Source organism: Lupinus angustifolius, chromosome LG15 (assembly GCF_001865875.1).
Source record: "Lupinus angustifolius cultivar Tanjil chromosome LG15, LupAngTanjil_v1.0, whole genome shotgun sequence".
In the NCBI taxonomy this organism is placed as follows: Eukaryota; Viridiplantae; Streptophyta; class Magnoliopsida; order Fabales; family Fabaceae; genus Lupinus; species Lupinus angustifolius.
In genome coordinates, this window is record NC_032023.1 from 12,489,106 (window position 1) to 12,561,194 (window position 72,089).

General features: G+C 33.2%; 4 protein-coding genes across 4 annotated transcripts; 3 read left to right on the top strand and 1 right to left on the bottom strand.

The window, feature by feature from the left end:
• Positions 9,425 to 11,745, bottom strand: LOC109327400 (UPF0235 protein C15orf40 homolog). The gene is made up of 3 exons (XM_019560532.1): positions 11,477 to 11,745; positions 11,310 to 11,398; positions 9,425 to 9,850 (listed from the first exon to the last, which is right to left on the bottom strand). Exons 1-3 carry the CDS (start codon positions 11,634 to 11,636, stop codon positions 9,722 to 9,724), a joined length of 378 nt encoding a protein of 125 aa, XP_019416077.1. The 5' UTR covers positions 11,637 to 11,745; the 3' UTR covers positions 9,425 to 9,721.
• Positions 23,325 to 28,009, top strand: LOC109328604. Its single transcript, XM_019562152.1, has 7 exons — positions 23,325 to 23,598; positions 23,689 to 24,300; positions 25,824 to 26,005; positions 26,230 to 26,468; positions 26,567 to 26,763; positions 27,248 to 27,373; positions 27,467 to 28,009. The coding sequence occupies exons 1-7, from the start codon at positions 23,437 to 23,439 to the stop codon at positions 27,563 to 27,565; spliced, it is 1,617 nt and encodes a 538-aa protein (XP_019417697.1). The 5' UTR covers positions 23,325 to 23,436; the 3' UTR covers positions 27,566 to 28,009.
• LOC109327893 (RING-H2 finger protein ATL78-like) lies at positions 32,771 to 33,610 on the top strand. Its single transcript, XM_019561063.1, has one exon. It carries the CDS (start codon positions 32,794 to 32,796, stop codon positions 33,466 to 33,468), a length of 675 nt encoding a protein of 224 aa, XP_019416608.1. The 5' UTR covers positions 32,771 to 32,793; the 3' UTR covers positions 33,469 to 33,610.
• LOC109328296 (photosystem I reaction center subunit N, chloroplastic-like) lies at positions 69,188 to 70,401 on the top strand. Its single transcript, XM_019561700.1, has 3 exons — positions 69,188 to 69,638; positions 69,997 to 70,122; positions 70,205 to 70,401. The coding sequence occupies exons 1-3, from the start codon at positions 69,342 to 69,344 to the stop codon at positions 70,292 to 70,294; spliced, it is 513 nt and encodes a 170-aa protein (XP_019417245.1). The 5' UTR covers positions 69,188 to 69,341; the 3' UTR covers positions 70,295 to 70,401.

Below are 72,089 nucleotides of genomic sequence, written 5' to 3' on the forward strand. Positions count from 1 at the left end.
CTTTCCGCAACTAACATTTACTTTGAGTCATTTACATTTTTGCAACTAACATTTACTTTCAGTCATTTACATTTTCGCAACTAATATTTATTTATTTCTTTATTGTTTATTCTTTATACCAACACTTTGAAAGAAGTGGTACGATTAAATTCCAACTTTATTGCTTTTTTTATTTGTTCTTTACCAACCTTCCATAAGGAAGTAGTTCGGTTAATAAAGGAAAATTAAAATAAATATCAATCATTATCACTTGTGTTAAATTGCTAAATTTCATACCATTATGTCGACGTTGGAATTTATTCCAACAAAGCCGAGATGGTATGAAATTGTTAATAATTCAATAAAGTGATGTTTTTTTTATTAAAGGAACATTCTTGAAACCATTATACCGGTGTTGCAATTTATTCCAACAAAGCCGAGATGGCGAGCAAAGAATCGACTTGTCAGTAAATATAATAATCAGAAACTTAATGCCTCAAAATAAAGCAAGCGAGAAAAACACTTTCAACAACAACAATGAAGTTTTTTTCACCTTGTTCCTACTACAAAAAAAAACTAATCATCCACAAAACAGATGTTGGTGGAGGCCAGATGCAAGATGTTATAAGTGTGGTCAGTTAGGGCACATGGAAAAGATATGCAAGTGTCAACAACAACAACAACAACAACAACAACAAGGAGAAGCTAAGGCTGCTGATGATCAACCAGAAGAAGAACAATTGTTCGCAATATCATGTTTTGACGCTAATAGTTCTACAAAAAATTGGTTCATTGATAGTGGTTGTACAAACCACATAACATGATCGAGAACTCTTTAGAGAGCTTGACATAACTACTATATCCTAAGTGAGAATTGGAAATGAGACATGCATTATAACAAAAGGCAAAGGAACTGTGACAATTGAAGGTTACACAGGTTTGAAATTAATTCATGATGTCTTATATATTCCTGAAATTAAGCAAAATTTGTTAAGTGCTCCTCAGTTGATGAAGAAAGACTATAAGGTTTTATTTGAAGACAAAAACTGCATGATTAAAGACTCAGAAAGCGGAGAAGTGTTCAAAGTTCAAATGAAAGGAAAAAGCTTTGTCTTATATTTGATAAAAAAAATAAGCAAATTGTAGTACACAAAGAACATACAAGTACAACGCTTTGGCAGAAAAGGTTAAGTGACTTTCAACATGATGTGCTAATTGTTGAAGGGAAAGAAAGAAAGAAAGAAATGATTTTTGAAAAGAAAGAAAGGTTTTAATCGATTAAGGCAATATGTAATCGATTATCGGGAAATAAGAGAAAATAGTTAGAACTGAATAATACTTCACGCACATTTTCATTTCAGACACAATGCCCTTTATAATAGAAATAGTAGTCAGTTTAGTCGATTATTTAAACTATTAATTGATTAACTAAACTAGCTACATGAATTACACTATTCTCAACACTCTTCCTTAATTTATACTAGCTAGATTAATGACTTCAATCTTGTGTCTGAGTTCTTCAAATCTTCCATTCTTCAATGGTTTGGTAAACACATATGCCAATTATTCTTCTGAATTGCAAAATTCCAACTTTATCTTCCCTTTGTATACTTGATCTCTAATGTAATGAAATCTAGTCTCTATATATTTGCTTCTTCCATGAGCCAGTGGATTCATTGCCAGGTTAATGGCAGATTTGTTGTCCATCGTCATATGCACTCCTTCTTCAGTTTTTAGTTTTAGTTCTTCCATCAAAGCATTTAACCACACAGCCTGACAAGCACTCATGCTAGCTGTAATATACTCTGCTTCACATGAGGATAAGGCAACTACATCCTACTTCTTGGAACACCAACTCATAGGAGCATTGCCTAAATGAAATAAGTAGCCAATTGTGCTCTTCCAATCTGATTTGTCACCACACCATATGCATCAGAGTAGCCAATCAACCTATTGTTGCTTTTGTCTGAACTTGCAGGATACAAAATCCCATCACCAATGGTTCCTTTTAAGTACCTCAACAATCTCTTCGCTACACCTAAGTGACTTTGTTTAGGAGACTCCATAAACCTGCTTACTAATCCAACTCCATATGTGATGTCATGCCTTGAGTTGCACACATACCTCAATGAGCCTATCATTTGCCTAAACAGTGTCTTATCCACTTCTTGGTCTATTTCTCTTTGGCATTGCACAGTTCCAACCTCAACAGGGATTGCTACTAGATTGCAGTTCATCATTTGAAACCTCTACAATACATCAGAAGTATACTTGCTTTGGTGAATGAAGATTCCTTGCTTAGTTCTTTTGAATTCTATGCATAGGAAATAAGACAATTCTCCTAGATTTGTCATCTCAAATTCAGCCTGCATCTCATGCTTGAATGCTTGGATATTCTTGATTTCTCCACCAGTAATAAGAAGATCATCAACATATAGGCATAGTATGAGAAGGTCTGTTATGTGCTTTCCCTTCACATACACACCATGCTAATTTGTGCACTTGGTGAATCCTAGTTGCGAGATGAATGCATCTATTCTCCTATTTCATGCTCTACGAGCTTACGTCAGCCCATAGAAAGCCTTATGCAATTTGTACATCATTTATTCTTTGCCTTTAGTTTCAAACCCTGGTGGTTGAGTCACAAACACCTCCTTATCAATAGGTCTATTAAGAAATGATGACTTCACATTCATTTGATGAATCTTCCAACCATTGTAGCTAGCTAGACTTATCACAAGTCTTATTGTCTCAACTCTAGCAACAGGTGCAAATACTTCTTCATAATCAAATCCATGCTTGTGTAAGAAGCGCTTTGCTACCAATTTGACTTTATGTTTGGACACCTCCTCATTTGGATTTAGCTTGGTCTTAAAAACTCATTTCACAACCATGGCCTTCTTCCCACTTGGTAGATTTGTTAAGGTCCATGATTTGTTTCTTTCAATGGGTCTCAACTCCTCTTCCATAGCTTCAATCCAGTGTGTTTGTCCAAGAGCATCCTCCAAGCATAATGGTTCCGTTTCTGCCAACAAAGCCATATGTACAAAATCACCTTTTGTTGTGATTGTGGAGTCTGAGAAAATCTCATAGTCTCTGAGTCTGGATGATGGTTGTCTCAACCTTTGAGATGTTACTGTGGTGTTTGAAGGTTGAGCCTCAATTAAGTCCTATTCACCAACTAAGACATTTTCACAAATGGCAACCATTCGCACTTCACTTTCACTAGGTTGTAGCCTAGTCTCATCAAGTTGTAGCCTTGTTTTAACACCAGGATTATTGTCTTCCTGGTTCCATCTCCAGCTTTGACCTTCATCAAACCTCAGATTTCTATAGATCATGAACTTTCGAGTTAGAGGGCCAAGAACTCTGTATGCACCAGTGGTGTGATAGCCCAAGAAAATTAGATTCTCACCCATATATCAAGTTTTCTCCTCCTTACCCCAGGTACATGGCCATAACAGATTGAACCAAATACCTTGAGATGGCTCACACTTGATTTAAGACCAGACCATGCTTCCTCATGTGTCTTGTTGCCCAATATTTTGGTTGGACTTCTATTTAGGATGTATCCTGATGTTGACAATGCCTCACCCCAAAACTTCTTTGACAAATTCTTTGTTTTCAACATACTTCTAGCCATGTTGAGTAGAGTCATGTTTTCCCTTTAAGTTGTGTCATTGTGTTGTGGTGTGTAAGGGGCTATTAACTCATGGTAAATTCCTTCTTTGCTACAAAACTCATCAAACTCAACAGTCATGTATTCACCTCCACCATCTGATCTGAGTTGCTTCAGTTTTAGTTCACTTTCTCTTTCAACTTGAGCTTTGAACTTTCTGAAATTCTCAAATACTTCACTCTTCCTTTTCAATAGATAGATCCATACCTTTCTTGTGTGATCATCTATGAAAATTAGGAAGTATATGTTCCCTCCAATTGAGTCTACTTCAAAAGGTTCACACACATCACTATATACAAACTCTAAAGGCTTATCTGTCTTTGAGGGAATGTTTGAAACAAATGGACATCTTGTTTGCTTGCTAACTAGGCATTCATCACACAATATCTCAGGTGACTTTATGTGTGGTAATCATGCCACCAGTTCATTCTTTCTTAACAATTCTAAACTTCTAAAGTTTAGACGTCCATACCTTTGGGGCCAAAGCCATGAGTCTTGATCTGCAGCAGCCTTGAGACATATTTACTCACCAACTGGAATCTGAATTTTGAAGGTTCTATATGATGAGAGTTGTGACTTCAATACTTTATCAAACACAATAAATTCACCATCTTGAATCACCATCCTCTATCCCTTCTCCAACAATTGGCCAAGACTTAGTAGGTTCTTCTTCATTCTAGGCACATATAGGACACTAGATATGTAGGACTTTCTGCCATCTAGTCTTTTAATCGTCACATTGTCAACCCTTCTACTGAGACTGAACTATTATCAGCAAACTTCACTTTTGCTCTTGGCTGATTCATCAAGTGTTGTAAACCAATCTCTTCTCCCTGTCATGTAGTTTGAACAACCTGTGTCTAGGTACCAGAAATTAGTGCAACCATCATTTTCCTGCTTATTCTTTGTAGTATCCATCAACAAACAATGATCTTCATCAACTTCTGTAGGATTTTCACCTTATGCCAATCTAGCTTCCTATTCTCTACCCTTTTTTCCATATGCTAATCTTGCACTCATATGAAAAGTGACCATAGTTCCAACAATTGTAGCACTGCACTTTCTTCTTATCTTGTTTCCTCCTGAATTCAAAGTTCTTGTATGAATTCTTGCTATGATCAGAACCAGTTGTATTCTTCATAGCATTGTTGTCATGATTTCTTGATGAATATCCTTGCTCATTGAATCTCCATCTATTCTTATGACCTTTCTCATTATTTCGCTTGTTCCATTGACTAGAGGATTTGAATCTTGCTTGGAGTGCCTGATCAATTTGTCTATTTAGATTCCTCTCTTTCAGCCTCAGCTTATGAGCTTCAAGATATCCTTGCAATCCCTCAATCTTGTATTCTTTAAGATTCTTGGATTCTTCTATTGCAACTACTATGTGATCAAATTTGAAAGTGAGTGTTCTAAGTACCTTCTCAACCACTGCTTCATACTTCACTGTCTCCTCACATGACCTAATATGATTTGGGAGTGATAGAATCTTGGCCATGTATTCAGAGACTGGATCATTTTCATCCATTTGGAGAAGTTCATACTGCTTGCACAAGGTCTACAATCTCACCTTCTTGATCTTTGCAGCTCCTTCATAACTCTTCTCTAAGTTATCTCAGGCTTGCTTTTATGTCTTTGTTCCACTTATCTTCTCAAAATTAGTTCCATCAACACACTGATGGATGAGGAACAATGCTTTGCAGTCTTTCTTCTTAGCTTCCTTATAGGTTGCTCTCTGGACATCAGTGGCACTTTCACCAATTTTTGGTAGCCATTTTGCACTACTTCATACACCTCCCGAAAACCAAATATGGCTTTCATTTGGTTCCTCCATCTGTCATAGTTCTTGCCATCAAGAACTGGCAGAATCATAGCAAAAACATTGCTATTTGTCATGCTGCAAAACAAAACTTCTCCTTATATTCCTTCTTACTTTTCTTGATCTTGGACCCACACATAATCCTCTTCACTTCAGCTTCACTTCCACAAGTCCCTTCTTTGATCTTGATTCACACATAATCCTTTTTTTGCTAAGCTCTTGATACCACTATTGAAAGGAAAGAAAGAAATGAATTTTGAAAAGAAAGAAAGGTTTTAATCGATTAAGGCAATAGGTAATCGATTATCAGGGAATGAGAGAAGATAGTTAGAACTGAATAATACTTCGCGCGCAATTTCATTTTAGACACAATGCCCTTTATAAAAAAAATTAACAATCAATTTAGTCGATTATTTAAAATATTAATCGATTAACCAAACTAGCTACATGAATTACACTATTCTCAACACTAATCATCAAGAACAAGTATAATTTTGTTAATGATTTGTCACAATTGGAAGAAAAAAAAGTCTCATACACGCACTGTCAGCTAATATAGGAAGCATACAAGGCTTATTTTCCCCAAAAAAGGACATGAAAGGCTACACAGAAGCTAGAACTGATACACACAAATATCAGAGAACCTATGAGTACACCATCAAATGTTGGAGGATATGAAGAAGCTGAAACTGACTAAAAATTGATAAATGCAATGAAGGAGAGCTCATGATGATTGAAAGAACGAGACGTGTGAGTTGGTAGATGTCTAAACACAAGAAGGGTATATGAGTCAAATGGACTTACATAACCAAGTTCAATCTTGACAATTATGAAAATAAGAAGTATATGGCAAAAACTTGAAGTTTACAGCTCCAGAGTCAAGAAGGAGTGTTGATTAATATGATATAGAATCTATTACATTTGTATTCATTAGGCAATAAATAGTCAATATGGTTGTTAGGAATATTTCACCTACTATGTTGGAGCACTTATGTGACTCATTATGTTATTAATGTAAGAATTTCTTTTTTCTATATCAGTTTTCTTTTTTCATGATGTATAAATTGTATCTAGTTGATGAATAAAATAAAGTCTTCTACATAACATATTTTTTCTTTGCACTTTTGCTTGCTCCATAACCAACAATTAGAATAAATATAAATCTATTTTATGCTAGTTATGATAAAGGACTCATCTTCACCATATTGTTTCTTGAGAAAAATGTGTATTTTACACTATCACTGCAATATTTACTAATTCATTTTCAATTAATATTGACTATTAAATAAAAGTAATTCAAATGAATGTTTGGATAATATCAGTGTTGTTAAAATCGTATCGATTATCAAACCGATCAAGGTACTAGTATAGTGGTATAGTGGTTCAACTGGTGGTTCATTAATTAAACCACATGTCGGTTAAATTAGACATACCTGCTTATATATATATAAACTTATAACAAAAAAAATTCAAATAGGTAGATACTCAAATTTATAACTCATATTCATAATCTACTCAAAATTCACATAAACAAACAATTTTAAGTCTTTAACAAATTCAAAATCTAAATTACAAAACATATATCAATCCAAAAGTATCACTTTACAACCACAAAATATAAATAAATACACAAGTTCACATATCGAGATTATATTTGCACCAAATCATATCTTTAGACAGTACTCCAAAATTACACAAATGTCACTGAGATTACACACGAATGTTAGGAACCAAAATGTGTAATCTAAGCCTTGGAAACATGTGTCTTGAAAAAGGGTTGAAAAGATGGGTCACCTTGTAATGAGTTTTTAAGTTTTTTGAAAAAAAAACAAATATGTGTATAAACCGGTCGGTTTAGTCAAATACCAGCCGGTTCACCGGTTTTGACCGGTTTTGATACTTGGTCGGTTCAACATATGTACTGTACCAGTTAGGGGTCCGGTTCGCCAGTTTTCCGATCGAACTGACCGGTACAGTTCAGTATTTACATCATTGGAAATATGTTGATTGTGTATAAATCTTCAACGTATAAAATTACACTCTTGTTTCTAACGAGGAAAACAGAGCCCATGAATTAGCACATACATCTACTAATCAAGCTAATGAAGCTATGAGGCAACTATCTTCAAAATAGTTCAACTTTATGCCAGAAATCTTTTTTATTTTTAATTTTGGTTGAAAGGTCACCTTTACTTTCACTTTTCATTTCCCAAATACAGATACACATAAAATAGTTCCTGATGTGAACCTTTTGAACCCTTTTTGTCCGAGTCCTAGTCATAGGGCCACTCATACCTTTAAGACCACTAAGATTAGGCTCTTTGAGGATCATATCAGTTCCTGTACAAAATTTTGAAGAAAGTAGAAAGTTTTATTATTATAGAGAGCTTTCCTATTTCAAAGTCAAATCTCTGTGCACCCAACTTATAAGAAGTAATCAAAGAATAATTCAGAGATGGGGCTGGAGGGTAGTAGTGTACTACTTTTCCAACTGTGCAATCTATTAAGGCAATCTGTAATTTACTGTGGTATTGAAATTTCTAAGGAATCTTTGAAATTTCAAGAAAAATAATTCCCTGATACTTTTTCTAATTTTCGTCCATCCTCCAATGAAATTTGTGTAAGGGCTAGCTTCATTAATTTTCTATACATTATACTTTTATGTAATACATCACTACTAATTTTTCATACTAGTGAAACTTACCTACATAAGTCAAACTTAACTATAAGAAATATCTTTATTTGTTACATGTCATTCGTCAAATCCTCTTACACTATAAAAAAGTGATGTCACAAAATAATACTTTATTTATTAATATGATTAGTTCACAAGTAACACAATTAGTTATTATATAGTAAGAAAATTTAGAGATTGATTTTGTAGGAATACATATACATATATATATATATATATACACACATATATATATATACATGTATATATATATATATATATATATCATGCTCTGAAAATTACATCATTGGACTGAAAAACTAAGTTGCAAAATCAAATGCCATAAAAGGACCTCCAGAACTTAATTGTTCACAACTCTTTTGAATTGCATTATAGATGCTCTAAGGAAATGTGGATTTAAGCTTAATTCGTCACTTGAGGAAAGCCAAATTGGAGCCATTGCTTAATTGGCAATTTGGTTGTCAGCTAAGCTTGGCTAAAGAATATTAAAGAAAGTTGATTTAGAACTTAGAATAGCTCAAACAAAGTGCAACAAATATATACAGAACATCCCATCATGGTCCTTCCCATGTGTTTAAATATGTTATATTTCTTTTGCCAATAAAGACCCATTTCATTTCACTGCCAGCGGGGGTGTTGATTCAAGAAGGAAACACCAACACAATCATTGATGGGAGCACATCTATCCCGAGAAGTGTGTCACTTCATATGTTATTCACTGCAATTAGTCAGAAAAACACTTAATTATTAAACTTTTAACTTAGATATTATTTTTCTGGGAGAACAAATGTGCTCCCATCAATAACCGAAAGCTCTCCACAGCCAGCAGGGGCCCTATCCAAGAAGGGCAATCCCAAGGTTTGGGTACAAGGATAGTTAACCAACCTGTCTACTACCCTGCTGCCAACAGCATGGGTGATACAAATATATATTCCAGCCTCTCCAGCTGATCATTGGCAGCGGCTAAGTTAACACAAGGTGTGTGATCAAGCAACCTTCATAATTGCAGCATAGAATTTTGTCTTTCCTTTCCTAGTAACTGACATTCTATCTTCTTAATGTAGTCTTTTTTTATTTATATTTCAAAACAAGTTTGAGTTGTTTTGAATCTACATGATGCTTGAAGTAAACCAATTTTTAAAAGCAGGTTTTACTTTGTGACACCAATTGATTTCTACAATGCTGGAATATAATCAACAGTGTGGGGTTGGCATCCTTAGCAGATAGTTGTCGGTGTAGCAAAATCAATCCATGATAAATACCAAACAACTACTATAATGTAGAAAAATCAAACAGTTGGATCAATTTCATCAAATATAACAAGCATCAATCTACATGAAATTGCCAAAGCCTACCCTGCAATACAAAGGAGAAAGCAAGTATAAAACAAATACCAGTTTTTAAACAATGTCGAGAGCATTGGTAGCCTTCTAAGAGGAAAACAGATAATCACATATTCTGGCTTCATTTATTGTGGCACATGTACTGTAAAGCAGCAAGCAACATGATTCCTCGTCAATGAAAACATGTTTTTTCATTTTTTATATCATTATTGCTTTGAGACTTTTTGCAATGTGTCAAAAACATATTGCTGTGTTACATCTTCCACAATGACTTTCTTATCTCTTGACTTAGAACCAGTACCTAAAGAGACTTGTCTTCGTTTTACACCTAAAACCTGTTTTTTATAATAAATAAAGAATTTTCATTAGAATAGTACACAAGATTAGAGGATAGGAAATACTCAGAGAACAAAAAGAGAGGGCAACGACTATGCTAGGAGGTAGACCAATGCAACAAAGCATGTCAATCCCTTGGCGAGTCTACCATAGAAACCCCACAAAAAACCATTAGCAGAGCACCAAAGGGATGCCAAAAAAGTTACCCTTTATCACCAGAAGAATGTGGTAAAAATTCTTTGCATGTTCACTGATCTTAAAGGTGAATGATGGTTACGTGAATGTGTTTATACAGTTGCAACTTGCAACAACCTGCTGCCAATTTTCTAACACGTAACTGACTTGCTAAGTGTCAGATTAACGAACTGTAACAAAGATAAAACTGAATTTCATAACTTGTACAATGTATATCATACTAAAAATCACAGGGTTTTCACCACCGCTGTGGGGGGGCAGCAAACAAAACGGAAAGAAAACTTTAATTAAGTGACCACATGAAACCGAAAGTCAAGGTATAAGTTCAACGACATGATGATATATGCTTCATATGTGTTCCAAAAATTCGGTGATCTACCTTGAGCAGCTATTCTACTCAAAGAGGAATCAACTTCTACTTGCCAAATACCAATTCAGTAAAAAAAATTACTCAAATTCAAGGCATTACAATTCTATCCTCCATCTCTCAAATCCAAAAACTCTAATGTTATCTGCCAGCCGTACTGGGGTGTTGGAGGGAAAGAGATGGAACTCTTGTGGCTTAGCAATACTGCATTTTCCTCTCAACGACAACAACAACCAAACTTTAATCCCACTAGGTAGGGTCGGCAATACCGCATTATCCTCTCTGATACATAAATCAATGACAGACCAATTCTAAATTGACAGTCTAACGGAGACAAAGGCAACTGGTTTTGAAATATTCTCCCTTCTTGTTGCACTAACAAGTAACAGTTCAGGAACAATTCAACAAAAGATACAGATGGAAGATGATTAAGGCCCAAGTATTTTATAAAGAAATAATTGGCAGCTATAAAATGCAATGGTTTCTTAAACCCAACATCACCTTAATTTCTTCTTCTATTCAGAGATGATATATAGAATTGTGCAACTCTTTTGAAAATGAAGAACATCTCTATAATTTTCTTAAACAACAAATTGACAGGACTCGTAAACCAGGTAGAAAAAAACCATAGATACATAATTCTCTCAGTTAACATACATATCGCATACTGAATTCAACGTACCACATATCCCATCTATCATAAAGAATTTCTCATGAAATTGATTAAAAAGCAATGAACAACTTATCCAAGTGAACCACATACCCGTACAACATACTATTAACAAACTTAAACAAATTTATAGCTCCAAATTATGTTCATTATTATTTTAAAAACGAGGGAGAATAATAAACAATGTCACTCCAAATTTTAAATTATTATTGGAAATAAAGTTTACCGAGCTAATATAATCAAGAAGAGCGGCATTTGCTTCTCCATCTCTGGCCGGTGCGTCTATTTGCACTCCAACCGCTTCATCGCTGATATCTAAAACCCTTTTCACTTATTAGAACCCATAAACAACGAAACCACCAAATCTAAGAAACGTGAGAAAGAAAGAAAGACCTGTTATGGAAGCGGATTTGGATCCTGGTTTGGCGTGGATGGTTACGGCGACGGAGGAAGGAGGCATGCACCGAATACACGATGGGAAATTATCAGGTTTCTCCGATGGAGTTGGTGTCTTAGCCTCAGCCTTCGATTTTCCCCTCTTCGCCGGTGGCATCTTTAACTTACAGGTAACTGATGCCGGAGAATTATCTCCGCCGATTCCAATGGTTTCTCCACCAGCGTGCTCGGAACGCTGTCTTTCTTCGATTTACATATATTGGCATTTTTTTAAAGATGTATATTGTCAACTAGGATTAATTTTATGTTTTCTCAATTTTAGTCTAAATTATTTTTTTCAAGTTAACTAATTTTTTTACTTCTAGTCCCTACGTATTTTTTTTACCAGAAATTGGTCCCTCGTATTTAAATTGTGATATTCTCTCTGATATATATTATTTTCTATTTAAATTTCTTAACATTATTAGTCTTAACTAGAGATGTCAAAACGGGTCGGCCCGTCAAAGCCCAAAAATTTATAAGGCTTGTGTATTAATTTAGACATTTTTATTGAATCTGAGTTTTTTAGCCCGACCGGACCAGACTATATGAAAATTGGATTCGGGCTGGATTTACCCGGGCGGGTTCGGGCTACCCGCTTTTCCTTATTTTTATCTTTTTTCGAACTTTTGGCTTTGTAATAAGTTTTAGGTGAAAATTATTTTACAATACAACTTATAATAAAAAATAGATAATAAATATTATGTTATGAATTTTGAATAAAAAATAGATTAATGTCTATAATATAAATATTTATAAATTACAATAATGTTATAAAGTTAAACATTATATTTTTTTTCCTATTTTGCATAATATCCATTTAAACCCAATATAAAAAATAATGTATAAAATCAAATTAGAAGACATTAAACCACATAGAATTCACTTTCCCTTTCTTAATTTGGTACCTAATTAGATTTAACTTCTACAACAAAAACATAACAAAAAATAACTTTTGCAACAAAACTAAAAGAAAACATAATTGTTTCTCATAGAGAACTTCACACAACCAAATTTAATATAAAATTCATTATAAAAGTGTTGATAAAGAACAAAGGATATTATTTTTGATAGTGTCTAAAATTTTATATATTAGAGTGAAGTCCAAATTATATTGTGTTATAGAGTGAGAGTCCAATAAAATGAGATATTTAACAAATGAGTTATGTTAAAAATTATATATCTGGACTTCATGTCTTAACTCAAAAACAAGACATTGGATCTATAAGTTTGATTATATTGGGCATAAGAAGCATGTTAAAAAATTATAATTAATATGAAATTATATATATATTAAATAGATTAAATAAGTTAAAATTTAAATATTTTTTAATATTATACGAACCAGCCCGCCACAACCCGTAACCCGCTTAGAGTGAGTTTGGGCTACAAATTGATATGCATAAATAGTATTTGAGCTTTTTAGCCAGACCGATTTAGCTTGAACCCGTCCGGGTAACTCGTTTTAACACCTCTAGTTTTAACGTTACTTTTTTTAAGTACCGTGAGGAAATTGTGGCATTTTTTCGAATATGTTAAGCTTGTCCAACAACCATGCGTGTGAATGGTAGCTTTAGTGGCTAGATCATTGTCACGTATTTCTGGTGAACGATAATTAGGACTCATGTATAGAATCTATTATCTTCTACTATTCTTTTTTATTTTATAGTAAATACACATTTTAGTCATTCATATTTTTCGACCTTGTTAGTTTAGTCTTTCAAAAAAGAGAAGAGACCTAAAATAGTTCTCACAAATTTTAAATGTGGGTCAAATTAGTTATTTTTAGCATGTTTTACAACACTTGGTCGAGACTAATTTGACCCATAAAAAGACTAATTTGACCTACATTTGAAATTTTGAGAGACCATTTTAAGTCTTTTCTTTTCTAAAAGACTAAACTATTAAGGTCGAAAAATGAGGGACTAAAATTGGTATTTACTCTTTATTTTATTAAGAATACAATTTCATCATATTAAAATTACAATAGGCTGGTGATTTTACAATATTAGACATCCTCAAATCTTGACACTTGCATTTTTAGGGGATAAAACTGTAATAGCAAAAAAATTAAACAAAAAATGAAAAAGTATTTCCTATCATTTAATTAATTAAAGAAAGATGTTCTCATTCATTATTACATAGAAGTATCATCATTTATGTACTGCATGGCGCATGATTGTCACTTGTTTTGCACTAAGTAAATTTAACTTTACAGAACACTCGTTGGTCTTCTTCCGTCCAACATACCTATTTCTTAACTCTTTCATTTCTTTCATTTAATCTTTCTTAACTCTTTTATTCCTTCTTTCTTAACTATACCTCTTTAATCTTCTTCCGTGTACATTTAAGGTAAAAATAATATTATTGATGCTTCATTTCTTCTTCTTCCCCTATACCTCAAATCCCTTACTTAATGTAGCAATATTTATTTGTATCAGTGTTGTCCAGAACATAATGTATCAATGTATCATGTTTGGCCATCTTTGGTCATGTTGGTCTTCTTTCTAAAAGTGACGTTTAGTAATGTTTTATTGACATTTTTGTCGTAAAGAAATAGTTGAAGGTCTCTACCGATCTTAAATTTCATGATTCACAACTTTTTTACCTCAAAAATCGGATCTTTATTCTACATTTCTTAGATTTTTGCTTAAAAATCTGACCTTTACCGTAGAAATGTTCTCGATCATATTTTTTATCGTTAAAAATTGAATCTTCTACTATCTTATTAAGAATACAACATGCTAGTGATTTTACCATATTAGACATCCTCAAATCTTGACACTTGCATTTTTGGGGGTAAAACGGTAATAGCAAACAAATTAAACAAAAAATAAAATAAGTATTTCCTATCATTTAATTAATTAAAGAAAGGAGTTCTCATTCATTATTATACAGCAGTGTCATCATTTGTGTACTACATAGTGCATGATTGTCACCTATTTTCCACTAAGTAAATTTAACTTTAAAGAAAACTTGTTGGTCTTCTTCCGTCCAACACACCTCTTTCTTAACTCTTTCATTTCTTTCATTTATTCTTTCTTAACTCTTTCATTTCTTCTTTCTTAACTTTCATTTATTCTTTCTTAACTATACTTCTTCAATCTTCTTCCATGTACAATTAAGGTTGTAATAATATTATTGTTGTTTCATTTCTTCTTTTTCCCCTGTACTTCTTAAATCCCTCACTTAATGCATCAATATTTATTTACATCGATGTCGTCAAAATATAATGTATCAATTATCATGCTTGGCCAAAAACCGGTCTTAAATTTCATGATTCACAACTTTTTTGCCTAAAAAAATTGGTTCTTTATTAAACATTTCTTAGTTTTTATGCTTAAAAATCCAATTTTTACCGCATAAATGTTCTCGATCATATTTTTATCATTAAAATTGGATCTTTATTCTACATTTCTTAGTTTTTTTGCTTAAAAATCTGATCATTACTATAGAAATGTTCTCAATCCTATTTTTGTCATTAAAAATCAGATTTTTATTCTACATTTCTTATTTTTTTTGCTTAAAATACGATCTTTACCGTAGAAATATTATTGATCCTATTTTTATCGTTAAAAATTGGATCTTTATTATATATTTCTTAGTTTTTTGCTTAAAAATCTGATCAATAAGGTAGTTTTTACTTTTCAAAAAATGGGATCTTTAATATCATAGTAGTTCTTCATTGACCACTTGCAAGATTTCTTGAAACATTTTGGTTAAAAATTATGCCTTACATACTTTTTGTGATTGTCGATCCATTTTTTCTGTCAAAGTTAAATCTTTAATATCATAGGAGATTATCCATATACACTTGAAAGAGTATGTGGTTTAATATTGTTTTTGCTTTTGTTTGTGGTTCTCTAATTGATAAACAGTCCATAAACACTTTCAACGTTTCTTGAAAGAGTACATGGTTTAATATTGTTTATTATATTCTTTTTGTGGTCTCTAATCGATTTTGGAACTTTTAAAAAATTGTATCTAATATTCCTTTTGCTACTCTTTGTTGTTTAATATTGCCTCTAAATATTTTTTACTTCAGAGTTGTCTTCTTGACAACAACCGTGGCAGTGAGTAATGATTGATGTCTTCCTATGATATTAATATATACACCTTTAAAGTTGTGGGTTATGAAATTTCCTTAGTTCATTTTATGGTTTTTGGAGTTGTGAATGTTGTTAAATTTTTATTACATGGTTTACTCTAAAATTAATTGAAGGACAACTATATGACCTTTTCTGATATTTCTTTATGCACATTTCTAATGAGTTACTTATTATTTAATAGTATCTGAAATTGTGTGTGATATTATAAAATATTATAAAATGCCTTACTAATGGTTTAGGACTGATCTTCGAGTTCACTACACTATTACTATCTTATAGCTTCGAAAATATTTGCGCATTTTAGTATTGTTAGTACCTTATATTTTTCAAGTGTATTTAGTTAATTTATGAAGTTGACTCTCTGCATGTCAATCATTGCTAGATGTTCATTATACTTATATTGTTTATTAAGTTTTGAACATTATAATTATAGTGGGAAATAATGTGATCAATTCAATTTAGTTATTTTTTTGGAAATAGTTCCTATTCATTAAAACCTTCTTCCTTTCGACTATGATTTTAACAACTACATTTATATTTAGCATTTTTCTTCACAATTCCATATCTATCTCTAATAAACTTTCTTAATTAGTGCTTTATTAGGCATTCTTTAATAGACTTTGTTAATATAGAATTCATTTAATTTAAATCTCACATTCTTATCATATTAACCTGTTTTGATGTCTTTTATGTGACTTTATCACGATTTTTTGAATTTATTATAATCATCATTCCATTTTCTGTATTTTTGGGGTACTTTTGCATATTAACCTTCTTTATTATAATTTATTCATGTGGCTACGAAATTGATCAATCAACATTTGTTTATTTGTGAAGTCTGTTTTATAGACTTTCTTAATTAGTGCTTCTGAAGTTGTAGAGGCTAATTAAGTCTTTTTTTAATATCTTCAATTAAGTAATTAAAATATTAAGGAAATTTTTAATAATTGTTTCTTTGTTTCAAAGTTAGCCCCACATACATGTGGATGTTCTCGGCTCGGACATGATTGACTCCGGTACAAGGATAATTGTGGGATACTAAAAAAACATTTTCGTCTTGCATATAGTTGAATCTCATGCTGAGAGTCATGTCTTCAATAACAATAATATCTACATAATATATGTGGTAGCCTACCTATTAGCTACCTCATCAAAAAATGACCTTAACATTTTTTATCTTACAACAACATTCGTTCTTTCATGAATTGGAAGTTATGTGTTCAATATGTTTTACTTAAATGTTTTTACTCTTTACTTATTAGATTCTGTTTTTGGTAACACCAGAGCTAATCACTAGTAGTCATTTCCATTTCTAGTTGCCATTGAGGCGGGTATCTGTGTAGGGTACTTTTGATGCTTTGAATAAATCAGTCTATTGTGTATAATTTCAGTTTGGACAATGATTTATTCTACTTTGTTTTTGTATAAACATTTTCAATTATTTCCAATAAAGAATTATTCCACAATATATTAAGTGGCTTTAGGTTATTATTAGGTAACAATCATTGTCTTTTCCGTAATTTAGGTTACTTAACGTGATGTTCCGAAAATGAGTTAAATATAAATGAAGAAGTTTTACATTAGAAAAAAAAAATTACCCATTTTTGGCCAATATTGTTGGAGAAACTTTTGGGGCGTTACAACATGATATCAGAGCGGTTCTTTCCTATTTGGCCTTGGGCATGGCCTCACATGCTTTCTTGTGTGACTTGATGTGCTTAGTGTTTGCTTGAATTTGCATCAGCTGAATCAACAACAACCCCAACCCAACCAAGGATCGGATTAGTATAGGGGCTTGGACGAATTCTGTCATCGTCAACCCCCAAAGTTTGAAGGAGGTTTTGCACCCAGATACTTCAAATGACTGGATCTAGGAGTTTGAAAGGATCTTTCGGGCACTTATGTGCATTGATGAGAAAAAGGTCACCTATGCGACCTATATGCTGACTAAGGAAGCTGAGAATTGGTGGAAATTTCCAGACGTCAGATGGAGCATGAACAACAAGTTGTCAACTGGACAACCTTCAAGGATAGATTTCTGCAGAAGTACTTTCCTACAGATATGAGGACCCAGAAAGAGATGGAGTTCATGCGTCTGCAGCAGGGAAACATGACAGTTGGGGAGTATGTTGCCAATTTTGAAGATTTGGCGAGGTATGCCTTACACTACAATCAAGTGGGGAACGAATGGTCCAAATGTGCCAAGTTTGAGGACAGCGTGAAGGTAACAAATGTGGCGCTAAAAAGTGTGGTACGACCTAGAAATTCCTATGGTCTCCAAAGGAATTTCGGGCAAGGACATGGAAGGGGAAAGCCCTTCAACCGCAACCAGAAACCCTATGCTTCGTCATTAGGGAATCAATAGAGAAATTTCAAGCCTTACAACAACATAGACTTCCGACAAGGGAACAACAGTAACAACAACTACAACAACAACAATAACGACAACAAAATGAGTTTACCGGTTGGGAAATCTAACAACAACACACCACCCTGGTGTTCGCAGTGCAAGGGAAAGCACTTCAGTGTCAATTGCGCCATATGTTATCATTAAAACCAGCACACATCAAGCCGATGTGCCCTAAACTGAAAAAGGAAGAAGTGAATATTGTTCAAGCGGCAAGGCCTAAGGCCAAAGGAAGGGTGTTCACCATGAGCGGAGCTGAGATTGAAGGAAATGAGGACCTCATACAAGGTACATGTCGTATTAATGAGACTTCCTTATTTGTGCTGTTTGATTCGGGTGTGACTCATTCGTTCATATCTAATGATGTTGTCAACTGATTAACATTACCTATAGTCTCCTTAACCTATGATCTAATTGTATCCGCACCCACTAATGAACCCGTCATAGTATCAACTATGTGCTCTGAATGTCCTATAACTTTGGATGAACGAATCTTTGCAGTAGCCCTGATATGTCTACCCTTATCTCAATTAGATATCATCTTAGGGATGGATTGGTTGTCTAACAACCATGTTCTTGTAAACTGCTTTAACAAAACAATAATCTTTAGTGATCCTAAGAACCTCATTGAATCCTCTTATGAAACCAAAAGCACTAGTGCCAACCAAATGAAGAAACTATTGAAGGATGGAGCTCAAGTATTTATGCTACTAGCGTCATTGGAGAAGAAAGATGGAGAAGAGATTCATAACCTACCCGTGGTTTGGGATTTCTCCGTAGTTTTTCCGGATGACATTCCTGATTCGACCCTAGTGCGAGAGATAGAGTTTGCTATCAATCCGGTTCCTAGAATTGGACCGATCTCTATAGCTCCCTACAGGATGACACCATTGGAGTTAATGGAGTTGAAGAAGCAATTGGAAGACTTGCTACAGAAACAGTTTTTCAGACCTAGTGTTTCACCATGGGATGCTCCGGTGCTATTTGTGAAGAAGAAGGATGGCATTATGCGGCTATGTACTGACTACCGACAGTTGAACAAAGTCACCATCAATAATAAGTATCCATTGCCAAGAATTAAAGACTTGATGGATCAACTGAGAGGAGCTACCATGTTTTCAAAGATCAATCTTCGGTTAGGATACCATCAAATACGCGTGAAGTCAGAGGATATTCCGAAGACTGCCTTTTGAACATGATATAGTCATTACGAATATCTCGTGATGCCATTTGGTGTAACACCGGAGCTAGTCACTAGTAGTCATTTTCATTTCTAGTTTCCCTTTAGGCGGGTATCTATGTAGGGTACTTTTGATGCTTTGAATAAATCAATCTATTTTATATAATTTCAGTTTGGACAATGATTTATTTCGCTTTATTTTTGTATAAACATTTTTAGTTATTTCCAATAAAGAATTATTCCACGATATATTAAGTGGCTTTAGGTTACCATTAGGTAATGATCGTTTTTTTTCCATAATTTAGGTTACTTAATGTGATGTCCCGATAATGAGTCAAATATAAATGAAGAAGTTTTACATTACAAAATTTTTTACCCATTTTTGGGCAATATTTTTAGAGAAATTTTCGGGGCATTACATTTTTTATCTAACAGCAATATTCTTTCTTACATGTATGTCTTAATGTTTTTATTCATGGTTGGTTAATGTTTCTATAAGTTAGTTTTGTTGTATTAACGTCAATATCACGCCCCTTCGATCTAATAAGGGATCTAAATGATTCAAAACACATGTGGAAGATCGCTCTTAGAATTCAACTTCCACCAAAACTTGGACATCTGGAAATGATATTGATGGACTATAAGGTACTATGTTATAAAAAAAAGTAGGTTAATTTTTTTAAATTACTAACCTCCATTTGTTTTAATTAATTTAGGGAGACAAGATCTAAGTCTATGTCAAAAAGGATGAGTTAAATCAATGGAGAGAACATTTGATTGAAAATAACACCTATGTCATACATAATTTTAATGTGTTCCACAATGATCTTCAATTTAAGGCTTGCAAGCATGCCTACATAATACAATTTACTGCTGGTACAACTCTAAGAGATAAAGAATTTCCCGATATTCCGCAATTTGAATTTGTTTTTAAAACGTTTGCTGAAATACTTGCTAACAACTTTCAAGTGATTTGTTAGTAGGTAATTTTTTATTTATAAATTTTTTTTTTCATATTCATATAATTTTTACTTTATTTCTATTATATTAACACTTTATTATGATTATTTTGTAGTTATTATTGGTGCTGTTGATAAAATGGTTTTCTCTTAGACACAAACTTCTTTAAAGAAAGTTATTTCACTCTCAGAAATTCTAGGTAATTGGAAGGATACTTTATTTGTTATTCTGAGTAATTAACTTATTTTATCTCACAACTTTTTCACTATAATTTGTAATCAGTGGTAATGCTATATCATGTACTCTATGGAAATCACATGTCATGAAGTCTTTTAATTGTTACAAGAACTTTACACTTGGTGAACCCATGATTGTTCTGCTGACACATGCCAAAGTGAATGAAGGACAAGGTATATTTTATCCTTCTACAATTACACTGTCCTGATTACTCAATTATGAGTTTGACTTGAAGTTGATTGTTTTGTAGGTATGTATCCACCCACTGTGAGCAACTCATGGTATGGATAAAAAAATATTGATTGATGATGAAATAACTGATTATCTGAAATACAAAGATATGTATAAACATTTAACATTTCATATAAATCTCACATTCTATTCATGTTAATCTGGTTTGATGTTTTCTCTATTAGTTTATAACATTTTTGTTTGTTTATTATATTCATCATTCTATTTTCATAATATATATTTCTTGTAGTTTTGCAACTTTCAGTCTGTCATGTGACTCATTGAGCCAAGGTAACAGTCAATTGTCACAATATTCTAATTTATCTGATGATGATCGATTACATTATTTTTCAAATATTTATTTCTAACTGTTACATTTTTTAAATAACAGATTCAATATCATCTCAATGTACAATAATTTTACGTCAACAATCAAATATATAAAAAGCAAGGTTTATGAGGTAATTTTTATTCACATTCTCCTGTTAACAAACATCGTGTTATTTGCAACTAAATTCAATCAAATTTTCATAACATTTTTCATTTTTTTAACATTACATGTGCAATACCATTTCATAGTCTCAAGTCTCAACATCTTTACATCAATGATGAATTATTACAAATCATGTTTTAGTAGTTAATCCTCAATAACATTATCATTAACAAGTTATGTTGCTACTCTTTAGTTAAATTTATGCAATACTTATTATCACCCGTGCAAATGCAAATATCTCCTACTAGTAGTTAGGATGGTATGGGATTGTTTTGACATGGTGTAATTAACTTGGGTTGGAACAAGGTATGGCCTTGCCTGTTGATAATTTGCCTTTGCTTTGCAATTCTGATTTGGTTGTATAGAACTATGGATTGAAGAGTAGTGTTTGATTTTACTAATATATATTATCATCTAAATATTTATATAGAATTAGTATATCATTTATCATTTATTTTTCTTAATTTTATTTAAGAGTTAATGATAATTAATAATAATGGTGATAACACAATGATAGTGTAAAAATTTGTTATATTATTGGTACATATCTTTTTTTATTACTGATGAATGTAAATGGACTTTTAGGCATAAAAAATGTTTCTCATATAAGGGTGAAAACATATCAGACCTCCTATCAGGGGCATATTATCTGACTTATATCAGATTAGGTCAGACCAGACTTTTTCCGTAAACAAGTCAGACTCAGGTTTTTTGAAAAGCCTATTTAGTTTAACAGGTCAGACTTTAAGTTATCCAAAAAATCTATTAAGCCTAAGATGTCAATCTATTTAGTTATATTATATAATATTTTGATATTATACAATTTTAATATAAGTAATATTATTATTATTATATATATATATATATATGTAATTTTAATATAAAAATATAACTTAATTGTTAGGGTTAAAAGAGTCTAATTAAAAGTAGGAATATTAGCCTATTTAAATGTAAATATAATGGCCTATTTTAATATTATATAGAATAACATGCCTTTAAACATGCTAACCGACTAGACCAGACTTTTAAATAGGTTAGACTTAGACTTTAATTTTTTTTAAACAGACTAACAGACTAAACCTAGAATCCTTCATATTATATAGGCTAAGTCTATTTAAGACAAATGTTTAACCTAACCTGGCTTGTTTTCACCATTATTCTCATATTATTATTTTATTTTATTAAACAATTAATTTTAAGATGTGATTAGAAAGTTAATATTGGGACTAAAATGTCAACTACTCTTAATTTTAAGATGTGATTAGAAAATTTTAAGCAAGGTCTCTGTTCAAGTCTTGTGGATGGAAAAAATATCCGCTGAGAGAGTTAGCCACACATACCTGTGGATGTTCCCGGCTCGGACATGATTGCCTTCAGTGCGAGGTACCTGTGGGAAACCAAAAAAATGAAAGTACAAACTTGAGATAATTTTTTTTCATAAAGTCACAATATAATAAATCGGAAATAATTAACTTATTAAAATAAAAGGTACTTTTACTTATTTTTAATATAATAAATCATACTCTTTTAATTATTTTTAATAATAAATAACACCTTTTTTATAAATTATTATCTGATGTTTTTGAAACCCAATAAATATTTATATATATGTCCCATTATAATCCTTTTCATTCATTTCATGTTTTTATTTATTTTTAATTTAATTTTCCAGCTAGATTATTTTAATAAAATTGTATCATTTTTCCACATTATTTTTTGGTATTATTAAGGGTATTATTTTCTCTTTTAATAAGAAACTAACTTTTTGTGGATGACTGCTCCTCCTAACCAATGTCGTTATGAATCAATTTTTTTTACATTTAATGTAAAGTATATATATATATATAACTTAAAGATTTAATATGTAAACATTGACTATAAGTTTTTTATTGTCAGTAAATCATCACCATCGGTTTGTTAATCATTATTGACTCTCAAATAAATAAAAATAATATAAATAAATAATGAATAATATATCAACAGTATAAAAAACTTTACATTATTAATGTGTAGATTTTAAACTCGTAACTTAAATATAAAAAAGACAGTGAAAACCGAGTAACCACAGCACCTTATACTGTTAAATTGTTAATATTGCCTTTTGATAGGTCGAAAGGCCAATAACTTATCATAGCCCTCCCTCTTCATCAAGATATTATTATAACAACTTCCATCAAACAACAACATAGATCTCCCGCCAGATGTCCACCCCACTTTAAAAACACCTTTCCAGAATTTTCCAGAATATCGTTGAGAATTTTCCAGAATATCGGAATAACTGGTTCTAATTTTTTCGACGCGATGGGAGCGGGATCGTCCACACCGGCGGAGCCGAATATTCCGGCGGAACAAGCGGATGCGGAATCCGTCGCAGCCTCAACCGGAGCTCTCCCTATGCTCAAGAAATCTTTCTCCAAACTCGCCAATCCCGAAACACAAGCCGTTCCCTTCGAGAATCTACAGGTACTAATCAAAAACCTCAATCTCTTCTTCTTTCTCAACTTACAAATCTGATAAGTCATTTTTTATTGCTTTGATATTTTTTTTGTTAAGCGCTTCTTCAGTTTCTCTCGCGAAGAAGGTCGAAGTTACGCATCAAACGTGCCGGATTTGTTTCCAGTGTTGTTGGATCACTTAGGTTCATCTATAGTTGATCAATTTTTCATAGTTGAGAAAGAAGGAATAGATTGGGTTCAATTTGTTAAAGGTTATAACAAAAGCTGTGCTAGGGTATCTGCGTCAATTTCTCTGAACACATTAATTAGATTATTCATTGCAATAACAAGAAAAACAAATTTGGCTCTGAATTTGGAGTTTGAATCTGAGGATGATGATAGTAAAATCAGTGGTTACCTTCGTCCCAATCATGTACTTCTGCTTCTTTATATATGTTGGGTTATGTCATGGGATTGTAGAAATTTGAAGGATTCTGAAGGGAAAAGAAATCTTAGTTTACCAGATTTGGATCATTTGGTATTATCGGCTGTTACATCATGTGCGAAAATTGAGGGTGGATTGGATGCTTGGGAGTGTGAAATCTCAAGCTTGGAAGTTCAACTTCCTGCAGGGAAGTTTGTGACTTGGGTTATGAGTATGGTGCCGTGCCTCCTGGACTGTTTACAACACTATTTTCATGCAAGACTGCAAATGGCACTAACTGCAGGGGTAATTTGTATATTTATATTGAATGCCAGCATCGCTTATCATGTTTTTACTTTATGTTTGTAACATGATAACATGATTAGTATCTTCCATCCTGCCTTGATTACAATTTTAGGATCTTCTGTAGACTGTAGTTACTGCTTGTTTTCTTTTGTTCCTCTTGTTTCACTAACTGTTTATGAAATGAGCTATTTTGAGTCATTGAGCAAAATCAAAGTTCCTTTCATAAAAAGTCAATAGAGGAGGAGTGACAATAGACATTCCACGAAATGTAATTTATGACAATGCTTGTGATGAATTGTTGTTGGTCCAGTTTTTTTTATGGTCTTTTTTGACATATACCCATTTCCTAAAAGGATAAGCTATTAGTTGAAGTCCCATAATTACTTTATTGTATTGTAACATTTTGCTTTTTTGCCATGCCACCATGGTGACATTATTGTGATATGTTACCAGTCTCAAACATGTTTTCAAACATACAAAGTTGCCCTGTAATCCATACAACAATAACCAAGCCTTAATTCCACTAGGTGAGATCGACTACATGAATCGAATCGATGTCATAATGCTATATCATAAGTCATATTCATGGACAAAAAGGTGGAGGTTGTGTTAGGTAGTCGACAACCAAAGTGAAACTTTGTCGAATTTTATGATATGGGTCAATGATGCCATGTAAGTCATGTTTGCCATTTTTATCATTTGAAATACCAAGTTGCATCATTTTATGAAATGTGAAGCTTGCATCATTTTATGAAATGTTGGTTGTCAAACAGCAGTCAAGAAATTGTTAGCTTTCTTCTTTAGTTAGTCAGCATAGCATACTAGAATTAGACTTGTCCAATGATCTTTGTGTTTTAACATCTTTTTGGATGCTAATAGCCTGGTTTGGCCTCTTCTAAGTTCCCTCGTCCATTGCTGCTAATGGAAAACGCAAACTTTTTTGAAGTCCTTTCAGGCTCAAACTTTATGCTTAATTGCTTATTATTATAAAAAAGAAATTCTTCAAATATTTGCTTTTATAGTAATCCTAATATTTTGCTTTGAGATAATTGAAAATGAGGACAAAATCACAGTCATTTTGCCTTCAGTTTTTTTTATAAAAGTTTAAAAACTTGCATGTGCCATGCCATCCTACAATTAAACAAATTAACTATTTTCTTTGGATTACAGTCTTCAGTATTCTTATGTTTCATTTGTCATTTGCGGAGAAAAAGAATTGTGTTTGTCAAGATATTGTGCTTGTGCATATTATTATTATTATTTTCTATATTCTTACCTCATTAGACATTCTAAGAGAACGTATTTGTTTAAGTTACAGAGAAAAAGGATTTGCTTTTAGACCCCTTTCCTCATTTAACATGCTCAGGTTTTGCAAATTAGCTGAGTTTGTAGTTGAATACAATATAACATTGTTAACTAAAACAACATTTTTGTTTTCACCATGAATTATTGTATGGGAGAAAGTATGTTGCATCTGGTTCTTAGTTGTTGTAAGATGGAATAATTTCTTGAATGAATGGCAGGATGAGTTGACCTCCTCTAGTTCCTCTGTTGGAGATATTTCATCAAAAGCTGCATCTGATTATATCTTATCCCACGGAAGGGCATGGTCAATTTCTATCACACAGAGAAGTACAGTAAATGAAGAGATTTACAGAGCTTTTATTAGCAGTGAAGGTGCAATTGCTGAAAGCCCCCTTTATCGGTTTGCATCTCTGGCCCTTAATCATTACTTCATCCTGTTATTTTGCTTTAATAGTCTTGCGAACTTGTTAATATATATTTTTTTCAAAAATTGGGGTGGAAATCTATTGGTCATCCATTGTGGTGTTTTTCCAATTCAGTCAGACTTTAAGTTGTTATGCCCTTTGCCCTGTAACATTTGTAAAAGGAAAGACCTATTGACATCAAATCTCTACTGTGTTATAGGTCATCCATTCATGGAAGAGGCATCAACAGATTTTGGTCTTGTGTTGAAGGCTACAAAGGTCCATTGCTAATTTTGGTCACTGCAAGTTCAGGAGATGCTCATGAGGGGAATTCCATCAATAAAAAATGGGTTCTAGGTGCCTTAACAGATCATGGTCTTGAAAATAAAGATATCTTCTATGGAAACTCTGGATGTTTATATTCCATAGGTCCACTTTTTCATGTATTCCCACCCACTGGTAAGTAGTAGAGGTGTCTGTGTTTATCTCTTTTTAGAGGGGAGAGGGACCAGTTATGTGTAAGCCCCGAAACCAATTATTCATGTTGTTATTTACAGGTAAGGAAAAGAACTTTGTTTATTGCCACTTGCATTCTGCTAGAGTATATGAGTCTCATCCAAAGCCAGCGGGAATTGCATTTGGAGGAACTCTGGGAAATGAGAGAATATTTATTGATGAAGATTTTGCGAAAGTGACTGTTCGCCATCATGCTAATGACAAAACTTACCAGAGTGGTTCCCTCTTTCCAGATCAGGTACAATTCTATTGCTGAAAATACTTACAGTATGAATATAGAACTCGTAACCATATGCTGATTAATGCGTGCATCAAAAGTTGTTGATTCTATGGAGTCATCACTTTGGGAAGGGCTTTAGCTAACCATTGGTCATGGCCAGAGGGATAGTCTCAGAGTTATGCTTGTAGGAATACTTAATCAAAATCCAAAAGAAGTTGCTGATTCTATATCATCTCTGATTGGAACCTTTTTTTGTGTGCTTATTATTATAAAAAGAGGATAACGATCTGGTGAACTCTTCCATGGCTGCGTGATTTCTCGTCATTATCGCATGATAATGTTTTTACTTTTTACTATTCAGTTGAGTTTAAGAACTTCATTGATATTGAGAGTATGAACACTGAAGACAGTATACTGGGATGTTTTAAAGTATTGGCCAATAATTAACTACACCCTTCATGACTCCATACTTATGAGCTGTTTGTCTTGTGATATGTTTCAGGGTTTCCTACCTACTGAAGCTCGGATTTCAGAAGTTGAAGTTTGGGGACTTGGTGGTAAATCAGCAAAGGAAGTGCAAAGCTCTTATAAAAAGAGAGAAGAACTTTTCACTGAGCAAAGACGAAAAGTATGTATCCCATCTGATTGAATTCACTGTTGCAGATATTAATTAAATTTTGATAAAGAACAGCTATAACATGGTCACCATACTATTTTGTAGGTTGACTTGAAGACATTTGCAAGTTGGGAGGATTCACCTGAGAAAATGATGATGGACATGATGTCTGATCCAAATGCTGTTCGAAGGGAAAACCGCTAAGTTTGACAGTTAACAGGCATAAGTGATGTTGTGATTGGTCATTGTTGTTCAGGTTTGTGATCATCATGTTGCTGTACAGAATATAGAAATTTTTATATGTAAATTAATAGTGTGTTTGTGACAAAAAAAATTCACGGTACAATTTGTATGTTCATACAAACAACGATGTATCCTTATCAAATATTTGAAAATTACCAGACAATGGTGTCCTTGTTTCTTTCGTTTTCTGCATTACAACTCACAAGAAAATGAAGAACATGGCAGCAGTTGATCAACCAGAAAACATGGGGGTAAGAAATGTTAAGACATGTGCGTAAAGCATAGTATACTATGGTTCTATATGGTGTGACTATCCACCATTGATATTCTATCAATTGTGCTGGTGTTGTTTCCTGTAACACTTTAAACAATGAGTTCATCTACACATGATATGATTGGCCTCTTGACGCTCTCTTGGCGCAACAACCTTTCATTTTACTCCTCAGCATGTTTTGCCCATAACATCATATGTAAAACTCAATTATTTTGTTCACCAATTTTAAATAAACAAAACTCAATGAGCATTATCTTTAGATGGTGTTTAGTACAAGGAATGTATGTCATTCTTGAAAGGAATGTATGTCATTCTTGAAATAACACTAGAATCTTAAAAAAGTGTCTGAAATGAGGATGTTGGATTTCTGTGATATTGTTTGCGAGATTCGACCTTCTGCCAGCTTCAGTTTTTCTGGTTTCTCACCTTTTTATATGAGATAGTTGGATATCTGTGATTTTCTGTATATGATTATTTAATTCTCCCAGCTTCATAGGAATAAGTTTTGCCCAAATATGATATTCCAAACAATCATATTTCCCATAATGTTCTAACAAATAATCCTTACACAACCAACACCTTATATATATATATATATGTGTGTGTGTGTCTATCATGTATTTTGTTATAATACGAAGGTAAGAATGGAAATTAAGCTTGGCGACAGCGTCATAGGCTATGCACATTATGAGCAACAAACACCACCTTTATTCATTTCTGGTTACAAGATGAACACGGAACCTGATCTAAAAATAAGTCAAATTATGCAGATTTGAAATTCCAAAAGTAAAATATAGCAGCTTTACATAAATATTAGCAGCCGATAAACAGAGCAAGTGTAAACATTAACTTGGTAGCAAGGCACGTTAATGTTGCTACTTTAGCATGAGACTGGATAGAAGAATAAAAAAAAGATCAACCACTGAACTATGCCAAGTAGTTTAATCATACCAATAGTGCAACACTGATAGATATCATTAACCAAGCTACTTGACCAGGTTGTAGAAATTGCAATTTTAAAAGGATGAATTCATTTCAATTGAAGCCAGCAGGGAAAGAAAATAAAGAGATTCAATCGGTAATCACAGATGAATTCAAGGGGGACCCCCTCCCACAAAATTGTACAATTTTCTATTAAATTCTTTCATTGTTGGATACATATTTCATCTAGGTTCACTCTTTCCAAATTTAATGAAAATGATTTACTCATCACTTTTCTATGGTTTACATCTCTTAATTTTTCTATCGAATTTCTCACTAAGACAATATTATTCGCAAAAAACATACATTAGCTTATCCGTCCAATTTTTTATCAATAATCGTACACACCTTATTTCTCATCTTGTCTTACCAGTGTACCACAACTTAAAATTGAAGTGTCTAATACTCTTGCATTCTTCCCAACTCACTTGGTTTCTTGTAGACACATAAAATTAATCTTCCTTTATGTCATTGTACTAACTATTTCCATTGGTTTTTCCCTTTAAGAATGGCTATATTTGATGTTCTGATTTGAATCCCATCCATGAATTAGCTTATTTACTCATACTCGTTCAGGCTAATACGGAAATCCTTATTTGTTTTTCACTATATCTAGGTTGTGTTGCAGTGATCCTTGCTCTTTTGAAATTGTACCTTAGTGATGCCTTGCTTCTGGGCAATGACCTAACATTAATATTATTACATCATTAATCTATATCATAGAGTTTCGACAAAATTTTATATTGATTGTCGACTGCCAATTAAGTATCTTTTTGCGAGTAAGAATTTGTAAGGGAACGAATGGAAGAATATAGTTCCAGAACTATAAAATACACTTATAATATGACTTTAAAACTTTCTATTTTTCATTATCCTTCAAAACTAAACTCGCAAACCAACAGAGATAAGGGATTGAGAGAGCGAAGGATTGGAACATGGAAGCAAAGGAGAAAGTCTTCAAACATATTTGAGTTTTCAATTCTTTTTTATAATATAATATAAATCATTCATATTTTATAATACAATCTAATATTTATGTAATATTATATTCATAGATGGTCACAGTATTATTCCCTCATCATTTGTATTATTTTTTATGAAAAATCAATATTAATTAAATATGAATATTAGATAATGCAATAATATTATATAAAATTCATACACTATTAGTTATATACTTTTTCCTTTTTATAATAACTGCATTTGTAAAAAATATTAATTATTATTTTACTTTTGTCCTAAATTAAATAAAAGAATTTAATATTTATATAGTATTAGTGTGAAAATGTTTATACTCTCAATTCATTATTCATGTTTAATACTTTCGCCATCAATGCAAAAAACTGTGACGATGCCCATAATATCTAGAGAAGTATAATTTGAATTGGATATAATCAATGAGAAAACAATTATGTATTAATAAGTTAAAAAATTTTAATTATTATAATATTGAAAAGAGCTTAAAGATGATATTATAAAACCAAGCTGCCACGAGGCACATCCTACTGCGTGTAAAGTGGAAGATAAAAAGGCCATTACCAAAGGTTCACCTGGTGGAGAATCCATATGCCTAGAGATTAATTCTATCCTCTACTCCAAATTCTAGTATAACATGGAAATTGCGGTAAGCATACTATTGTCTCTAAATAAAATGAAAAAAAAAACACGATTTAAATTGGAAATAGTGTAAGAGATAATAATTTATATATTGATAGTATATCATTTATTGAAATTAAATTAAATTAATATACATGAGTAATTGATGAACATATAAAAAATTAGTATTAATAGTAGATCGATATTATTATTTGCTCCTTATTGGATTGCCACGGCGACTATCTAGGCATGTGGATTTTGGAAAATAATATATATAGTACTAGTGTTGAATAAAAGTCTCGTATAATTATATAAAAATAGGTATAATTCCTTTTTGTAAGAACAAGGATCTTGTATCTAAAATCATTATATTCTCCTATCCTTAGTTAATAAACTTTCATTAAATTATATAAAAATATTATTTTAGAATTTTTATTTTTTAATAATGTGATACTTTTTCATTTGTTTGAAAAAGGAAATTAGGAGATTTGATATTTGTCCCTTTTGTAAATGGCTTTTCTATTGAGGTGGGGTCATTCATTCCACTTTATACGCCATAGCATGTGCCCTGTGGCAGCTTTAAAATATCTTCTAAAGTGTTTTTTATAATAAATATAAGAACAACTTTTTTATACTGATTATCAAATTTGTCATTTACTAGTTTGTTCATTTTATCTTTTCATTTAATTAATTAATAGTTATATTTTTTCAATAAATTAATAGGATATTTTGATAATAAAATCAAATAGTTTATATAAAACTTTGAAAATATTCATGAACAATATGTTGATCTAGTAGTGTAAAACTTCATTAGATCCTTATAATGACCAAAATGTTAATGGTTCAATTCTTGAAAACGACATTTGTAAGGATGAACAATTACATACCCAAAAGAAATTAATTCTTACCCAAAAGAATAAACAATTATTCTTGGCAACTTTAAAAATATCCTTTGAAAAGAAAGAATTAAACACTTAAAATGGAAAAATCTATGCATGACATTCTAATAATTTTTATCCTTTTATTATATCATTCGCGATTCATATTTTATTATCTGTAATTTCTAAATATATATAATAGAAATAAATGGTGAATGATATATTAATTATATATAAATCTTTATATTAAAATTAGATAAATATTATATATATTTTGGTTTAAATTACAGGTAAGACTAGTTGCATCCAGTTGCTTATAACTCGCCTTTGTATCTTCACAAATCAATTCGAGCTCGATATCATCAGGCAATAAATATTATATGTATCTAAAAATAATATCATGTTGTACATGTGTAGATATTTCATAGATATTATTTTTGACTTGTATTTTATAATAACTAAAGTTATGTCAACAAAACAACCATGACCGGCCAACACACTTTCTTATGTATGATGGTGGGAATTTAATAATTGGTGTGTACGTGTAAAACAATATATTTATCGTTAAGATTAATTTACAATAATTAGAAAATAACCCAGTCTAGAATATGAAATCCAATACTAAATACTGATTTTCACATGACTTCAATAAATTTTTAACAATTATTTTAAATTATTTCAGAATAAAATAATTTTAAAAAGAGTAAATTATATTGACATTTTCTGAGTTTTAGCAAAATTACATAAATCACTCCTCACTTTTTTACACATACATAAAATGTGATAAATGCAATTAAGTTAACCAAAACATGATATATTATGGAGACAAGTCCAAATAATATATGAATCAATATCTCTTTATTATTTTTGATTCGTTACGATAAAGTATAAGAGCAATTTAAACAATATCTCTTTAGATCTGTTGATGTATTTTGTAGTAAAAAAATAATGAAGATACATTGATTTGTATATTATTTGGAGTTGTCTCAACAATATATCATATTTTGTTTAACTTAATTACATTTATAAAAAAAAATTGTGTATAATATTACACTTATTTCTCATACAAGAGTACTGAGTATAACAAAAGTATAAAATTTAAAATTTTTATATATATAAAAAGTGAAGAATAATTTATATAATTTAACAAAACTCAGTTTCCAATATAATCTACTATTTAAAAACTAACACTTCTCCGTATTCTACTACACTAGTTCACAACTTCACATGTACCGAAGACATTATGAATTCCATTGTTTCATAGATATGACGGCACTACTCCTCAAGAATATTCTAATTACTAAGAAATAAGTCACTAAATTAATAATCATTTCGTACTCAAATCAGAACCAGACACCAAAATCCACCATGTGAACTTTCCCTATATAGTCCCATGAGATAAACACTCACAAGAACCTCTCTAAATAACAAATCAACATTCACTACCTCTAGCAAAAAATATGTATCCTTCTACTTCCTTTACTTCACACCCTCTTCTTGAAAACTTCAACTCAAGAAGGTTACTCCAAACCTCACTTAAACCACTCAACTCAGTTAACCCCCCAACTTCCACAAATATCCACAACTCAACAGAATCTAGTAACTTTGATGCAAATGTTGTTATGGTACTCTCAGTCTTATTATGTGCTCTAATTTGCTCACTTGGTTTAAACACAATCATAAGATGTGCATTAAAGTGTTCAAATTTAGTTGCCAATGACTTATCAACCACCAATACTTACACTCCAACTGTGGTAGCAAACACAGGAATAAAGAAGAAAGCACTCAAGACTTTCACTACAGTGACTTACTCAGCTGAGTTAAATCTTCCAAGTTTGGACTCAGAGTGTGTTATATGTCTTTCAGAGTTCATAAATGGTGATAAGGTGAGAATTTTGCCGAAGTGTAACCATGGTTTTCATGTTAGATGCATTGATAAATGGTTAAGTTCACATTCTTCTTGCCCTAAGTGTAGACAGTGTCTTATTGAGACTTGTGAAAAGATTATTGGGTGCACCACAAGGCAAGAAACCTCATCAATACAACAACCTATGTTGCTTGTGCCTGAAACGATTGTAACCATAGCGCCATTAGAGCCAGAAGGTTTGGTTCTTAACTATAGGGAAGTTAGTTAGTTTAGTACTATTTACTTCTTTGTCAATTGTATAATGATTAGAGAGCCACTTAATCAACCATAACCAATGCAGTGGTTGTTGGTGAATGTGTACAGTTTGAACCCCAGATGTGTAAAACTAGTTCAGATTGTAATTGCATTCATTTTTTCAGTAAGGAATTAATCATTTTTAAAATGTGTAGTCTCTCTCGACAAATATTGCTCTTAGGAATTAAATCATGAACCTTTTATCTTTTTTGGATTTATCGAAGCCCTTTCACGACAATGAAGATAATTAGGAACTTAGATTTTTTCTTCACTAAATTTAACTTGAATGACTCAACAAATCAAGCTAGATTGTAAAAGTTATTAAGTTAATTATTTAAGAACCTGAGCATGCAATTACTAACTATAACATGTCTTTAGTGGATATCAAGTAAGTCAATTGATGTTTTTTAATTTGTTTTTTTTGTCTCCCTCAAGGAGTCACCACAAATTTTTGATGGGATTAATCTCTCTTCTTAGACATGTGATATTAACATCTTATTTGGAACCAGATTTTTGTATTTTTTTATCTATAAAAATTAATTAGTATAATTTTTTATTGAGTGAGGATCCACTTACTCTAATAGTAAGTTTTTTGAACTTACTTCTCATCTTAGCCATCAGTTCTATGGATATCTAATGGGTTGGATCTACTCACTAATTCAAACTATTGTATTTCCCTATAATTGATGGCTATGATGAAAAATAAATTTAAATAAATTTAATTTTGGAGTAAGTGAATCCTTATCTTTTTTTAATATATTAATCAATATAAATATTGATTGTTTATAAATATATATGTCCATATAAGTTTTTCTCGCTACTGAGATTTGAATTCTCACACTAGAAATAAAATATTCTCACACTAAATTTGCTATATATTGAGACACACCTTTTACTTAAATGAAAGAATATGCTCTTACCAAGATATATGATGCTTTTTAATTTTCTAAGCCAGAGATTATCAAGGTGGGTTTTACTTTTTCTAACATAGTATCTTTTTCAAACACATAATAATAACCCTAAAATAATGGTTAACAAACTTAATCATGTATTAGTTGTATTGGATCTAGTTAGTTACCATGTGTTGCATTTTTTTTGACCAAAATTTTTAATGTCATTATTTTATTCAAGGTTAGAGTTCATATGGAACTGGTTGTGGACATGAAAAAATTAAAACACAGTTAGATTAATGAATTTGAGGACGAATAATTTATTGGAATCAAAGGTCATGCATGACCACAAAATTGTAGCAAAAAGAATTAAAAAAAATTATACCATGCAACACACACGCAATAAATTATATCACAAAAAATTATGGTTGGTAGTATTTGCATTCCTATTCAATGCCATATGAATAAAATCCTTCCTCTACTTTAAGAGTTTGTTTGAGATTTTGATTTTGAAGAGAAAAGAAGAGAAAAAAAAAGTTTATGATTCACCTCATAAGTATATTTTATGGCTCTTAAGCCTTTCTCTTCGTTTCGTTGTTCTTTAAAAACTAACTCTCAAATGGTCCTAAATTACTAGCTAGATACCAAGAGAAAAAAACAAAAAAAAATTGAAGTGGTGTGCTTTATCCAGTCAATAGAGCATATATATATCATGAATGGAAGCTGAGGCTGCAAACCACTAATCACTTTCAGATCATATAAGTGTACTAAAAGGGAAATGTTGTAACACAGTATCACCATGTTTTTCATTGCTAATACTGACTAACCGCTGAAATTTAATATGCTAAAGTTTAATCCATTAAATTATGCATAATTGGCACTGCTTAATTGCAGCATAATGTGATGACATGTGTGCTTGGGACACTGATAGATGAAGCTGAGCATTAACATATATTATGTTATTATAAAGCAAATTGTTTCAGACGGAAAGCAAACTAGAAAAGCTATATAGCAATATAATTAAATACATAATAGAAGGAGAGATGTCAAAAGCAAACACTAATTAAACTCGCCAATAATTTTGGCACGTGGTTGTTTTATGATAGGAAACAAAATGCTATTAACTAATAAGAAATTAAGCTAACAATAAGTTTAATAAGATGTTTCATGTTTGAAATTACGAGAACACAACTTTGTAGAGTTTTATTGTTTAAAATGGTTCTACCATATTAGAGGAAGGATTGCGTCTTTGGAGGATACAAGTTATCCATAAAAATAAAAACTTAACCAATACTTCGGATCAAATTTCCTGTTACATTGTCCCATGCTTTCAGCAATTGGGTTGTGGTTTAAATGATAACTTAGCTTAGCTAATAGGAGAGCGGGCAAAAAGTATATTTGAAGATTAATAACTTATTATAAATCACAAAAAAACATTGCACCTACAATTCTATAAGTCTACTAGTGTAAGATTCTACTATATCCACAAAAGATCAAAATCTCAAGAATTTGATTACTAATAGCAATACTTATTAAAAAGAACAATTACGCATGGTACGAGTAATACAAAAAAATATGAGTAGTTCTATATGAGTACTTCCCATAGTAATACAAAAAAGTGAAATATGAATCCTCATGGATTATCCTAGGTGGCACGGTGAAGTAATGTGACGGCAGCAACTAACTTATGGTTGGGCCTTTTTAGTTTTTATAACTTAACTAATGGATGTACAGTGAAACTAAAATAACTAAAAGTACAAATTACTTTCGCTTTTGCATATTTTTTTGTCACTTTTAGATGTGAAAATCATCATAACAACATAAAGCGAAGGTTAAATAATAATAATAATGATAATCATGTAGCATAGGTAGACATGTAAAGATTAAAGAGACAAGGCCTATGCTGTAGCCAAGACACGGTAGCAATAGATATGCGGTCTCAGCGAAGGACCAACTATGAATATTTGTTACAATCTAGGATTAATGCCGTAGCACGAAAAAAGGTATTGAAAAAGGGAATGAATGGGCAAAAGAACAATACATAATTGAACGTGAAAAGGCAAAAGGATGAGGATTCCTTTATAATTGATGCACTGAGATTCTCAACAATCGTTTACCCCATAGACTTCACATATTTATCTCTACAAGTTCTCTTAAATTAAACTTATACGTGTTAAATTTGGATTATCTAACTTTGCTTAGATTAAGGGAAGCAAAAATGTACATATGAACTAACCACTATTTGGTATACAGTAGTTTGAATCTAATTATTACTTGAGACAATAAAAATCTCACAAAAATAAATATAAATATGCACAAACGGTGTTAGATTCTTTATACTGTTATTACATTATTCATTATTTTTAATTATTATTGACTCTTAAATAAAATTAATATAAATGAATGAAAAGTTGTACAAAAATAATACATTAACTATATATAAATCTTTACATTATCAACGCATAAATATTACATTCTAAAAATGAACACTATAGGAAAATGCCGTCACCAACTAAATAACAAACTCATTGGTGAATACTTTCATCAATATTTTTTTTGGTGAATACTTTCATCAATTAAATAACAAACTAACTAATAATTTACTTATTGTTGTCTGCATAAATTCCTATACTTAATTAATCAAAATCCCTGCCGTCAAATTCTTGGAATTTTCTTGGCAGGAGAAGGCCGTTGAGATTATTTGGAATAGACAAATTAAAAAAAAAAACACTCACATGATTGTGTGATTTGTGTCCGTTCATCGATTGATAATCTTGTAGATTCCTTCCCCTTTAACGCATGTGACCTTTTTTACTCTCTTTTTTGGGTTATGACTTATTGTGAAAATTTCTCATTATTTGATCAAGGCATAATACCTTATTTATGATACATGAATATGTAACAAACTTATCTAAACAAACTAATTAATAAACTAATAAAACATTTGTGTTAAATGTGTAAAATATGTAAAATGTGATAGTTTTGTTCTTCAATAGCCCCCTTCAAGCTGGATGGTAAATAACAATGACCGCAGCTTGATAATTCAATTTGATATCGTGACAATGTAATGAATCGGAATCTCGATCCTAACGTGATTGGATTTTATCAATCACTTGATCTTGTTGTTGTTGATCTTGTTGTTGTTATTGATCTTGTTGTTGTTATTGATCTTGTTGATCTTGTTGTTGTTATTGATCTTGTTGTTGTTGTTGTTGTCGATCTTGTTGTTGATCTTGTTGTTATTGTTGTTGTTGTTGTTGTTGTTTGTTCTTGTTGTTTTTGAAGCATATGGTGATGTTTGCGCTTACGGTGACCAAGTTTCTCTATGTGGATCCTCTTGCGGTGAATGGCTTCGACATCATAGAAACCATCATCACCAGAATGATGTAAATATATCTTTGGAGGTGTAGAATTGTGATCTTCTTCTTCCTCTTCTTGTTTTGTTTACCATTCTCATGTAAGGTTCTTGATCATCACCCTTCAAGACTTGGAATCTCAATTTCCATGGAAACCACAAATTTTCCTTCATCTCAAGATCACATCTTATCATCATATAGTGGAAGAAATGTATATATTTGTAATTGGAACTCACAAGCAGTATTAGAAGATGTTCGGTATAGATAAAGAAGCCAAAACAACTTGATGGAAGAAAGATTGTTGGTGATTTGATTTGCCTTTGTACTCCAAACTCCAGCTTCTTCTTAGTTTGATGGTTGATGCATAATGATGGAAGAGAAAGACAATAATTTTTAGAAAATGCACAGCGGTGATCAAAGCCTTCAGGATGAAGACTCTGATACCATATTGCGAAAAAAATGCGGAAGCATAAAGTGAATATTGTGAAATTTTCTCATTATTTGATTAAGGCATAAGACCTTATTTATGGTACATGAATATGTAACAAACTTACCTAAACAAACTAATTAATAAACTAATAAAACATTTGTGTTAAACGTATAAAATATGTAAAATGTGATAGCTTTGTTCTTCAATATGACTTACATGTGGTGTGACGTATGGCCTCATGTCACCAAATTTGTAGATAAATGTCTCTACGTAGTTCAAATAGTCTTGATATCACAACTTAAAATAATTCTAAATGATATCACAACTTAAAATAATTTTAAATGATATGAAATAATATTTATTGAGTCTTTTGGATTTTATATTTAAAAGTTCTCTCTAATAGTTTCCAACAAACTAATAGTTAATTCATAAGTTTACCTTGAATATGAATGATTAGATGATTCTGCTTAGATTTAATTTAGAGACTTTGAGTGAGTGTAAAAAATATATACATATTTACTACATTTATTTTTCATTTGTATTATTTATATTTATATTTAAAAGTTAATGATAATTAAATATGAATAATGCAAAATATAGTTATAGTATTTTTTTTTACATTATCAGTATATACATCATTGTATCCTAAATCTACTTTGGTCATGATTCTGGATGATAATCGGGAGCACATATGTTGTCCTATAATCGGTGTTATTCTATGTGGCATAAGCTATGAATGAGCAGAAAAATTCTTAAAAATTAAATTTTAATATAATATATTTTTCTTAACCAATCACACGATCATGGTACATAAAATAATACTAAGTATGAGACAACAGATATACACTTATGATAATAATGGTAGAATTAGACAAAAAATGTGAATAACCTTTAGATGTTTTTACCTTCGGCCATGTGTATTCTTTCCACCAGACTTCATGGATTTAGGGGACGTATATTTTATGAAGAAGCTAGAAGAAGAAATGAAAATATTATTTATAAGAGAAAGAAAATATTATGAAACATATTTTTAAGAGTGGAAAAACTATAACTATAAGTGTAAGAATTTATACATGGACACTACATCATTCATTTGGATTACTTTCTCTGAAAAGTTAATGATCGATGATTAAATATCTATAGTAAATGATACAATGATAATATATAAAACTCATACACTATCAGTGCATATATCATTTTCTCTTTTTAAAGAAAATAGATGTGTAGAAGATACAACATATTGAAGATGTCTGAGTGTCTTTAATAGAATATATTTAACTTGATTTGAGTTTCATTAGACTCAAGACACTTCTTTGAGGGACTTACATTTTTTTAGTGAGTTTTTTCCCACGATATTTTTCTTGCTAGAAAAAAATAGGTATTTAATATTTGAATCAACCATTTTCTTGGTTGGTAGCGATGTTGTGACTTTAATCAGATATCTACCCAGTTTATCAGGGGTGGAACAGTTACCCCCAGACTAGCAGTAGGGCTGATAGATGGGTGTGTTGTTAGACTCAATATATTCATTGCGGGTGGGCTTGACCTGGATCTGTTGATTGGGGTCAACTTGTTGCTATAGGTCCGGGCGTGCAAGTAGCTTCGAGGCATATGGGTAGGTTATGATAATAATTTGCCTTTGACCGACATGTGGAGGGTCAGTAGCGATTCAGGTGGTGATCTTAGGTGTCCAACTGATGCATCGGTTCATTTCAGATTCCTTGTTTCGTTTCTTGAGCCACTGTTGGATCATATTCGAGTGGCTTTGAATGAACGAGATGAGTCTCCGGATTGGGCTTTAGGCTAGGCTCGGGTCCAGCCTACTTCCTATAAATAGGGGGCTGCTCCCTTCATTCTTCCTCACTTCACTTTCAGAATATTTTCCTTTTGCCGATCTTGCATCATTCTTGAATCTGGCCATCAACCTTTTCTTTCTTCCAGAATTTCCGACTTCAAATCGCTCGGTAATTTCTTTTCTCTCCATTTTACCTATATATAACTTTTTTCGGTCGTAGCAAAGTTTAGTGAGGAGTCTAGTCCTGATGAGGTGGAGATCCTGTCCGGACCTCTGCCTATTTTCAATAAACCTGCCCCTATCATCATCGACGAGCTTGTCTTGCCTCTGCCCCGGGTACTAGCCAATCTACATCGAGGCAAAAAAGACAACTCTCCCAATCGACCTTGTTACGTAACCTGAGGAGGAAAAAGGCCGAAGGTGATGCAGTTGCGATGGACCAGGCAGCTTTCTCCAAGAAGTGGCATCTGATCTTGGATATGTCTAGTTGGGATTCTAACGCTTCTTCTAGTGACATGTTAATCATGAGGCTAAACTTCGCCAGTCGTGTCGATCAATTCATCATTCTAGAGGGTATGGCGGGTCCAAACTCCCCCTACTGGTGGGTTGACTGGGAAGTCTTGGGCACACCTACTTTCTTCCCCCTAAATGTGCGCCATGCCATAGATGTGCTTACTCGCCTTACAAACGACATCATGTGGTACACCCAAAATGACTAGGAGCGAGTTTTCTAGAACATACTCATCGAGAATCATAACTTGGAGATTTTATATGTACGAGTATGTCTGCCAACGAATAGGAGTGACAATCCCCTTCAAATGATGGTATACCGAGGTGCTACAACATCTCTAGGTGGCCCCTTCTCAACTCCATCCCGACTCCTAGGGGTTTATCTAGGCTTTTAAGATATTATGTGACATTATGGAACGGCCCTTCACCATCCGGTTGTTTTTCTAGATGTTCTGGGTGGCTCAGAGCACAAACAAAGATGAGAATAAGGAAGGCCGTCGGTGGTGGATGTCTTTGCAGTCTCAGAACTGTCGTACCCTCTACTAGCCCTTCGAAGGGTCAGTAAAGAACTAGAAGACTGATATCTTCCGGGTAGAGGCCAGAAGATCATGCCATACCTGGGCGTATGGCCCTGATAATCTATATTGTTTCCTTTTTTCCTGATAATCAGAAGCACGCCGACTCCTTCAGCTTTTCCTACAAGCAGTTGTGTGCTCAAGAAAAAGGGTGGCGGATGAGATGATGTCCTGGATCGAGGTGGGGGTATTATTACATGTTATAAGCTCGTCTAAGGCGATCAAGCGTTCGAGGAGTCAGTCAGTAGGTATCCAACTATAAGTGTCTTTAAAATAACATTCTGATTATTACGTTATGTGTCTGATTTGTTTCTTCTTGTTTTTCTCAATAGTGGCTATGAGCAACCAAGTAGATCAGCGCATACTCTGAAACATGCTGCCTAGAAGAGGAAGAATGTTGAAGCCAACAGGAGGGCCATGCAGAGTTCTCCTGCTCGATCTGACGACCCATCTAGGGGGCTACTACTCCTTGGAGGGAAGACATGCATCTTGCCAACTCGGGGGAGACTCCCCTTTCTTGCCATGAGCCTATTGCTATCACTCCCTCTGGGTTGAGCCCTAGTCATTCTACCGACTTGACAGCTGAAGCAACTACCCCTGCTGAAGTTGTTAAAGTGGAGGTCGATCGACAAGAGAGGTCTGGGATGGATAAGGTTGTTGGAGGGGGCAAGAAAAAATCAACCCCCGCCCAGGCAAGGTACACCTACAACATCATACCCTTGGCTAAATTTCTGTGTAGGACCCGAGAGGCTGGGGTTTTGCGACTTTGGTGGCTAAGTATCTTGATGGTGAGGGAGTACTTGCCACTTGGGTTGGTGAGGAGGCTCTGGCAAACCTGTAGGAGCAACATTTAGGCGAGCTTCATGAGCTTAAGGAAAACACGCTAAAGCCATGACGAGTTTGGAGGGGCAGAATCTTGCTACGACCAAAGAGCTCTCCGCCATATCAGTCCAACTAAGGGATGCCCGGGAGGCTGCTTTGTCAGCCCTGAAGGATTTCGGCGTTGCCCAAAGGGAAATGACCTCCTTTACTAATTGCCTCAGAAGGGCTGAGGATGAGAAGCTTCAACTTGGCGACAAGTTGAAGTTATCGGAGAGTCGGGAGGAGTCAACCCAAGCTGAAGTTACCGATATGCAGAAGGAGTTGGGTGACTTGAAAGCAACCTATATGAAGTTGGAGGATGAAGTATGTAACGTCCCGAAAATCATTTCATAATTACTATATTTAATCTCTTGGAAAAATTGGTAAATTTTTTTTACGTTTGTGTAACATATAACTTACAAATCATTTTTTTTTCATTTTATCTATTCTCTTTCAGGACGTCACATTTTCAAACCTTTGTGGAAATAATTTCTTAATACTTAAAATGTAATTGAAAGAAACACAATTCTATTATGAATACTTCTCATCAATCAATTCTTGAATTTGTAATACGTACATCATCGTTTACAAAATACAAGACATAGTCTATTCTTCGCCCCTAACAAAGACTAAAAATACAAATAAAAATAAAATAATGTCGCGGGCGTTGGTATTACAAAAGTACCCTACACAGGTTCCATATTAAAAGAAAGAAAGGAGCTCCTAGACCGGTGGTGCACTAGAAACCTCACTCGGGTCTTCCTCGATCTCCGAGTCTGAAGATATCTCTATAACCTCCATCGAAGGGTCCAGGGTGTACCCCCTAGGCCCCGATGAAGTAGTCATGCTTGCTCCTTCTGTCCCTCTTTGAGTTGAGTGAGTAGATGGGAATCCTGGCTGGGGCCATGTCCTGACAACCTCCGATCTGCCTCGTACCTCAGTTGGTGCAGATAGATCGGTAAGTACAGACCTTTGCTCTGGTAGGGTGAACGATGCTTCCCGAACTGCGTAATGTGCCGGGAGATGCAACATAGAGCCATCACATACGAGATCCAGTTCCAGGTCAAATGGACCAGTGTAAGTGTATCTGTTTCTTTCAACGCTCCATGCCTCCTCCTGGGACATGGTAAAGTAGTAGCCCCTGATCGTCGCCGATCTGTCCATCTAAACATGGATGTATACGAGTACACCATAAAGAGAGAGAGGGAATGAAACATCTAATGAAAAACTTATCATTGACATCGTGGAATAACACATAATATCACACCAAGATAAAGAACAAGTACATATATATCATATGATCATACACACATGTATTAATGATGAATAAAGTATAAAACTTTTGATTTTAGATTCAATATCGATAAATACCATGTATGTATGCTATGCATATGACCACCATCCTTACACCATTATCCTTCCAATAACTATTTAGAAATAACCGAGAGTACAAGTTCCATAACAAGCCGATTTGATCGCACCAAAACTTATTCCTCGCAAGGATATATATATGATCGATATGTTCCAACGAAACTGTCCATTTCAGGATGGTATCATATCAAACACTTTTTGGGCATCCCTCTCATCGATCCTGATTGTAAAGAGGGATTTTCAGAGATCATCTAGTTTGTGTTGTGAGCACTGTCCGATCCAACAGAATACCTCATCCAGGAATACACGGGACTCATCTAACCTAGACTCCCTGAAGACGTTTCTGACGAATCACCGCCATCGCCGTCCCTCTCAACAACTCGGGGCTCGTTCGTCTCCCGTAAATTTCCTCTCCACTACTTTCATTATTCACAATGAATATGCACACTAACCGAAGTTAGCAAATTAAATCTTTTAATCCATCTTTTATAATAGTATGCCCATCCTAAGACATCTCCCATCAGGAATGCTTCTAGTGGGACCCGATCTTAACATTTAAACCACAAAGAATAAACCTCAGCACCACTACGAATCATCGCTAAATCACCCTAAACGACTCTTAAGCCAAGCCTCTTACAGTCAGACGATCTTGCTGCATGGACATATAATACTTCTGAGAACCACTATGAACCATCGTTGAATCACCCTGAAGCATATTCGCACACCACTATGTCACGATGTTTTCTCCCTCACCTGAGTGTGTCGTGCAGATTGTTTCCTCAATTCCAGGTGAGCTTAATTTGTTGGGTCTCTTCTTGAACTCTTCCTCATGCCAAAATCATAATAACACTAATTAGGTCACTTTGATAATTATTATTCTTACGAAATAATATTTTACGCGAAAATAAAACTTCCGATCTAAAATGAACTTAATCGTTTTCATCCATCCGATTCAAGGTTAGATATTTCTTGAATCATCATTTATCATTGAAAGTCTTACAACACAGCGACACTATCTAAAGTAAAATTTTAACAAAACTTATAACAGAATTTTGTCATAATATGTGGATATACATCAGGTTAGTTCCCAGGAAAGAGAGGTGGGTCGTAAAGACACACTTAAATACCAAGTCTTTCCTTAGACATAACTTTTCTAGACATGTATTCTCACTTCATTACATTTTTCCGGTAATGATAACTATTCATAAAACTTATCTTTTGCAAGTAAAATATTTTTATTAAGATTAACCTTTTTAAGGAAGATTATTACACTAGACTTACCATTTTAAAGTAAGCTAACTTAAACAAAATCAATATTTTTAAATCCAGACTTTTTAAGTCAACCTTACCACTTTAAAGTACGCTAACTTAATCAAGATCAACAATTTTAAATCATTTTTCTAAGACTTCATAACACTTTAGGTTTATAAAGTCAAGACTTTTTAGGTCAATCTCCTCCTTTAAAGTATGCTACTAAAGAAAACACAACTAATTTCATGATCATCTCAACACCTCCAAATTTTAGGATAACCTCAAGGGTTAATAGGTGTTGATTTCATAGTCATGAACTATAAATCACAAGTTAACACTTTTACTACTTTACTATCCAAAACTTCATAACACTTTAAGTTTATGAAGTCAAGACTTTAATAAATCATCTTTTATCCAAAATCATTACTTTAACTTGGAAATCAAAGAATAACATATGCTAAACAAACTTTTACACATAATACCTTTTAAAAATGAAATATTTTCAACAAAACTCAAACATTTTGAACTTTCAAGAATAGACATAAACTTTTCTTAAACACAATACCGGTTCCTTTGATGTTCAAATCATCACCTTTAAACACATTCAAATACTAACAATAATTTCCAATATTTCTAAAGCAAATAAACTCATCTAACCTTGTCCAAAGATATAGTTTTTCCATCTAAGAACAAGGAAGAAATTTTAAGTTTTACATAAGTCAAAAACTACACAAAGGTTCATATGATTTCATTATCATCCCCTTTAGTCATGACTTACAAAATATTTAAAGAAAAAAAACATAAAATCAACTCCAGGAATAAAATACTAAGAGATCATGATTTTCTCACGGTGTATGTAGATAAAAATGGAGAAGAGAAAAAGAGAAAGAATACCTTAACTTTCTTTAGGAGAATTAGTATAAAAATGAGAGGATGGGGGGAGGTATTTATAGGAGAGCCTCACCCTCTCTCAAATATGAAAATTTATGAGAGCCAATCTAGCTTTAGGCTAGCTTAGGTGATGTGTCTAATAGTGGTGGAGTGAGGGGATTTGGTGAGTGATTTAGGGGATCATGGAAGCTTTGACTTTGCTTGTTTGACAAGCCATTGACCCATGATGTGATTAATACTCCAACTTGATTGATGTGACATGATTTCGCAATTGATGTCGTGCCCGAGTATTATCGGGTAACTTCGTCCGGAAATATACGATCTACCGATTTAGGTTTTTTGCCTGAAATGTCGAAACTTGAATTTCAAGGTGAAAAATACCTAGAGATGAGTTACCGACAAAAATTGGTGTATGTTTCAACTAGAAATAATATTTCGAAGCGAACAGAGAAATCGGAATTCGGTTCTGAGTTATGGAACTAAAAAACTGGGCAAAAACTTGATAAAACTCAACCTAGGTTTAGCCTAAAACATTACTCATTAATTTCTATAAATAATTCATTAATAACTAATTACTTAATTAAACATGCTAGGAAAAACACGATGTTACAAAGTAGATATGGCGGCCAACACTGGATGGGAAAATGCTTTCGCCCAAGTCCGCTGAGTCCTCCCAAATTCTGATTGGTCATGGACGAGGATAGACACCTGGGTGACTGCTTAGGGCGAGCTAGTGGATGACAAAGATGGTGATTCGGTCACGCTTCCTATGTCTGCCAGGGGTGGCCGGGGTGCTTGAATATTTTTTTTGTTTTTGTTTTTTATTTTTGCATTTCTATCATGTATTGCTCTGATCCTGTAATATCCCTTTTGTAATAAAATGTCTGTTTTTTATTTGCTTGTCTTGTTGTTGGTATCCCTTTTTTATATCGTAAGTCTTCATTAACCGAAGGGAACAGAACATAATAACACAAACAGGTTGTCCTTCAAACAAAGTTGACCTAATAACGATTAAGTGGCTAACATATGAAATTCCACAAATGAGTCAGATAAAGGGACTGAATAATTCTTAAGTGATGATGGTTTGGATTTTCACAAATGAATCAGATAATCAAACTGAATAATTCTTAAGTGATGACTGTTCATATTTCCACAAATGAGTAAGGTAATCACACTGAATAATTCTTAAGTGACGATTGCCCGAATTGTTGTTAATGAATTTAGATAAATTGAAGTGGCAATTGCCAGACTATTTTTCAATAAGATGGATTAGATAAGTCGTAAATAACTAATACCTTGGTTATTGTACAAGATGTGAGATCAAGGTACAGATCGTCTTTACATTTAGACCGCCGTAAAAAGGGGCAGACCTACGCCTTTGAGGGGTGGATTATTGGAGACCAAGGGGACTTGGTCCTCGCATTGGTTTTATATTCAAGCCGTCATCAAAGTGGGACAGGCCCACGCCTTTGAGGGGTTATAGATTGGAGACCAATGAGACTTGGTCCTCATTTGAGTCTTATATTCATGCCACCATCAAAGGGGGACGAACCCACGCCTTTGAGGGGTGACTGCTTAGAGACCAAGGGGACTTGGTCCTCGCTTGGGTTTTGTATGTTGGCCGCCATAAAAGGGGGATGAACCCACGTCTTGAGGGGCTTGATTGATGGGGGACCAAGGAGACTTGGTCCACGCTTAGGTGTTATAAGACATTCATCATCACTCCAAGACCCGTCAAGAAACATTTGAATAATACCTTGTTAATATATTTGTTGTACTGAGTTACATGGGTAGTCTAGTCGCCAAAGGGACCGACATATATGATTTTAACACTATCTCTAAGCAAAAAACTACAGTAGGTTCATTGCGTTCAAGTGTGGGGGATCTCCCTTCCTGAGAAGTCTTCAAGATTGTAGGCCCCTTTACCGATTTTGTTCGTTACACGGTAAGGTCCTTCCCAGGTTAGTGCTAGCTTCCATTTGGCTAGACCAATATCTGCTCTTCGAAGGATCAGACTGCCAGTTTCAATATCTCTAGGGATTACATAAGCGTTTTATTTATTGGAGGTTCATCTTTTGACAGTAATTTCTCTGATTTGGACCCGATCCCCTTTTCCTTCTTTCTAGCCTAGATTGTACCTTAAGATATTTGAGTTGACGACATCATCAAACTGCAACATCCACCAAGTGGGCTCGACGATTTCTACCTGGATCATAGCCTCAGCCCCATAGGTAAGGTTGAATGGTGACTCCTCGGTGGTAGAGTGAGGAGTTGTACGATAGTTCCAAATAACGTGATGCAATTGTTCGGGCTAGACTCATTTTGCTTCCTCCAACCTCTTTTTTATTCCTCTTAAGACGACCTTATTAGCAGCCTATGTCTGCCTATTAATCTGAGGGTGCTCAACCAAAGTAAAATGTTGCTTGATGTGCAAATCTGACAACAACTCTTCGAACTTCCAATCGGAAAATTGTGTTATATCATCTGTGACAATAGCGGTCAGTACCCCGAACCGAGTAATAATATATCTCCAAGTAAACTTTAAGATATTGGGTGAAGTGATGGTGGATAAGGCTTCCGCTTCGATCAATTTAGTGAAATAGTCTACTACCAATATTAGGAACTTGAGTTGCCCAGGTGCCGATGGGAAAGGACATAGAATATCCATGCCCCATCTATAGAATGACCAGTGAGTCATGATAGTCATCAACTCTTCAGGTGAGGCAATATATGTCTCCTCAGTCCCTGTTCAGAGGATGCTTCTATAGAGTTTTTGGGGGAGAGCGTCTCTTAGAAGAACTGGGTCAACGTGATGGTGGCGATCATCCTTGTCAGGCTGCCCTGACAATAAAATATTGTAAATGATCGGCCTGAATTAAGTCTTCAACAGTGTCCTGCAGTTGGGTGTACTATCTATAATATGCCCAAAAATAGTGTGGAAGTCATAGTATTTAGATCAATCTTGGGTCCATAGCTTTCTCCCTGGGTTGGGCTTAGGGAGATGGACCAAATGAGTAGCCATGACTTCCTGTAGTAATCTGGAGCGACTAACAGTGAGGGGAGTGTAGGTGAAATATTTTGATTTTTTGGGTGGTCGGTGTGTGTCATTTGGGATTTTCATGAACTTTTGGCCATTTCTTTTGACATGAGGGAAGTTGGTATTCTTTATGGTTAGAAGATGGGCGGGTTGGCCAAGTTTCTTCCAGATTGATAAACTAATGAGCCTTCGACTGGAGGTCTTCCATGGCAAGGTCCAAATATTTGGCAAATTCTTGTCTGAAGAGGTCGTCTTGCAGCCCTGTAACCAATATGTGCACTGCCACCTCTAGACTTAAGGTGCAGACCTTCATGGCCTTCATGTTGAACTTGTCCAAGTACGCACGTAGAGGTTCGTGTTGTTTGTAACACCCCATCATGATAATAATAATAATAAATTGAATTATTATAGTTAGTGTGTATGATTTTGAGCTGGTATGAAATGCTTGTTATATGATTTTATTAATATGTCTAGTGTTAGTTAAATAAATTGTGTAATATTTTAAAATATATTTAGGATTTGAATGACATAATGATAACCAATTAAGAGAATAAAATAGATAGAGTTTTTATTTAATAGTAAAAAAGAGATTAGATTTTTATAAATATAAGAGTAAGGAGAGGAAACCAAAAAAAAAGAGAAAAGGAAACCCTTACAACCACAAGAGAAGGAAAAGAAGATAGAAAGGAAAGAGGGAAAATTTCACCATCAAACTAATAACAAGTAACACTAAACCTAACATAAGAAATTCTAATTCCATAAAATGTTGTCATGAATTCAAATATGCAATATTCACATATTTAATGTATAACCTTGTGGCGTTAATTATAATAGATTATATATTATGGTGATTTTTTTCACTCCATCACTTATATGTATCATAGACTGTATAACATTGGTTTTGAAATTGTCTGTGAGTTGGTTTTGGAATTATCTAGGAGATTGATTGTTCTACTTTCTACTTTGACAAAGTCCAAATTATTATATTAGTTTTAAATAAATATATATTCATTTGATGGGTTACATCATTCTTTTTAAAATGTCACTGTTGTGGGCTTGTAGCACCATATATATATATATGACTTGGCTATTTTTTTCTATATGCAATATGTAGTGGAGTGATTTATATTCCATTTTAATCACACATCACAATGCAAATCAACATGTTTATATATACTTTTATGAGTTGATGAGTACTATTAATCTGTATTATGCTGATTAATATATGTAAAGATGTACATTCCGTGTGTTAGAATTTTTGGGGTATACTTATGGTGTAATTATATTGAGAGACTTTATGACACAATTAAGATGTTGCTGGGAATTTGACCCAATTTCTATTGATTGTTAGAGAAATCTATTAACTAGTTATATTGATTGTTGAAGGGGTTTATTACCCACTTATGTTGATTGTCGAGATGATTTTATGATCTTTTGATTGGTTTGGGCATAGGAAAATGAATTCTCAATCGCATGAAGTCGAGCTTCCTTCTGGAAACAGGATAAGATATTCCTACGAACTTGGGACACCGACTAAGGGGAAGACACCTCTAACAGGCATGTTGTGTGCAAAATTTTAATCATGCAATGAGGATTCCAGACAATTGACGTTATATGCAAATTGATTGATTGACGTGTTATGATGTGTTTAAATTATATTTCTCTTATTTATATTCAAGTTATGAGTAGTGAACTAAATTCTAGAGTTAAGTGAGATTATTTCTATTTATCTTTTACAATCTTTATGGAGATTTTCCGTACTTAGTATGGCTAGCAATGTCATATTTCCTAAAGTTTCATCCTTATAGTGTTACTGAGATTTATCTCACTATGCTTGAGTTTTGACATTTTTAGGGTCTTCTAAGAAATGATTGAGTACCAGGTGGAATAACCGCAGTCAAGCAACCATTGTAGATGATAGCTTATTGTTATTTGCTATTTTTATTATCTTGTGATTTGTTAAGGATACATTTATGTATTTGAGGATATTTTAACACTTTATTCCTATCCTCTTTAGAAGAAGTCCAATTTATGATGTTGATTTAATTTAATGATACTTTATTTTATTTTTGTTGAGGTGTTATTCTTCTACATTAAGGAAAGTTTAATGCAATATGAATATTTTTAACGATATGTTCTGCTTGTATGTTATTATACAAATTAAGGTGTTACATTTTTTGTAAAAGAGCAGTTGGATTCAGCTCTGATAATAGTAATAGTCAATCACTTCTATACTGGACATTAGAAACTTGATAGAGTCTTTTTGTGTTCCCTTGTTTGTTCTTAGTCTTCCAAATATTCTATATACTTGGTATATTATGTTGAGAGTAGCTAACTCAATATTTTGTGCTTTGTATACAGAACTATGGCAGAACCAGAAAGTTCAAGGAGTGAGCATAATAATGAGTAGTCTAATGATGATCCTTTAATGATTACCTTCCAGCAAATAGCCAACCCATTAGCAGAGAAGGCAGCTGCTACCGCTGCTACTAATCAAATCCTCACACAACTCTAGAATAATGTGAATGGAGGAGTTAACCATCAAGGATATGCGAGTTTGGCTGAATTCAGGAAGCATGCTCCACCATCTTTCAAAGGGGAGTATGATTTGATGGCTGCTGAGGGATGGATTCAAGATGTAGAGAAGATCTACCAGGTGATGGGATGCAATGAGGTACAAAAGGTTGACTTTGTAGTGTTTATGCTTAAGGGGGAGGCAGAACATTTGTGGAGAAGTGCTCGAGGGAGACTTGATGCACTCGAGACTACTATCACGTGGGAGGTATTTCAGTCAACATTCTTGGGAAAGTATTTTCCCTAGAATGTAAGGAATGAGAAGAAAACCGAGTTCTTGTAGTTAAAGCAAGTAGACTTAAGTGTGGGTCAATATATAGCAAAGTTTGAGGAACTCTCAAAGTTCTCTCGGTACCTGGTGAACTATCCTGACGGGGAATGGAAGGCGATGAAGTTCGAACAAGGATTGAAATCAAACATCAGAAACATAGTGGTAGCTTTCGAAATCAGAGACTACTCTACATTGGTGAACAAATTCTTGATTGCAGAACAAACACAAAAAGCAGTGGAGACAGAAAGACAAGACAATTGGTAAGTACAAAATAATAAAAATGATGGAGGAAGGTTTAATAATGAAGATGTAAGCATGCATGAATGCAAGATTGAAGAGGCAAGCATGCATCACATAATGTTTTGATGAAGACAAAAGACACACAAAGGTTGATGAAGACAAAAGAGTGTAGAAGGCAAAGGATTGACAACATGCATAAATATTGAAGGACAAGCTTGAGAGAATGAACAAATCAACAAACAACAAAGTATCAACTAAAGTCATGACTCAAGAGTATACAACGTAAAGCATGCAAAAGAAGATCTAGGGGTTAAGTATTGTTTATATATGTATTAGATCCTAAGTTGCTTGCTTAGTAAGAGTCTAGGCTAGGTTTAACAACTAATGAATGTCTCACAAGCTAAAATCAATCATATTTAAAATGAGACTCACATGCATACATGATTTACATGCACATGCATACATACAGGATTTACATGCACATGCATACATACATGATTTACATGCACATACATACATACATACATGATCATATGTTTTGAATGCATTTAAAAAATATTTTTAAATCATGTTGCATCATCATTAGGTTATAAATCATGTAGGAGGTTCATTAATCATTTAAAATGTGTTTTAGAATACCGTTAATCAATTAATAGTTGCGTTAATCAATTAACCCTTGGGCTGAACACATTAATCGATTAAATGATGACTTAATCGATTAAGGTAGTTAAGCTGATAACTATTTCTGTTTTCTTTTATTTTGAAGAAACTCGTTAATCGATTAAGGCTCAACATAATCGATTAACTACAGTTAAAAACATAATAGTATATTAACCCAAGTTTTTCATATCGGTTCATATCTTAACTTTAAGAAAAAATCAAAGGGTTAGAACACACTTTTCGAAAATAGAGAGTTTACAAGTTATTGAGAAAATCTAGAGCTCAAACTTTCATATCTTTAGGAAATATTTTCAAGTGTTATTTCAATAAAAGAAAAGGGTGAATCTTTACAAGATACCCATCGAGCTTTTATTGTCAAACCTGTGAAAAAGAAACCTGCATCTCACGCATTGTATTTTCTGTATTAGTGAGATCTTTTAGGGGTTCTTAGATTCGTAGAAGATTGTATAATCTGCACATTGAGGTGCATATGTAACTTAAAGAATTATTGTTAGACTTAGGCAATAACACATTATCTTGGTGTGTTGTATCACCAAAGAAAGAGAATAGGTTTTGAGAAAACCCTAGCTGTAGTTAGATATGTGTCTTTGCGAGAAGCAAGAGGTCTTGGTTGTAAGCATTTTTCTTGGCTGAGGATAGATCGTAAGAAAGGTTTTCTTAGGCAATGAGAATAATCAAAACAAGAAAGTATGGTTTAAGATCCAAGAAAGGAGCGTCTTGCATTCTTGTATTGGAAGTATGTTTGTATAAAACATTGAAGATTCCATAGTGAAGATAAAATCTCCCAAGATCAGAATGGGAGACCTGAATGTAGTTTGTAGTGGGCAGCAAACGAACTAGGATAAAAAGTCGAGTCTTCTTATTTTTTCCCTTATCTTTTTACATTTCCGCATTACATGATTTACTTAACTTGGCATGCATATAAATCTCTCATACTTGCATATTTTGTATAGTGCATTTAATGTACTTAATTATCTGTATAATTGCATGTAAGTTTGGTTGAATCTTAGTAATCTTGGATGACCGAAAGAATTCTGTTTATATTGTAATTGAACAGTTAATCTATTAAGTGGTTTACATAATCGATTAACTGCGGATAATTTAATCAATGAAGTTTGTTGTTAATCAATTAGGTAGTGTGTTAATTTATATAATTTCTATGTTTATCGAGCGACGGTAATTGTGTAACGTATCACCTATTCACCCCTCCTCTAGGTGAGTGGTAGAGCCTTGTTGGACCTAACAAATAAGAACTTCAAGCCTAAACCAGATATTAGGAAAGGAAAACAACCTAAATGGAAAGTCTAACCTTATAATCATATATGGCGAAATGTGGAAAGATTAATGGTGGAAGACCTTGCATTTTTGGACAGGAAAAATGCTACCGTTTCACTCAGAGTGGACACATTGCAAGAGACTGCCCATAATTAAAGACAAAGGACCAATCCAACCAAAGACCCTAAGCCATAGGGAGAGTCTACACTCTTAGTAGGGAGAAGGCTAATGAGTCAAATAATTTGATCCAAGGTACATGCTTAATTAAGGAAAAACTTTTAAATTGTATTATTCGATTCTGGAGCTTCACACTCCTTCATTTCTCAAAGTTGTGTGGAAGAGCTAGATATCCATGTAACTCAGTTGTCTTATGATTTAAGTGTCTCGACCCTTACAAAAGGGAACATTGTTACTTCTTATGTTTCTTTGAAATGCCCAATCTTTATTTTTGATAGGATGTTTTTTATTGACTTAATATATTTGCCTTTAAAGGGTCTTGATGTTATTCTTGGTATGGACTAGTTGTCTGCCAACCAAGTGGTACTGAATTGTTCCACTAGGACAGTTGAGTTTCCTTCTTTGTGTTCCCAACTGCTTCCAAACTCTCACACATTTTTAAATGCCACTCAAGTAGCGAATTGTTTGCTTGAAGGAGCCCAAGGATACATTCTCTTAGCTTCCTTAGAGTTTGAGGTGCCTATTGATATAATGTCTACTAAAGTAGTAAGTGAGTTTCCAGATGTCTTTCCTAAGGAAATTACTACCTTACCACCTGATAGGGAAGTAGAGTTCTCAATAGACTTAATTCCATGATTTGGTCTCATATCCATATCACCATATAGGATGGCCCCATTAGAGCTAAGTGAACTTAAGAGACAAATCGAGGAATTATTAGCTCAGAAATTCATTAGACCTAGTGTTTCACCTTGGGGAGCACATGTTCTCTTAGTTAAGAAAAAGGATGGAAGTATGAGGTTGTGTATAGATTATAGACAATTGAATAAGATAACTATTAAAAATAGGTTTCATCTTCCTAGGATAGATGATTTGCTAGATCAATTAAGGGGAACTTTAGAATTCTAAAAAATTGATTTGAGGTCAAGGTATCATCAAATTAAGATTAAACCTGAGGATATACCTAAGACTGACTTTAGGACTAGGTATGGACACTATGAGTACCGTGTGATGTCTTTTGGGTTGACCAACGTACCAGTTGTGTTCATGGACTACATGAATAGAATCTTTAGGCCTTTCTTAGTTAAGTATGTTGTGGTATTCATAGATGATATATTGATATACTCTAGGACCTATCAGGAACATGAGGAGCACTTGAGGATAGTCTTGCAGATTTTGAGAGAGAAACATTTATATGCCAAGCCTGAAAAGTGTGAATTTTGGTTAAGTGTGGTGAAATTTTTGGGACATTTGATTTCTCATGAGGGTGTTTTAGTAGACCCAAATAAGGTTGGTGCAGTGTTACAGTGGGAGCAACCCAAAAGTGTTAGTAAGATTAAGAGCTTCCTGGGTTTAGCTGGTTACTACAAAAAATTCATTCCTAAATTCTCTCTTTTGGCTTTGCCTTTGACTAGTTTAACTTGTAAGGGAGTACCTTTTTTATGGACCCAAAAGTATGAAGAAAGTTTCTTTGAGCTTAAGAAAAGATTAACCAACACTCCAATATTAGAGATTCCAGACCCATTAGGTGATTTTGAGGTTTATAGTGACGCGTCTAAAAATGGGTCAGGGTGTGTACTTATTCAAAATAAAAAGGTTATAGCTTATGCTTCTAAGCAACTTAGACCTCACGAGAGAAATTATCCTACTCATGATTTGGAGGTTGCGGCTCTAGTTTTTGCCTTAAAGATTTGGAGACATTATTTGTATGGTGTGAAATTTGAGGTGTTTAGTGATCATAAGAGTCTTGAATACTTATTTGACCAAAATGAATTAAACATGAGACGAAGGAGATGGATGGAATTTCTTAAAGATTATGACTTTGACTTGAATTATCACTCAGGGAAGGCGAATATTGTGGCAGATGCCTTGAGTAGAAAGACCTTACATATGATGGTTCGCGAGTTGTCATTGGTAGAAGAATTTAGAGATATGAACCTTGATGTGACTTTAGGTGCTCTTAGTTTGAGACTAACTACATTGAAAATATATAATGATTTTTTGACTAAGATAAATTTGGCACAAGAGTTAGATCTTGGACTTTAGGATAAACTACATGAATCAGGATTTTGTAAGAGTCAAGAATGTTGTATCCTGTTCTATGGCAGATTGTGTGTTCCTAAGGAGGGGAGCCTAAGGGAGGAAATATTAGGGGAAGCTCATAAGGGTATGTTGACTGTGCATCCTGGTGCCACTAAGATGTACCAAGACTTGAGAGATAGATATTAGTGGCCTGGTATAAAAAAGGATGTTGCTAAGTTTGTAGCAAAGTATCTAGTTTGCCAAAAAGTTAAGATAGAACATCAAAAGCCTACAGGTCTAATTCAACCTTTAGCAATACCTGAATGGAAGTGGGACAATATTTCTATGGACTTTGTCATGGGTTTGCCTCGAACCCAAACAAAGCATGGTGCTATTTGGGTGATAGTTGATAGATTAACCAAAACATCACACTTCCTATCCATCAGAGCGACTTTCTCACTTGAAAAATTAGCAAAACTCTATATCTAGGAGATAGACAGACTCCACGATGTACCTCTTAGCATTGTTTCTAATAGAGATCCTAGATTTACCTCTAGATTTTGGAAGGCCTTTTAGGAGGCTTTTGGAACTAAGTTAAACCTTAGCACTGCTTATCATCCCCAAACTGATGGTCAAACTGAGAGAACCATCCAAACATTACAAGACATGCTTAGAGCTTGTGTTTTAGATGAGGGAGGTAATTGGGATAAATACTTACCTTTGATAGAGTTTTCCTACAATAATAGTTACCATTCTAGTATTGGGATGGCATCCTATGAAGCCCTATATGGAAGAAAATGTAGGTCTCCACTTTGTTGGTTTGAGGTATGAGACAAAACCATTTTAGGACCGGATCTAGTGGTGGAGACTACAGGAAAGATTAAGTTCATTAAGGAAAGGATGCTTACTACTCAAAGTAAACAAAAGAATTATGATGATAAAAGAAAAAGACCTCTAGAATTTGAGGAAGGAGACCATGTATTCCTTAGGGTCACCCCAACCAGTGGGATAGGCAGAGCAATTCATGTCAAAAAGTTAAATCCTCGTTTTCTTGGCCCCTTCCAAATTCTGAAAAAGGTCGGAACTGTTGTTTATCAAATAGCATTGCCTCCACATTTGTCAAGCCTTCATAACGTCTTTCATGTTTCTCAACTTAGAAAGTAAGTTCCTGACTCTTCTCACATCATTGAGGTTGAATCAATACAATTAAAAGATGATTTGACATATCACTCAAAACCATTGCGGATTATTGACCATAGTACCAAAACTCTTAGGAGTAAGACATTCCCTTTAGTAAAAGTTCTTTGGGAAGGATTGATTTCGGGAGAGGTTACTTGGGAGCTTGAGGAGGAGATGAGACTGAAGTATCCAGAATTATTATGAATAGCTGGTAACTTCGAATTTTGAGGACAAAATTTCTTTAAGGAGGGGAGAAATGTAACACCCCATAATGATAATAATGATAAATTGAATTATTATAATTAATGTGTATGATTTTGAGCTGGTATGAAATGATTGTTATATGATTTTTTTAATCTGTCTAGTGTTAGTTAAATAAATTGTGTAATATTTTAAAATATATTTAGGATTTGAATGACATAATGATAATTAATTAAGAGAATAAAATAGATAGTGTTTTTATTTAATAGTAAAAAAAAGATTTGATTTTTATAAATGTAAGAGTAAGGGGAGGAAACCAAAAAAAGGAGAAAAGGAAACCCTAACAGCCACAAGAGAAGGAAAAGAAGATGGAAAGGAAATTAGGAAAATTTCACCATCAATCTAATAACAGGTAACACTAAATCCAAAAGAAGAAATTCACATTCCATGAAATGTTGTCATGAATTCAAATATGCAATATTTACATATTTAATGTATAACCATGTGGCGTTAATTATAATAGATTATGTATTCTGGTGATTATTTTCACTCCATCACTTATTTGTATCATAGACTGTATAACACTGGTTTTGGAATTATCTGTGAGTTGATTTTGGAATTACCTAGCGGTTGATTGTTCTACTTTCTACTTTGACGAAGTCCACATTATTATATTAGTTTTATATAAATATATATTAATTTTATGAGTTGCATCATTCTTTTTAAAATGTCAGTGTTGTGGGCTTGTGGCAACATATATATATATATGTATGTACATGACTTTGGCTATTTTTTTCTATATGCAATATGCAGTGAAGTGATTTATATAAGAATGAGATTGCAACTAAGAGGGGATGGTGAATTAGTTGACTTAAAATAATAGCCATTTTTTCTGCAAAATCAAGAGTTAAAGTGCAGCAGAAAATATATGCAGAAAATTAATAAGTAAAATAAAAGAGATAAGGGTGAAGAGAATACACAATGATTTTTATACTGGTTCACATTCTTGTCCACCAAAGGCTACATCCAGTACTCTTGCAACACTAGCAATTTTTCCATTAAAGATAATGAGTTGCAATTATAAAATCTCACCCCGAGATTTTTATGTACCTTACATACTCTTTAATCATTATTCACATTTGGAAAGCACATTTCCAAGTGATTCTAATTAGGGGTGGCAATATGGGCTTAGCCCGACGGGCCAACTTGTTTGGATAGCTATTTTTAGCATGCCAAGTTGAGGATTTTAGCCCAAAAACCCATATTCGGCCTGTTTTAGTAGCCCGTTTTTTAGACGGGCCAAGGAGGGTCGGGTCGGGCTGGCCCGACAGGCCATTGTTAAAAAATAAAAAAACTAAAGTGTGCGACACTGTGCTGTGCGTGGGGCGTGGCAACTGGCAGACTCTCTTAGCATAAACCACAAACCATTAAACTACTTCTCTCTTAGCATAAACCACAAACCACTTCACACTTCACACTTCCATTTTCCACTTTCGAGCTCTCTTAGCATACTAATCTCAGGCTCTCTTAACATACTGATCTCAGGCTCTCTTAGCATCCATTTTTCAGCTCACTACTCAGTGCTCATGTTCAATTTTATGTTAAAATTGTTTTGTTTGATCTCCATTTCTTATTCCATTAACACCCTAATTCCATTATCTCACGATGTTTCTATGTTAAAGTTGTTTTGTTTGACATCTACTTCTTTATATTTAATATACTTTTGTTTTACTAAAACTTGCACACTAACTGTTTGTTAAAATTCCTAAGAGCATCTGTGAGAATGCGTTTGGTTTTAAAGAGGATGTAATGATCCATTAGTACAATGATACTAATGTAAGAGAGATGATTTTTTTACGTTTATATTTTTTGCAACATATATAGTGACATATGGAGATTTTGAAGGTGCATTAAAATTGTGAATTTGAAGGGCGAGGGAGCTTTCTAGCATAGGCCAAGACCATTACAAAATCCTTTGATGAGGACCCAATGGTTGCTGGAATTCTGTGTGATGTGGAAATTGTATCAACCTCTAACTCTGTCAAATTATATAGTCTTAGTGTTGGTACCACTACTTGTCCCATAAATTTAATCTCAACCTGCAACACATAATTCACTCAACAACAGTTACCATCATGTTGCTTTCATCCTACTACTACACAAAAATCATAGTGTCAAGTGTCAAAAAAAGAACAAATAATATTATATTTAATATCACTCTCCATTGTGTGAATCAAAATATATATGAATTATGAATCTAAATTGTATGTTTTGTAGCCTATTAATATTCACATAATGCTAACTTTATTTTGTATGTTTTGTAGTTATTTTGGACAACAATTAATATGGAAGGTCATAATTCAAATCCTATTAATATTGATAATGAGATGGAAGACGTTGAAGATGATATTCAAGAATCTCAATCGGTTGAATTAGGTAAGAGTAACAATCAGTCTAAATCTCTAACTTCCGATGTATGGAAACCTTTCACCAAGATAGGAGATGGAGATGATGGGATTGAGAGGGCTAAATGTAATGGTTGCAAAACCATATATAGATGTGGGATTAGTGATGGTAAAGACTATGGTACATCACATTTACGTCGTCATAGAGGAAAATGTACCAAAATAAGACATGATGATATTGGTCAAATAGTTATGGATAAGGAAGGAAAGTTGATGTCTCGAAAGATTGATCAAATGGTGGTACGTGATATGTTAGCTTCTGCAATTATTGAATATGATTTACCTTTTCAATTTGTTGAGTTTAAGAAGATTAGATCCTTAATTAACTACTTGAATCCAAATTCTATTCATGTTTCGAGAAATACGGCTAAGGCTGATGTCATGAGAATCTATATGATAGAAAAAGACAAGCTTAAAAAAGAGATGTATAGCATTCCTACTAGGATATCTCTAACTTCTGATTTATGGACAACTTGTACAACTGAGGGTTATATTTGTTTGACTGCTCATTATGTTGATTCAAATTGGAAGCTAAGAAGTAAAATTATCAACTTTTGTCACATGCCTCCCCCTCATACTGGATCTGAATTGTCTAAGAAGATACTTGAATTTTTGAATAAATGGGGTATAGACAAAAATATTTTTTCTCTAACTTTAGATAATGCTTCCTCCAATGATGTCATGCAAGAGCAATTGAAAAATAAGCTTATTGTGGAAAACTCATTGTTATGTGATGGACAATTCTTTCATGTACGTTGTTCTGCACACATATTGAATCTAATTGTTCAAGAGGGGTTGAAGGTAGCTAGTGATACCTTGTATAAAATCAGGGAGATCATCAAGTATGTGAGAGGTTCAGAAGGTAGAATGCTCAAATTTAAGGTATGCATTGAGAAGATAGGTGGTGTTGATGCTTCTGTTGGCTTGTGTCTAGATGTTCCTACAAGGTGGAACTCTACTTATTTGATGCTTGAATCTGCTATTAAATATAAGCATGTATTTGAAAAACTCCACATGTATGATGATAATTACATATTTTCTCCTTCGGTAGAAGAGTGGAAAAGAGCAGAAAAAATCCATGTGTTTTTGTTGCCTTTCTATCGTACCACAAACTTGATTTCTGGTACATCTTATGCTACTTCCAACTTGTATTTTATGCAAGTTTGGAAACTTCAATGTGTACNATTTTATGCAAGTTTAGAAAATTCAATGTGTACTCCTTGATACTTTAAGAGATGAAGATGAAGTTTTGAGGAGCATGGCTAATAGGATGGTTAAGAAGTTTGAGAAATATTGGGATGATTACAGTGTTGTACTTGCAATGGGAGCAATTCTTGACCCAAGAGTGAAGTTGGAGACATTGAATTATTGTTTTGAACTAGTTGATGATTCTACTTTTGAAACAAAGTTGCAAGTAGTTAAGAGAAATTTGTACATGATATTTGAACAATATCATAATACAAGTGCTCCTACTTCTATGCAAACTCTGACTTCTAATGCTCCTCAAAAGAAGGCTAAAATTCAAGACTTAGACTATATGTTTGATGTAAGTATTTTATACTTTTATGAATTAATGGTTTAATTATATTTGTTATTAATATGTTTTATTTCTGAAATATTTAATAGGAACTCGATAGGCAAAAGATGCAACTTGCCACAAAAACGGGAAAGTCACAACTTGATCTTTATTTGGATGAAGTATCTTTAAATTTTAAAGATAACAATGATTTTGATGTATTACAGTGGTGGAAAGAAAATAAAAGTCAATTTTATCTTTAAATTTTAAAGATAACAATGATTTGGATGTGTTACAGTGGTGGAAAGAAAATAAAAGTCGATTTCCAGAGCTATCAATTATGGCTCGTGACTTGCTTTGTATTCCTATTATAACTGTTACATCTGAATCTGCATTTAGCATTGGTTCACATGTTCTTAACAAGTATAGAAGTCGACTTTTATCAAAAAATGTGGAAGCTTTGAATTGTACTCGGAATTGGTTGAATGGTTTTGTTTGTGAAGGTAATTTATTTTTTTCAGTACAGTTATCATATATTTGCTAGTTAATTATTTATTTATTCTTATAAGCATATATTAATTTAAACATATACATAATGTATATGAAAGAAGAAGATTTCAAAGACGTTGATGGTGATAATAATAGAAAAGTGGAGGTATCTTCTTCCAATATAGAATCTAATATTTAAAAATTGAAATTTATGAGTTAGAAGTTTTATTGTGAACTAATAGTCTAAAAGTTTAAGACTATGTTGGTTTCTTCTTTAGAATTTACAAGTTTTAAGCTAAAATGTTATGTTGTTATTGTAATATTGTAGACTTATGTTTGTGATTTTTTGTTTTAAAAGACATTTATCAAGTTTGTTGATTATTTTTTGTCTAAAAGCTTTAATTATGTACATTTTGGAGGGGGGAAACGGGCCAGCCCATCAGCCTGTCAGCCCTGTAAAATATGGGTCGGGCTGGCATTTTGGGTCGGGCCAGCCCTTATTTTGGCGGGTCAAAGGCGGGCTGGGCCGGGCGGGCCCGCATTGTCACCCCTAATACTAATCTCATTTCTTATCACACCCTATGAAAGAAAGTATTCTACAATAATAATGAAGAATTTTAAACAATGGCAAAATTGCCTTTACAAGTACGAAAGTGATGCAACTTGCAATCCAAATAACTTTTTAGTATACTTAGTAATAATGTTCTTTATAAGTTTGTAAACTTGAAAAAATTACTTCAAGTAACTCATAAAAATTCTCTTTTGAAAGTTTAAGAACTGGATGCAAAAGTGCAGAAAAATAGTAAGAGAACTTTTAGAATTTGTGTGAGAGTTATATGAAAGTTGTGTGTAGTGATTGTGAGTTTCAATGTCTTTATATAGGCTTTCCAATAAGCCAAAATGTCTCTTTGAAAGGGTAGGAAATGATTGGAATGAAAACATGTCTTTTGGGTTGAAACTCATTCAATTTGAATTCAAAAAACTGATGCAACAACTTTCAGTAATGGATTACAGTATTGAGTAATCGATTACTCAAATGTTCTGTCCACTGATCATTTATTTTCAAATTAGAGCAATCGATTACAGCAAGTCGAGTAATCGGTTACTCAACTTTAATAACACTAGTAATTTGTTACTCAAAGACAGTAATGTATTACTCTGATCAGTTTTAAGTTGGATAAATTTTTTCTCACACTCATAACATGTTACTTAGATGAAATAACTTGTTACATACTATTTTTTAAAGTGTTTCAATTTTCTTTTAAAAATATTTTGAGCATTTCTACTATTGTATAATCAAGAGTATAAGATAGAAGTACATATTTTAGACTTAGACTAAAAGTCTTGAATATCTTGAAGCTTGAATCCTCATTGTCTTTATAAGTATTCTTCCTTTTCTTCTTTTTGGTGATGTTGGTGTCTTCATCAAAACTGTGCCAAGGTCAGGAGCAAAGATCTTCTTCACAATATCCATTTTTTTTATGATGACAAACCAATATCTTCTGAGTGTAGTTTACTAATAGTAGCATACTTTGTGATATTCTTGATTTGTCTTGAGTATGCTCCCCCTTTCATTTGGAGTTATGTGTCTGAAATGTTTTAAACAGAAAATACACTCTCCCAACTTTTCTCCCCCTTTTGACTTCATCAAAAAGTAGAAAAACCAAGAGTTTTCCAACACAATATATATACCATACATGCAATAGGATATATATAACATATAATAATATGAATATCAAGATATAACGAAATTTGAGAAATATCATAAAAATAAAAAGATGATCAAGCATTAACAATACAAACAACATAATAGAAATTTGTCCGAAACCAGGAGAAATTAACATTACAATCAGAAAAGCCTAACAACGGATAAGGTCCAAGACTCAGGCTCAGAACTGTCTTCATCAACGTCCATGTTACTCAGCTTAGAAGAGAGACGATGAAGTTCAAACTTTATTTGTTGATTCTGTGAATCAAAGGCATCCATCCGGTTAGTGATGTAGCCTCGAAGAGAAATCAACTCATACATAATCATCTGATTTGAAGGCATGACAGCATATGAGGAAGATTGAGCATGAAACTCAAAAGGTTGAGGTTCAGAAGGATTAGCAGGGGTAGGTTCTGGTTCAGGAGGAAGATGTCTATCTTTCTTATGCTTGTAGGTTCGGTCACGAAGATCAAATGTGAAGCCCATTTTGTGGATTACATCCACATCAATATGGCTTTCACGAGGGTTAAGCGGGACCTTAGTTTCTCCAGTAGTAGAAACATCGAAATGCTCAAGGATTTTTGTTATGAAGATTGCATATGGCAACGGGCTTTGGGTTCCTCTTACATACCAAATTTGTCTAATTATCATCAGAGTCCAATTGATTTTCAGATTAAATTTCATACCATACATCAATTGGAGTTCTATGTCACTTATTTGAGAGTAGTTTGAAAATTTTGGTAAGATGACATAGCTCAGAAAATAGTGAAGCAAACGGTCTTCTAGTTTGAGATGTCCAGCAGAAATGATATCTTTATTTTTAATGGTTTCATCATAACCCTGTTGCTTAAGCGTTTCTATTTCCTCTTTAGTAATTCTACACATAGAATAATAAAAATCTTTTCGATCGTAGTTTTCCCATTCGCATACAATGCTGAAGCCTGCAATGTTCCCCTAATAGGCTATGTTATAGCACAATGAACTCATGGTTTTCAAATCCAAAGTAATGTCTTTTCCTTTTACATAGGAAGTTAGACGGTTTTTCCTAAAGTTCATGTTACAGTAAAATACTCTAATCAGTTCATGATAAATTTCATTTGATTCACAACAGAAATCGAAAAGTTTTTGTTGTCCCAAGAGATAAGGAAATAGAAAATCTTCAAACTCAAATTTCCCGAGATTACAGTATTTAGGAGTGAAGATAATGCGACCATGGAAGTACTCCTCAAAGATTTTACGTTGTTCATCATTAGCAAGAAGTTTTGTTAAGTCAAGAGGGTTGGACTCCAAAGATGGAGTTCTTTGATTCCTCTGAGTAGCATGGGTGCGTTGTTTCTTGGTTCTAAATGAGGAAGCCATTGAAATGAGGTTTTTTAGCTTTAAGATTTTTGAGTTTTGGAGAATTGGGTTTTGGAGAATTTGGAGGTTTTTGATTTAGGCCACTAAACACAAAAATGATGGTGTAGAAGTATTTAGAATTGAAAATATGATATGAACAGACACAAAAATCACCCAAAACGGATCAAAAATGAAGATTTGAGGGTTTGAGAGAGTTGAGCAAGAGAGAACACAAGTTGATGAGGAAGATGAATTTGAAAAGGTTAAAAAATGCAGAAAAAATACATATATAACAGCATAGAGTAATCGGTTATTAAAATTAAAAAATTTAAAATTTTCGAACACCAACATAGAGTAATTGGTTACTCATTTTGAGTAATCGGTTACTGATACATGTTGTTCAACCCTGTAATCAGTTACTATCCAGTGTAATCGATTACTGACCCATAAAAACTTATATTTAGGCAGAATTAAGCTATGAAAATGATTTTTAACCCAAAAATTGAAATTTTAAACATAAATAAACACATTTAAGTTCAAATAGGCATGAAATAGATATAATGAAGCACACATATAATTATATATAAGCATTTAAGATAAGTATACTTCATCAAGAATGCCTAATTCTCGTCTAATTTTTTAAAAAGGTTCTTTAGCCAAAGGTTTAGTGAATATATCTGCTAGTTGGTTGTGAGTATCATCAAATTCTACAGACACATCCTTCTTTTGGACATAGTTCATAAGGAAGTGATGCCTTATATCAATATGTTTGGTTCTAGAATGCATAACAGGATTCTTTGTGAGGTTTATAGAACTTGTATTGTCACATTTTAAAGGAATACACCCCGAGTCTAAGCCACAATCTCATAATTGTTGTTTGAGCCATAACACTTGGGCACAACAACTACCTGTTGCTATATATTCAGCTTCAACAGTGCTTAGGGCAACACATGTTTGTTTCTTGCAAGACCAAGAGACTAAAGCATTTCCCAAAATATGGCAAGTATCACTTGTACTTTTCCTCTCAGATTTGCACCCAGCAAAATCTGAATATCCAAACAAATCACATATACTTCCTTTTGGATACCACATCCCAATGTTAGGTGTACCCTTAAGATATTTCATGATTCTCTTAATGGAAACTAAGTGTGATTCCTTTAGTTTAGATTGATAACATACATACAGACATACACTAAACATGATATCCGGTCTACTGGCAGTTAAATATAAAATAGATCCAATCATACCTCGATACTTTGATATTTCAATGTTTTTTCCTACTTCATCCGTATCAATGTAAGTATCGGATCCTATACGAGTGGCTATTGGCTTGCAGTCATCCATGTCAAATCTTTTTAACTTCCCCATCATGGACATTTCAAACTCTCCTTGCATCATTTTGCCAAATTCACTATACAAAACCTCATTAGTAGAACCAAAAATAATATCATCTACATAAATTTGAACAAGTAGAGTATGATGATTTATTCTTTTTTATAAAGAGTGTAGTGTCGACCTTTCCTTTTTTGAAACATTTTTCAATTAGAAATTTAGTTAGACGATCATACCATGCACTTAGATAAATATAATACCAATGTTACTTGTACCAAAGATTTTTCTTTTGATGTTCTATGCATAGGTAACAAGACCTTTATTGCTTAAATAAATAATAATTTTGAATCTCCTCATGCTATGTGCTTTGAACAACCATTGTCATGATAATACATTTATGCTTATGGCTTACAAGCACTCCTGCAAAACAAATTAAAAATATTTTCTAGGTACCCAATGTGATTTGGGTCATGCGGGGTTAACACCTTTCTCAACCCAAACATATTGGCCAGTTGGAATACCAACTTTTCTAATATGGCATGAATTAGGAGTATGAGCAACAATTTTAGAATAAAAGCACGTGGGTTGATGCTGATGCATCTTTTGTTTAGACTTGTAGAAAGAATGTTGATCAAGATTTTCTTTAGAAATATTATGCATGCAATCATTCTTAATTTTCACAAAAGTACTCTTTGTCATACCATTAGCTTTTCGGCTATTTGTGTAGCCTAGACCTCTTCGGTCATTGGTATGTTTTTGAGTATTTAAAATATTGTCCAACTTATGAGTAACCTTCTTGAACATATTCATTTCTTGATTTAATGAAACAATTTTAGTTTCAAGAGTATCACATTTTGGACAATCAATGCACTTGTCATTTGATTTGGATTTTAAAGCATCCAAATCTTTTTGTATAAGTTTATTTTGACTCTCAAGAAGTTCTATAGTGTTTTTCTGATTTATGCACACTTTAGAGAGACTAATAAATTCTTCATGTAATTTACAAAAAGTGTTATGTAACTCATTATATGAAAATGTATCATTTGGTTCAGAGTTACTAACCTCATAATCGTCATTTGAATTGTGTGAAGTCATTAATGAAATATGTGTTTGCTCCTTAATTCTGAGTTCTGCATTTGAACCATCATTTTTATCTTCTGATATAACATTTGTTCTTCTACGCTTCTTGTCCTTCTTTCTTTTGAAAGTATGATGCTTTTGTAGGGCTAAACAAGCACATTTTATATGATCTGGTTTTCTGCATATTGAGCATGTAGATTTTTGTTGTAATGTTGATGTTTCACTATTTGTTGTTATGTTTGAAATTTGAACTAATGTTTTCATATTTTATCATATGTTCCACTACATATTATTTTATAAGTGTAACATTTTTATAGTATTAGTTTAAATGTTTATACATAATCAGTATATCATTCATATTATTCATTTTTAGTAACAACTTATATCTAATTAAAAATCAATAATAATTAAATTTTAATAGTTAATTTGTAGTATATTTAATTTGTATTATTTTATAGTGTAATATTTATGCAGTTTTAGTTTAAATGTTTATACATAATCAGTATATCATTCATATTATTTATTTGTAGTAACAACTATTACAGTATATGTGTATATTTCATTTTCTCTTATTCTATTCATGTTTTTAATGAAAGAGAGAAGTAGAAAGAAGCAACAGAAGCAAGTGTGTGTTGAGGTTTTAAGATTAAGTTTATTCTCGTCTGCATTTTGAGGTTATGTTAATTTCTTTTGGTTTCCCACGAGTATCTTTATATTGGAGGCAATCATGTTTGAGAATCAAACATGTATTACTTGAATCAATCCTCATTGGTGAAGTTATTTTAATTTTAAAATGATACAATGAGGAGAATCTTATAATTTTAGAATAAAAGAGTTGAGATTTTTAATAACTGAAGAGGGAATTTCTATATCACAATCCTGTTTTGGACAATTATACTCACAATATGCTTAGTATGTTTTTTCATTGGTACTGATCTTTTCTCATTTTGTAGCAACGATATAACATTTTTTGGTACTATTAAGTGTATTTCTCATTCTATGGGTAAGGATTTAATCCCTTTTGGAATGTATGATTGTTCATCCCAACAAATGTTGCTCACAGGAATAGAAACCTTAACCTTTAGTCATCCTAGAAATCTAACGAGCTTTATATCATTAGACCATTGACTTGTTGGTAGAGATGATAATCAAAACTGAACTTGTATGTACCTGCCCAAACTCAACCCGAATTGAACGGGAAACCCGGTGTGAGTGGGTTCGAGTTTTACCCAAGTTCAACTTTCGATTTCGCGTTCGGATTTGGTACAATTGATACTTGTCCCGAACCTGATTAATATATGTAAAATTATAAAATTAGACATAAATATATATATATATACATATATATATATATATATATATATAACCTATATAGAAAATTTTGAGATATATATAGAACATATATATAAATACATGTTTCAGATAGATTCCCGTCAGGTTTGATTTACCGAAAATCCAATGGTTTAGGAATGATAGTATTGTTTTCAACCTCGCTTAATTTGGGTTCATGTTTTGGATTTTAGGTTCGGGGTTGAGTATACACAAACCTAACCCGTCCCGGTTGTCATTCCTACTTGTTCGTGCAGCCATATAATATGATTCAAACTTGTATTTGTTGGTAATATAATAGTCTTTTTTATGCATGAATAACGTTTCAAATATACAAAATGGGTAATGAATAACTAGTATTAGTGCCCGGCCGTGGAAGTAAATGAACCAAGCCTATTGGGAAATAATAAACTAAATTTATCCCAACTTATTTCACTCACCCCAGTTAAGCATAGAGTAAAATCCACCAAGTTATGGTGCTGAAGACGCCTTTGGGGTTGAGCCCATTAAACACATACTAACGGATCTATATTCCATAATTTCTTACTAGTTTTTTGTTTTTCTGGCCTTTTAGCCCTTTTGTTCATGAAAAAATGAAGATAACATTTACATATTTTATAGATACAAAAAAAATATAAAAATTCACTAAGAAAGCCCCTACATGGTTTATAAATTGATTGAGTTTCTTAAACATTTAAATTAGACATGTTTATCTCTATCATGTACTTAAAAGATGTTTTTCACTAGTAGAGACAATTGGCTAATAACTAGTTGCACCCTATAAACCGAAGTGCCACAAAAAATAACATGGAGAGCAAGATTTGCCAATAGGAGCAAGGCAATCTAACCTTATCCACACGTCCACCACAATCTTTAATTTTCATCCATCATCACATCACTCTTCATCATCCATTGCTTCAGCCTCAAAGAATATCAAAAGGATAATAGAAAATAACAATAACCCACTAAACATTAAACTTGCATCCATATCACAAAACTTGCATCCATGTCTGCAATGAACTCTAGTGTATTGGCTTGTAGCTATGCCATAACTAGTGCAGGATGTTCTGACCTCAATGCAAAGCTTACTTCCGTGCCAGTCCCTGGTTACAAGTTGCCTATGATCAAGGCTCAGCAGGCTAGATTTCCCCAAGCCAAAGAATCTCAAGCAAGTGAAGGAAGGAGAGGTGCCCTTGTTTTATTGGCAGCTACCCTGTTCACCACTGCAGCTGCAGCCTCCAACACTTCTTTTGCCAATGCTGGGGTCATTGAAGATTACCTTGAAAAGAGCAAGGCCAACAAGGTTAATCAATATACACATGCCTAGTCTATGCCACGCACATGCTTTTAAATAGTATAGCAGATTCTATTTTAATTGTGTTTATTGTAATTACGGATTATCGTAGGAAAATGTGATTGATATTCGGAAGTAAGTCTATGTTTATCTCGGAATTATTTAGAAGGTTGAAATAAATATGTGTTGTATTATTCCTTGCTAATTGTTTTTTAGACGAAACATGATATTGTGTTGCAATATGCAATCAATGCAATTGAGGAGATTACTAAATTTAAAATCTTTGTCACACATCATGGTTCCCCATTTTCTTTTGTTGTTTTTGCTATTATGATGTAAGTTTAATTAATTTGATTATTTGATATAGGAACTGAATGACAAGAAGAGGTTAGCTACTAGTGGAGCAAACTTTGCTAGAGCATACACTGTTCAATTTGGCACTTGCAAGTTCCCTGAGAACTTCACTGGTTGCCAAGATCTTGCCAAACAAAAGGTCTATATTATTTTCACTTGTTTGCGTATATCCCAATTCTTTAAATAATTTATTTTCCTATTGTGGGGTTTTATTTATGCAGAAAGTGCCATTCATTTCTGATGATTTGGAGCTTGAATGCGAAGGAAAGGACAAATACAAGTGCGGTTCTAATGTTTTCTGGAAATGGTGAAGATGGCATCATTTTCCTCCCTAATTGTACTTCTTTCAAATGTACCAACTTCTTGAAAATATACCATAATTTTCTGCATTGCATTAGTATTATATTGATGTTATTTTTTTAATTGTTTATTTTTTTTTACGTAAATCGGGTTATTTTCTCTAGGTTACTTGAAATTACATCTAGGCTCTCAAATTCCAATGCTTTTTTTAAGGGAGATATTTGATATGGATCAACCATATATTCACCATTTCTGTAAAAGTAAATAAATTTAGGGATAAAGGTTGAGTTGTTGTTTAAAGGTGAATATGTCTCTTGGTCCTAAATCTGCATACTTCAGTCGTTATATCAATAAGAAATGATCCATCTACGACTAAATAATCTGACTTTGGCCAAGTGATCAAACCTTTTTAACTTATAAACCTTTAATAACTTCAACTAATTAAAAGGTCCCTTGTGTTATAATTTATATGTCATTGTTTTTTAGCACACCAAGTCCCAGCTAAAGATTCTAACACAAACATCAATGATGAGTTATAAAATCTGTCAAAAAAATTAAAATAATGCTTTATAGGATTAATGCGTGTATTGTCAAAGTCCTAGACAATATCAGTTATAGAAGATAGGTCTCTCTGGATCTTGCTGTTTATTGTTAGCATCAGGGATAGTCCAATGAGGGTGTTCTGATGCTCCGGTCATATGAAAATATGGTGTATGTGCGTGCATTTGGACCTTCATGTTTTAGGGGTCAACTTTGACCTGATACAAGAACATGAGTTCCATTAACTTGTTGTTGGGTATTAAGAAATTCTACATTGTGTAAAAATGGAAATGTATGAACACATAGACCTAATTCTTTAAGATTTTCGGTTAAGATATTTTTTCACTTAGCTCATAGATGAATGTTATAGTTGATGAATGAAGATCCCCAACACATCTAGACATGAATGGCGTGGGAGCGTAAAGGTCTTATGATGATCCTGTTGGGTAAGATCACATTGCTTGTTGGAATTGCTCGGTCCTTGATCTTGGATTAGTGTTTGTTTCCCTCGAGTGTCCTTGTGAATGTTACTATTATTGGTCTATACCTATAATGAGTCGCTTCATCTTAATCGGGTTGGTGTAATTTTCCCTCAAGCGTCTATTGTTGGTCTACACCTATAAAGAGTTGAGGCAAGTGCCACGAGTTTTTATTCTCGCTAGTTATTAAATCAACATTTGCAAACATTGTGTCAACTAAGATTGGTCTAGTTCACAAGAAATTTGCTCATAGCTCACAAGGTAGTGAGTTCAAAGCCCATGCATCGTTAAGGGAACATGATGCATCATGTATTGGTGATCATTAATGTGGACAATAAAATGGCTCATGGTCAAGTCTGAGAGATGGAAGTTCATTATTTTGAAGTTTTTCTGGATAAATGTTGAGTGTCAAAATAAGTGTTTCAAAAAATTAGAATGAGTTAGAATTTAATAATTTAGTCATACACCTCGTGGTGAGGAATGAGACTCTTCTACATTAATGTAGATGGAAGTGCTACAAAAAAAGTAAAGGAAAAGTAACATAAATTATATGCATTACTTAGAGAATTCTCACTTCAGTTCAAGTGCTAACTCCTTCTATTAGCCTCCACACCCAAAGTTTGATCTGAATAGAAAATGCTAACTTACAATTTTCATCTTTTACCTATATTTAAAATTCTAATTTGAATTTTTCTTTATTAAAAGGTCCAATTTGGTTTTTTAACTTTTTAAATCGCACTTTCCATCACTTGGATGACTACACAAACAATTAAAGGGTAAACATATC

What these genes read in the sequence shown, in the direction of transcription:
- LOC109327400 (XM_019560532.1), bottom strand. Translation starts at nt 11,636, where the DNA reads ATGCCACCGGCGAAGAGGGGAAAATCGAAGGCTGAGGCTAAGACACCA. An exon ending in CAAATCCGCTTCCATAACAG is followed by an intron (nt 11,399 to 11,476) that starts GTCTTTCTTTCT and finishes AAAGGGTTTTAG; the next exon opens with ATATCAGCGATGAAGCGGTT. An exon ending in TTCTTGATTATATTAGCTCG is followed by an intron (nt 9,851 to 11,309) that starts GTAAACTTTATT and finishes TATAAAAAACAG; the next exon opens with GTTTTAGGTGTAAAACGAAG.
- LOC109328604 (XM_019562152.1), top strand. Translation starts at nt 23,437, where the DNA reads ATGGGAGCGGGATCGTCCACACCGGCGGAGCCGAATATTCCGGCGGAA. An exon ending in GCTGAAAGCCCCCTTTATCG is followed by an intron (nt 26,006 to 26,229) that starts GTTTGCATCTCT and finishes ACTGTGTTATAG; the next exon opens with GTCATCCATTCATGGAAGAG. An exon ending in TCACTGAGCAAAGACGAAAA is followed by an intron (nt 27,374 to 27,466) that starts GTATGTATCCCA and finishes ACTATTTTGTAG; the next exon opens with GTTGACTTGAAGACATTTGC.
- LOC109327893 (XM_019561063.1), top strand. Translation starts at nt 32,794, where the DNA reads ATGTATCCTTCTACTTCCTTTACTTCACACCCTCTTCTTGAAAACTTC.
- LOC109328296 (XM_019561700.1), top strand. Translation starts at nt 69,342, where the DNA reads ATGTCTGCAATGAACTCTAGTGTATTGGCTTGTAGCTATGCCATAACT. An exon ending in AAAAGAGCAAGGCCAACAAG is followed by an intron (nt 69,639 to 69,996) that starts GTTAATCAATAT and finishes TATTTGATATAG; the next exon opens with GAACTGAATGACAAGAAGAG. An exon ending in AAGATCTTGCCAAACAAAAG is followed by an intron (nt 70,123 to 70,204) that starts GTCTATATTATT and finishes TTATTTATGCAG; the next exon opens with AAAGTGCCATTCATTTCTGA.